This window comes from Cuculus canorus, chromosome 5 (genome assembly GCF_017976375.1).
Source record: "Cuculus canorus isolate bCucCan1 chromosome 5, bCucCan1.pri, whole genome shotgun sequence".
In the NCBI taxonomy this organism is placed as follows: Eukaryota; Metazoa; Chordata; class Aves; order Cuculiformes; family Cuculidae; genus Cuculus; species Cuculus canorus.
The window spans coordinates 15,847,105-15,899,275 of record NC_071405.1 but is presented as its reverse complement, the minus strand read 5'-3'; the positions used below and the strand labels follow the sequence as shown (position 1 = coordinate 15,899,275).

Sequence of the window (52,171 nt, the reverse complement as noted above, 5' to 3'; positions counted from 1 at the left end):
TAAAAAAGAAAAGAGGGATGGAACCTGGTGGTTGAAAAGGGAGTGAATGACAGAGATAAACAGGCACACTGCAGACATGTTCATTTTGCATTTAGATGTTATCATATTCAGAATATTCCTGTTTAATAAAAGGAAATACATCAAATGGAGAGAATGATGTCACAGCAAAGACATATAAAAATTTGAGCAGGTCAACCTGGCCTGTGTGCTTTCAGCACAGATTCTTCTTGAGAGTTAGCAACAGAAATCAGTGGGGAACAGCAGCAGTGACTTGAAGTGTGAGTTTACGTGTTTCATAGCAGCTTGTTTGAGTCAGAGCGATGAGTTCTTTTGACTTGTAGAGATAAAAATACATATTATCTGTAATGGGCAGTATTGGCTGATTGTCGTAGTCCATCAAGTGACTGCTCCACAAAAGGAATGTATTGGCAATAGTGAAATTGGTGGTTATTTTGTATAGAATAAGCTTTACCAGTCAGTCCATGGAGGTTCATACTCCAGAGTTGATGACTTGGGGTTGTTCAGCCTAGAGTTGGGGTTGTTTAGCCTGGAGAAGACTCTGGGGAGACCTTAGAGCAGCTTCTACTACTGAAAAGGGCTCCAGGAAAGCTGATAAGAGCCTCTTGATCAGGGAGTGCAGGGATAGGATGAGGGGGATGGTTTTAAGCTGAAAGAGGGGAGATTTAGACAAGATATTAGGGAGAAATGTTTTGCTGTGAGGGTGGGGAGGCATTGGCACAGGTTGCCCAGAGAAGTTGTGGCTGCCCCATCCCTGGAGGTGTTCAAGGCCAGGTTGGATGGGGCTTGGAACAACCTAATCCAGTGGGAGGTGTCCCTGCATGGCAACGGGGTTGGAACTGGATGATCTTTAAGGTCCCTTCCAACCCAAACCATTCAGTGATTCTATGACTTTAAGCAGTGGATACACATGCAAACACTGGGCTTGAATGGTGTATTTGCCCTCCCTCCTGAGAAATTAACTGTTAAGGAGATGGGAGCATTTTGGAACAGGCTCTTGTTCCTGTTAGATGGACAATGACGTAAAGTCATGCTCAGAGGACTCATCATCTGGATATTTCACACAGGTAATTGTATTGTAATTGTAATTATAATTAATAACTTAATGCGAAGCCATTGAAAGATGCCTATCAAAAAAATCTGGTGCTATCATCTTCTTGCACCACTGCCTGTAACACTGTCAAGGCTTTATGCAGCCGTTGTAGGTTTTGTTTGGCTCCTGGAGCACAAACCAGCCACGCAGTGAGAGAACAGACTCACTCCTGTGGCCAAGTAGGTGAAAGGCTGCATTTGTTGCCTGGTGTAGCTTTAATGGCACAAAGAGCTTGTGTAAGGGACATAAAAGCCCCGAGTTTAATCGGGTAGTCACGAGATGGGGGAAAAAATGGTGAGAAACACTACAGGAAAGAAAGCATGGAATAGTAGATGGAGAGAGGGAAGTGCAAAGCAGAACAGTTTGTGCAGGGAGCAAACACAGAAGGGGTATTTCTGCTCTTCAGGGTAATGTAGAAATACATAAACTAGTGAATAAGTGAAAGACATCTTGCTGGGATAGTCTGGAATGGGAAAGAACCTGGCAAACGGGTTTGTTTTCTCATCCCTTTATCGAATTTTAGGTAGATGTTGGTAAGATCAGATAAGATTTCTTTAATCTGTTTTTTAGAAAGGGTTAATACCAGGAGGATGACTTTGATTGCAGCACATAGCCTGGGACCAGTGCATGGAAATGCACTGCACCTGCGCAGTAGTTCTCATGGATGTGAGGAAAATTCTCCTTTTCCCCAAGCTTAAAAAGCATGGAATCCACCCCTGGCCATTTGGTAAGGTTGGATGATTCTGTGGCAGGCAGTGGGAAAAGGAGGTGGCAGAAGAGAGCAGTGAACAAGGGGTGCACAGGAGGAACAAGGAGCAGGGATGTGAAAGGAAAAAAGGGGGCAGGCTAAGGCAGAAAGTGGGAACTGAAGAGACTGGGAGAAGGAGTAAGTGAAGATCTGTTAGAGCGAGTCCAGAGGAGGACCACGAAGATGATCCAATGGCTGGAGCATCTTGCTTCCTCTGCTCACGATCAGGTGGCTAATTAAGTTGAGATATTTAAAATGAAGGCAAAATGCTATCAAAGATGTGTTTGATATTTTCCTCTGACCTATGCCAGCGTCTTGAAGGGATTTGGTGATGCTTTTTCTAGTCATGGGAGAGTGGCTGAGAGCAGAGTAACTTTACAAGGCAAGCAACCAACAAACAAACAGAAATTCCCATTGTACTGAGTCTCTGGCATGGATTTCACATTCCGCAGTGGAACTTGGGTTGGCCATGTGGGATTATCAGGGTCAGGGCACAAACCACTCTGGATGCCAAGGAAGCAGAGTATATAATCGCACTTGTTTAGTATGGAAAGAGGCAGACATTGCAAGCAGTGGTCAGGACAAGATTAAGGAGAGAAAGGCTCTGGTTTTAACCCTGCTTTGTCAGTGTAATCTCATTAGTAATAATTTATAAGAAAAAGTCCATCCTACTGATGTTCTGTTATCATCACATTCTTTCCTTTTTTCTTCACTCAGTTTTCCTTTCAGAGCGAAAAACCCTAAAAGATTATTTCCTTACTCCCTCAGTAACTAATCTTAATTTATGTCTTTCGGAGGACAAAAAAATATGCTTATTTTTATCTCAGCAACCCCATCTCTTACGCATAGTGATTCCTGGTTACTTCTTCTGGCAAGGTGTAAACTCCTCCCAAATCACCATCTTCCTCTGGTAGCTGTATCGTTATAGATTTATTCTTTTACTGTCAGTTTAACAGTCAGTTGTTAGGGCAGAGGACCAGACCAAATACTCTATGTCTTTAATATGGGCTGAAGAAACACTGTTTAGAATTGACTGTCACTATGAAGTGCTAGCAAGAAGTGTGGTTATCTACAAGGCCAGATGCAAGGTCCTGCGTGTGGGTCAGGGCAATTCCAAACACAATTACAGGCTGGATGGAGAATGGATTTAGAGAAGCTCTGAGGAAAAGGACTTGGGGTGCTGGGGGATGAGAAGATCAACACGAGCCGACAACATGTGCTTGCAGCCCAGAAACCACCCGTGTCCTGGGCTGCATCCAGAGCAATGGGACCAGCAGGGAGGGAGGGGATTCTGCCCCTCTGCTCTGCTCTGTGACACCCACCTGGAGCCCTGCGTACAGCTCTGGAGTCCTCAGCACAGGGAGGACATGGAGCTGTTGGAGCGAGTGCAGAGGAGGCCATGGAGATGATCCAAAGGCTGGAGCACCTCCCGCACCTCCCTGGCTAAGAGAGTTGGAGTTGTTTCAATCTCTTCCCTGCCAGGAATATGAGGCTAATATCAATGGTTTCTCCTTGCATATCCTTCATCAGTGTAGCTGTTTTAATTGCACTGGTGACAGCCTGCATCTTGTTCATTGTAACACCGCAATTCCCAAGCACCCTGCTTTTCTTAAGCTGAACAAAAGATAAAACGTGATTCTGTTAGACTTTGCTAGTTTAATCTGTTTTTCAACATTTGTTAGTTTTCCTACATTTGTTAGTTTTCCTTTAAAAAACCCTGTGTCTGTGGGCTCAGACCCCTCCATCCATTATGCTAACTCATTTTGGTGGAGTCTCCTTCCCTGAAGGTGCTCAAAAAACACATAGACGTTGTGCTTCATGACATGGTTTAATAGACACAGTGATGCTGGGCAGATGGTTGGACTGAATGAGCTTAGAGGTCTTTTCCAACCTTCATGATTCTATGATTTTTGCACTGCTTCAGGAGGGTGAAATAAAAGCTGCTTTCCTTTCAGTCCATATCCTCTGTTTCTCTATACGGTTTGGTTACCAGCTGCCTGGATACTTAGCAATCCCTCATCACCCCAGGTATTTGAAAGTAAGTTCCAGCCAAATCATGGCAGTAACATAAAGAGTTTTAATATATTTTCACTGACTTTTGATGTTCTCAAGTCATCTAGGCTGCTAAGAATGAATCAGGCCAGCAGTTGCAGCTGGATGCAGGATGCTAGTGAGTGTATAAAGGCAGCTGTTTCCCCTTCTTTACTACAAAGACATCATTCTTACTCCTGTGAGACCCATTGAGATTCTGAGTACGGCAAGTGCAGGGGAATCAACCACTATTGACCACTGGCAGCTTGGAGCAGGACACAAAAACCTTCATTGCTGAGAGCCAGATGATTCAAGTAGCCTCCACAATGTCTTATCTTGGGCTGAATGATCTGCTGAGGGGAAAAGAGAGCCACAGACCTTATATCAGAAGAAGCTTTGAAGGTAAATCCAAGGATGGCTATATAATTTGTCTGGGAAAATATGTTAATAAGGTGTTGACATCCGTTATATCCTCTGATTCCATCAGAGGAGGCCTGCAGGAAAGCTGTGGAGGGGGTCTTTATTAGGGAGTGCAGGGACAGGACACTGGGGAATAGCTTGGAGCTGAAAGAGGGGAGATTGAGATGAGAACTTAGGAAGAAATGTTTTCCTGTGAGGGTGGGGAGGCCCTGGCCCAGGTTGCCCAGAGAAGAGTTGGCTGGAGGTGTTCAAGGCCAGGCTGGATGAGGCTTTGAGCAACCTGATCCAGTGGGATGTCCTTTCTCATGGCAGGGGGTTGGAACTGGGTGATCTTTAAGGTCCCTTCCAACTCAAACTGTTCTATGATACGAGGGGAACAAGACTACAGTTTATCGAGCTCAGTGATGCTTTTTGCTGCTGTTACGATCCCTTAAAACAAGTTTCCAAAGATTTAACTTGTGTAGGAAAATAGATTGTTTTATTAAAATTTTGTATATAGGAAAGTGCCTCCTGTATTCATGATGAAAAGTGAGACTAAAAATATAAACTACATTTAGGACAATTGCTCGGGCACTTGGAAGAGGCTGCCCAGGGCAGGGATGGAGTTTCCATTCCTGGAGGTGTTGAAAAAGCATGTGGACACGGCACTTTGTGACATGGTTTAGTAGACACAGTGGGGTTGGGCTGACAGTTGGACTGGATGATCTCAGGGGTCTTTTCCAACATTCTATTCTACTCTATTTGTTTGTGCAACAGATAAACAGAAAAAAATAGAAATGTAAATAATTACTGCACTCTTCTAATTATAATGGTTAAACTCAAGAAGATGCAAAACATTTTTTTTTGTGACGTCTTTTATGGTTGTGTTTGTGAGATGGTCAGCAGCCAACATACAAAGCAACTTCTTATTTTTGCTGAGATTGGGAGAGAACCTTGACTTTATGACAAATGCAGATGTGTATAAGCAGGGATACCTTACTTGATGTGTTAGCCGTGGCATTACTGAAGGAAGAGAAATAAAAGATGTTTGATCCAGTGTTTTGCAGGCATAGAATTCCAAGATAGAAAGATGTGATGTAGCAATCAGGTGGTGCTCAGACCAAGAAGGGATGCAGTCTGGCGGTTCTTTGTTTCTATGGTTACATTCAACTGGAATTGCAGTAACTAGGTCAGATTGGAAGGTGAGAATGAAAACAAAGAAATTCAGTATCAGTAACGAGAGTTCAGAGAGGAGACTGTTGCTATGAGGGAAGCAAGAAGGGAGCTGAATGTGCAGACAGATACTTTCATGTACATTTGTACGTGTATGTAGGAAGTCCCACACAGATGAATCTGTCCATTTTAGCATCATTCGCTCTTCAGTAGTTGATTGTATGAAGAATCATCTGCAGGCCACCACCAAACAGGTGTATTCTGTGATTTACCTGAGGTGACGCCTTTCCTCCCTCTGGCTGCCTATCCCGTCAGCAGCAGCCAAATGCAGCCGTGGGAACAGAAGAGACCGCAACAGCTGAAAGGGAGAGGCAGGAAAGATGGAAGAGCAGGCCAGATTTGCTGGAAAAGGGAAGCAAAACCGAGGACAGGGAAGTTGAGTCATTTTCAGCCCAGGAGTAAGGAGAAACAAATGGTCTAAAAAGAAGGAACTTGAGTGCTAACTGCATGTTCCTACTGATGGCTCGGCTCCTTGCCTTTTCTGGGTTCTCTAAATCCTGTATCTGGTTCATGATATAATTTTCCAAGCTGTGTCTTTACCTGGCATATAACATTGACCACCAAGCCTCTGTCCTTTCCAACTAGGAAGTCATCTAGGACCAGCCACTTGATATTTTGAAACCTTTCCCACTTTTCTTACTCCCTCAGCACAGGACTTGGCAGTTGCTTATGTTAAACTACTTGATGGTCTTGTCAGCCTGCCCACTCTTCTTTCCCTCCAGCATATCATGGAATCATAGAATCATTGAGGTTGGAAAAGACCTCTCAGATCATCCAGTCCAACAATCAGATCAATACCACCCTGCCTACTGAACTATGTCCCGAAGTGCCACATCTACACAGGTTTTGAACACCTCCAGCAATGGAAACTCCACCACTTCCCTGGATCAATGTTGATACAATCAGAAAATCTGTATAAAGGTACATTTATCCTATTTCCCTGGTTGGAAGTGAAGGCATTTAGCTAGTCCTGGCACCAGCATTGATATCTTTAGGCATGGATCTTGTAACCAACTACTTTTTGAGCAAGACAACATAATGAGATCTATAGGGTGACCTCAAATGTGTTTGAAAGAATTCCATCCTGTGCCTACAGTGTACCCAAGGTCAACAGCATCCTGTCTTAGACAAGCCACGGTCCCCTCAGTACAAGAAGGCCATCGAGGGGCTGAAGAGTGTCTGGAGAAGGGAATGGAGCTGGGGAAGGGGCTGGAGAACAGGGGTTCTGGGAGCAGCTGATGGACCTGGGGCTGTTTAGTCTGGAGGAGGCCGAGGGGAGAGCTCATTGTTCTCCGCTCCGCGGCTCCTGGAAAGGAGGTTGTGGGGAGGTGGGTGCTGGGCTCTTCTCCCAATAACAAGCGATAGGACAAGAGAGAACGGCCTCCAGTTGTGCCAGGGGAGGTTTAGATTGGAAATTAGGAAAGATGTCTTTACTGGAAGAGTGGTGAAGTCCTGTCAGAGGCTGCCCAGGGCAGTGGTGGAGCCTCCATCCCTGAAGGGGTTCAAGGACCGTGTAGACGTGACACTTCGGGACAGGGTTTATCAGGCACGGTGGGGCTGGGCTGATGGTTGGACTGGATGAGCTTAGAGGGCTTTTCCAACCGCAATGATTCTGTGATTCTTTGATTCTACGATTCCAGGATGCTCTGATTCTCCGGCTGCACCAACGCTAAATTACAGCCTCTAACCCAGCCAGCCTGCCCAGCCCCAGCCGCCAGTCACCCGCCTGCTGCAGGAGAGCCCAAGGTTTCTTCCTCTTCCGTGCTTCCCACCCCCCAAGCCCAGCCCCGCCGCTCCGCCGCCCGCACCCCCCAGCGCTGCAGCCGCGGAGCGCAGCGGGGCCGCCCGGGGCTGCGTACGGCGAGCGGCGGCCAATGGGCGGGGAGGGCTCGGGGGGAGGTGGGGCTTGCGGGCGGCGGAGCCAATGCGAAGCGAGCCAGCGGGCCAGCGTTCAAGAGGAGGGGGAGGGTCCGAGCGGAGCCGAGCGCAGCCGAACCGAGCCGAGTCCAGCCAGGCGCAGCCGAACCGAGCCGAACGAGAGGAGCCGAACCGAGCCGAGTCCAGCCGAGAGCGGCCGAACCGAGCCGAGTCCAGCCGGGAGCAGCAGAACCGAGCCGTGTCCAGCCGAGAGCGGCCGAACCGAGCCGAACGAGCGCAGCCGAACCGAGCCGAGTGCAGCCGAGAGCAGCCGAACCTTGCCGAGTCCAGCCGAACCGGGTCGAACGAGCGGAGCCTAGTCCAGCCGAGCGGAGGCCAACGAACCCAGCCGAGCGGAGCCGAGCGCAGCCGATCCCAGCCGAGAGCAGCCGAACCGAGCCGAGTCCTGCCGAACCGAGCCGAGCGCAGCCGAACGGAGCCGAAGCGGAGCATGGAGGACTCGAAGCGCAGCCGGGAGTTCCGGCACTTCACCTGGGAGGAGATCGGGCAGCGGAACGGCCGGGGCCCGGCGCCCCAGGAGCGCTGGTTGGTGATCGAGAGAAAGGTGTACGACATCAGCCACTTCTGCAGGAGGCACCCGGGAGGGTCCCGGGTCATCAGCCACTACGCCGGGCAGGACGCCACGGTGAGCGGCTGAGGGGGGGGCGTCCCAGTTCGTCCCAGTAAGTGCTGGGAGAGGGATGCAGGGAGCCAAGGGGCTGCTCCCGTGGGGCAGGAACACGGGAGAGGAGGCTGGAGGCGAGCAAGTGGAGAGAGGGATGCTCGGGGGTGGTTATGGAGTTGTTTGGGTTGGAAGGATGCTCGGCTCTGTTGTAGACTGGTTTGGGTTGAAAGGATGCTCAGCTCCTTGGAATGGTTTGGGGGTTTGGGCTTGGAAGGATGGGTTATAGAATGGTTTGAGTTGGATGGATACTCAGCTTGGTTATAGAATGGTTTGGGTTGAAAGGATGCTAAGCTGGGGTTATAAAATGGTTCGGGTTGGAAGGATGCTCAGCTCAGTTATGGAATGGTTAGGGTTGGAAGGATGCTCAGCTCAGTTACGGAATGGTTTGGGTTGGAAGGATGCTCAGCTTCGTTATGGAATGGTTTGGGTTGGAAGGATGGTCAGCTCGGTTAGGGAAGGGTTTGGGTTGGAAAGATGCTCAGCTCGGTTAGGGAATGGTTTGGGTTGGAAGGGACCTTAAAGATCATCCAGTTCCAACCCCATGTACGATCTTGTATGCAAAGATTCATTCCAAACTGTACAGATTTTTGAAGGAATGACAAAAATATGCACAAGTCCACAGCCTGACATAAATCTGGATGGAAACTTATTCATTTTCACCCACATGCAGTAAATAAGAATAATCCTGGTTTTGTACATGCCCAGCCACAGGCCAGATATGGACAGAAACACCCGACATATCCATAGTGACACTGTGTGCGCAGGTAGACTCGTATTTCGCAACTCATTTTCAGCCTCGTTAACTTTAAAAACCGGCACAATGATTCCAAGAGATGGCACTCATGCAAAATAGTACTAGAAGTTGTATTTCAGTAAAAAAATCATTCATGTCTAAATGCCAGTGACTCATGCAAAGCAGAGTAAACATTGTCGGGCAGCAACACGGTTGCTTTTGTCAGTGCGTTTCCTTTCTTTGTCTGCTTATGTCTTTCATGAGAGGCAATGCATTTCTCCAAATTTAAATATTTAGACCCAAAGGGTGGTGAAGCTACCTCTCGAATGGTTTTGATGTGCTGTGTTTCAGTCCCTGACCAGAAAGGATGGAACTTGAGACCTAGTGCTTTCCTTCACTTGATGTGAATTTGCACATACTCGGTGAGGTGTCCTTGCCCATGGCATAGGGTTGGAGTTGGATGGGCTTTAAGGTCCCTTCTAACCCAAACCATTCCATGATTCTATGAATTTTTAAGCCCCATTGCCATTGTGTGATCAGAAATGAGTCGGTCGTGGTGGCAAGCGTGTTTAGATGGTTTAGATAGTCCGATTACAGACAGCTGCATTCTTTAGGCGTTATCATCTGTGTCACTGCTGGGTGCAACCAAACTGCTGACTGCTCAGGAACCTGAGCCAAGTCAAATTTTCCAATAGTTTTGTCCTGTTAATATAAAAAATCAGGTTGCTTAAAACCAGGAAAAAAATGGAAAGTAAATAAAGAACACTTTCAGTTTGCTGAATGCTCTGAGAGTGTTCTGATTTCTACAAAGTGCAATCAGCTGTCTCTTACCCTCCTGTCAGGGTTGCACTGCCAGGTTTCACAGCCTGCATGGAAAGGATTGGTTTAAATGTGTGGTACCATCCTCCTCTGATCTGCCCACATACTCCTCCCCATTTCTTTTCCCCCACTTCCAATGAGAAAATGCAAATGTACTTTCCCCCCTCTCTCTTTATTCACATAAGCCCAGCAGAGAGGATACTGCAGCTGAAGCACAACAGAGCTGTCCTGAAGCTGGCAACATCAACTGTTTTTTTTAACCCCTTTCTTGACTATAGATCTTTTAAAAGTACAGTTTCATTTCAAAGCCTGCTGTGATGAGATAGTGCTGAACACTGCTTAGTGCAGGAAGCTTCTGAACTGGTGCACAGTGGGTGAATATTGTCTCAGAAAAAGCATCTTTAGGCTGAGGGAGGGTGTGAAATATATGCTCACATGGACACCAGGAGAGAAATATGTAAAAGGAGGTAAATGAGAGGTCTTTAGTAGGAGGTAGGTGTCACACTGCCATGTATACTCAGAGGATTTGTACTCATAGAATCACAGAACGGTTTGGGTTGGAAGGGAACCTTAGGATCATCCAGTTCCACCCCCCCTGCCATGGGCAGGGACACCTCCCACTGGATAAGGTTCCTCAAAGCCTCATCCAACCTGGTCCTGAACACCTCTAGGGATGGAGCGTCCACAGCTTCTAATCTAAACATAGTGGTAGAATCTACAGTGGTAACAATCACTAGTGATTTCTTTGCCTGGCTGCCTACTTGCCATGGAGATTGATGTCACATTTAAATGATAAAAGTAACCCATTTCCCTTACAGGGATCTTTTGAATGGTAAAGAGGGTGAAAAAAAGACCTTTTCATGGGGCTCTTCAGGAGGGGCAGACAGCCAGAAAACAAAGCTAGTCTAGGAAGATATGGCAGGATGGGCATTGGAGATTGCCAAGGAAGCATGTTTGGAACAACCTGGAGCTTTTGAGAGATTGGTGTGGGTCACCAGGAGCTGCCATCACTTCTGTGTCCTGCTTGTCCCACAATTTTTCCCAGTTCAGCTAGCTGATTCAGTTCTTGTGCTAACATCTTGCCCTTCTCCCTAGTCGGACTTTCATTTCAGGATATGGGGCCTGAGGAAAAAGAAGGTGGAAGGAGAAGACGAAATAGAGGCAGAGTGGTATGTGGTTGAGATGGTATATGAGCTTCAACAGGATATGAAATTTTCAGGCTCAGCAGTAAGAGTAGCGAGCCCATATTTCTTGATGATCTGCATTTAACAGCATCCAGATAGAAAATGATGCAGACAATTCAGCTTCAAGAGACCGTTTATGGTGTAAAGAAAGCAGAAAGATTTGTGGCAGCAAAATCTAGTTCAACCAGTTCCATTAGTTGAGTTGCTGAGTCCAGGATATTATGGAATGTATTTCTTTTGCTGCCACCTGAATGATTGTTTGTCCTTATCCTGTTCCTATATCTGTGCTTCAGGATCCTTTCATAGCGTTTCATCTGGACAAGACGCTGGTAAAAAAATACATGAGCCCGCTTTTGATTGGGGAACTGGCACCGGATCAACCCAGCTTTGAGCCAAGCAAGAATGTAAGTATCTTAAAAGTTGGTATTTGAGTGGAAGTGATGCTATTTAACTTCTCTTACTGGCAACCAGAATTCCCTGTATGTAAAATGGTAGTAGATCCTGGAATCCCTGTGCTGGTCTGTAGCTTGCCCTTCACTTCTACTGGGAGGTGTCCCTGCCCATGGCAGAGGGATTGGAGCTGGATGGGCTTTAAGATCCCTTCCAACCCAAACCATTCTATGATTCTATGATTCTATTATTCCCTTTCACTTCATGTCATTATGTGAAGAGTGTAGATGTAATTCGTGCCAGAAAACGCAGTGTAATGCCTGTTGGTGCAAACCTGCAAATCAGCGTTACAGACGATAGGGAAAAAGGCCTGCTGGGATGATTTGAAGCCTGAGTGAAGGTCAGGACCTCCTAGGGAGGCATGGAACAATAGCAGGAGGCTTTGCGGATTAACTTGATAACGACCTGAAAGATACTGTTGAGCAAGAAACCGAGCTCAAGGTACAGAAGTGAAGATAAGGAAGAAGAAAAGGAAATCGCCTTAAAAGGAACTAACAAACCTAAAACCAGCTTCAACCTACTCTTGAGAAATCGCCACATGGACAATATTGACCTGCAGAATAATATAAAAGGAACTAAGAGCTTGGACTTAGGTGTACGTTGTTGGTGGAGCGGAGACTCCCCAGCGCACCTAGCGCTGTTTGCTTCTATGCTTTCCCATATAAACATAATAAAGCAATCTTTTGCAGAAATTACGATTGATTGAGTATTTATAACAATTATTAGTTGTCTTAGTGAAGATTTGTTTCCAAGTGACCTTCAGATCTTCTCCTTTGCCACAGTAGCTCCTTGAGAGGAGAAACTGAGCTCCTCTTTGTGTCCTTGAGGCATTTTTAGACCAGCAGATCACAGAATCATAGAATCACTAGGTTGGAAGGGACCCACTGGGTCATCGAGTCCAACCATTCCTAACACTCCCTAAACCATGCCCCTCAGCACCTTGTCCACCTGTCCCTTAAACACCTCCAGGGAAAGTGACTCAACCCCCTCCTGGGCAGCCCATTCCAGTGCCCAATTACCCTTTCCATGAAAAATTTTTTCCTCATGTCAAGCCTGAACCTCCTCTGGCGGAGCTTGAGGCGCTTTTGTGTCTCCCCACAGAAAAAGCTGGTAGAAGATTTCCGTGAACTCCGTTCAACTGTTGAGAAGATGGGGCTTCTAAACCCGAACCGCGCCTTTTTCATCCTGTATCTCTGCCACATCTTAATGTTGGATGTTGCAGCTTGGCTCACCATCTGGTATTTTGGAGCATCCACGCTGTCTTTCCTCTTGTCTGCAGTGCTTCTAGGCACAGTCCAGGTAAGTAGGTGGGAAAAAAGAAGCCCCAGAAACACCAAAAGTGAGCCTTTTGAGGCTTAGGTGCTCATTGCTGTAAGAACAGGAGAAATCTTATCTTTGTGGACTTGCCAAAATTCTACTTCTTCCTGGGTTCCACCAAAATTACAGCACCACAACATGCTGCTTCGGTAGAACAGGCTTTGCATTGCTTTTTCCTTCCTGTAAGTCCGTCAAAGCCCTCCTTATTCCCAGCCTTCTTCATATAATGAAAGCCACACTGCACTTCTGAGGTCCCTTGTGCCAGAGCTCCAAGGCGCTGTGCAGGGGCCAAGCCACCATGTTCCCATGGGAACTTGCAGGGAGTTAGAGGAGAGGGCAGAGCAGCTCTCAAAGCCCCAGCTATTTCTCCTGTGGCCAGCTGATCCCCTTGGAATTACAAGTACTCGGAGGACGCAGCAGCAAGTTGCTCCTTAAAGGAGACTTTGTTGCTGATTTCAGTGCAGTTTTGTAAGAGAATAAACGCTGTTTCTGAGCTCCAAGACTGGGTTTTTTTTCATTATTTTTTTCTCCTTCCTCATGAAAACAACTATCTGGGACTAAAAGCCATCAGGCAAAGTCTGGACTGCAGTGGTAAATAATAGTGAAAGAGAAGTGTTTGGTTTGGGTCTTAGGAGTGGAAATGCTCTCGCTGTCCAGAGTTATGTTGTGAGGAGCGTGGGAATGGGTGAAGAGAAAGCTCTTTGCAGATACAGACCCTCTTGACTCTTTTTGTTCTCCAGCAGGACTGTTTATTTGTTTAATTCCAGGCCCAGGCTGGCTGGCTCCAGCATGATTTTGGACACCTTTCAGTCTTCAGCAAGTCCAGATGGAACCACTGGGTGCACAAGTTTGTCATCGGCCACCTGAAGGTGGGCTTTCAGTGCTGAGAGGGATTGCTAGACCCTTGCCTGGGGTCCTCTGCAGGCAGAACCTGTCTCAGCATAAGAAGAAAGCAAATGCAAGGAACTGCTGGGGAGGGAGGACTATGGGCAAGAAGATACAACTTCTTTACGATGCTCTCTTCTCATCCTTTCCTCCAGGGAGCACCAGCCAGCTGGTGGAATCACCTCCACTTCCAACACCATGCTAAACCCAACTGCTTCCGAAAGGACCCTGATGTTAACATGCACCCCTTATTTTTTGCTTTGGGAAAAACACTCTCTGTAGAGGTGAGACCTGGTGAAGGCTGGGAGGTTACAGCCTTGGGATTCAAGTCTGGGAAGCTGCAGAGAGCTTGGAGACACCAGTTACTTTGGTCAATGAGTTTTCTCAGTATTTGGGGAATTTGGAGAAGATGCAGCTTGGCATTATTGGCCTTTGGAAAACAAGAAAGAAAAACATCCTGATGTATCTGGCTTCCATATACTTAAAGGCAACGATTTTTTATGGGTTTTGTCCTAATACAGTCTGGTTATGGGTTAGAGTTTTCCAAATTTATTCTGAACGTTGAAAAACCTCACCGAAACTACTCTAAAATGAGAAGTATATCCAGAACATTGTTTCAATTGACTAAGTTGGATGAGGCTTTGAGCAACCTGATCCAGTGGAAGATGTCCCTGCCTGTGGTAGAGGGTTGGAACTGGATGACCTTGAAAGTCCCTTCTGACCCAAACCATTCTATGATATGATATGACCTGCTATTTTATATAGTGCTACTCTGCCTTCCACTCGTCCCTAGTATTCCTCTTTATATTAATAAAAATTTGGTAGATGATATTTTTGCTGTGTTTTAAAGTAAGAATGAGATATTTTATTTATAAGGAGACCTTATAGCAACCTTCCAGTACCTCAGGGGGCTGCAAGAAAGCTGGGAAGGGATTGTTTATGAAGGCTTGTAGCGATAGAATGAGGAGGAATGGGTATGAACTGGAGAGGGGCAGATTAAGACTAGACATAAGGAGGAATTTCTTCACTATGAGAGTGTTGAGACACTGGCACAGGTTGTCCAGAGAAGTTGTGGCTGCCCTATCCCTGGAGGTGTTCAAGGCCAGGTTGGATGGGGCCTTGGGCAGCCTGATCCAGTGGGAAGTGTCCCTGCCCATGGCAGGGGGGTTGGAACTGGATGATCTTTAAGGTCTCTTCCAACCCCAACTGTTCTATGATTTGTCACAATGACAAGTTTGTATTTCTCTCATGAGAGACTTGCAGTTGTATGAAGACAAGATTGCAAGTTGTTCTCTTTACCAAGATCAGCTTTAACTACTTGTAGTGTTTTGGGGAGTGAAGTAGAGGGTGACAAGCAAGGACTGTCTGGAATATTTACAATTACTCATCAAAGAAGCTGTTTCTGTGGTCTTAGTCTGACAGTGGGTGTCAGATCAGGGTCCATCTGGAGTCCAGCTCTATTTCTGGTACAACTCTGAAATTAATTGAATGACTTTAGCGTTTCCTGGTCCTTTAAAAACATAGGTACATAAATTATAGTGTCACCTGGCTTAAATGCTCTGATTTGCATTGAAATTCAGGGAGGACTTTTACTCTGAATTGGTTTAGACACGTACAGGGGTATAATGGGGACTTCAGGAAGTCGGTGGTGTGATCTATTGTGTTCATACAGTGAACACTGCAAAATTAGCAGTCTCAGAGGGAGGATAGTCTGGTTACCGCTGTTCCTGTGGACACAGTTTGATGTCTAGGTGCTCTTTTCTCTGCTTTGGAGATTAATTGCAAGTAGGTAGGAGTTCTACAGTTTTTCTTACAGGAAACTGTTCTCTGTGCCTGATGTGGTTTTTGTTTTAAGTGCTTTTGGGCAACTGTGCCCTCTGTAGGGGAAAGGGCTTCCAATATACGTTGCTGTTCCTGGTGCAAGGAACAAGGCAGGGATGAAAACTTATCATAGCAGTCATAGATTGCGGTTCCAGAGAACGATGAAGCCAATGGCATGGTGGATGCTGACGTGTTTAACCTTTCAAAGGTTAGGAGGTATCTAAATATGCATTTCTTTGAGACCCTAGGTAGGACTGTGTACACAGATGTCTCCAGCTGAGTAATTTGTTTATTTTTACAGCTTGGTGCACAAAAGAAGAAATTCATGCCTTATAACCACCAGCACAAGTACTTCTTCATCAGTGAGTAACCCTACACTTTTGCAGTTCTGTGGGCAGCCTTTGCTCAACCCCTTCCTTTTCCAGTTCATCTCACTGGGATATGAGGACACAATTAATGTCTCTGCATTCTATTTCTCCACTCTAGTTGGTCCTCCAGCTCTGGTGCCTCTTTACTTCCAGTGGTACATATTCTACTTTGTGGTACAGCGGAAACAGTGGGTGGTAAGTCAGCTCCACTTTGCCAGCGGTGACTTCGCCTTCTTTTATGGATACATTTCAGTGCAAGAAATTACTGTAAGGAGCTCTGAGCTTTGTATCTCTGTGGCAACGGCTGTGGGTGTACCATTTGGGGTATTTGCTGGCAAAGAGAGCGTACCTTCCACACAGCCCTTCTCCTCTGTAAAATATCCATGCATAGTTGGGGAACAAGAGATGTCCTCAGATGTTCTGGCTCTGTCCAGAATACTGTGTTGCACCTTGAATGCTGTATTCAGTATTGAACCCCTCACTACAAGGACATTGAGGCATTGGAGTGTGTCCAGAGAAGGGCAACAGAGCTGGGAAAGAGGCTGGAAAACAAGTTTTATCAGAGGTGGCTGAGGGACCTGGAGTTGTTTAGCCTGGAGGAAAGGAGGCCGAAGAGAGATCTCATCACTTTCTACAGCTCCTGAAAGGAGGTTGTGTAGCAAGGTGGGTGTTGGTCTCTTTTCCCAGATAGCAAGTGATAGGATGAGAGGAAATGGTCTCAAGTTGCACCAGGAGAGGGTTACATTGGATATTAAGAAAAAAGGATGAAATAGGGATAAACCAGAGCTCTTCATTATTTTAATTGGCCAGGTTTTTGGTTTTCTCACTGCTTTCTTTCTCTTTAGATCCAGAAGAGAACGTGATGCTTTAGAGCAAGTCCTCCCTAGTGGTTGCTCTGTGCTGTCCTCCTATGACCAGGATAATTCTCCAGCACAGGAATGGTTGGGGTGTGGCTGTGTGTCAGCCTGCTTTGTGATGGGGCCAGGGAGAAGAAATCTGGCTGTGGAAGTTACTCTGTGAGATTTTAAAGACAGTGCCAGATAGAATAGTTAGTAAATTCAGAAGCCAGTAATTATTCCTCTTAATGAAGTTTTTTCTGTTCCCTATGCTACAGGACCTGGCCTGGATGCTGACCTTCTACATCCGATTCTTTCTCACCTACTTGCCCTTGCTGGGAGTGAAGGGTGTCCTGGGGCTTCATCTGTTAGTTAGGTATCACTCAACTTATAATTATGTTATTTATTGAGTTTCTATCGATACTTCGTGTCAGCTTTTCTTTGGCCTTGTGGTTATCTTTCTCATCTGCTCCCAATTCTTCTGTCTCCTTCTGCCTTTCAGCAAGGCAGAGGTTGGTGTCTGTCAGGTGTTTGTCTTTAGAAGGCAGAAAGTGTGTGGAAGATAAAGGGTGTGTGTAGATCTGATCTGCTGATCAGCTGTTTGGCGTCTCCATTGTTCATTTTATCTAGCAATGACTGACTTGTACAAGTGTTTTGTACAGACACGTTATGGCATCAGTGAGATCAGTGACGGGTTTATGTGTGTTTTCATGCGCAGGTTTATAGAGAGTAACTGGTTTGTCTGGGTTACACAAATGAATCACATCCCGATGCACATTGATTATGATAAGAACGTGGACTGGTTCTCTACCCAGGTAAGACCTTCTTTCCAGACACCTGTGGCTTTGAAGGTGGGAAGCTATAGTTCTGGGTACATAATGCTGAAGAGAGCTGATCACAGAAAGGATGGGAACTGGGAGAGGAAAACATAAGGACCTTGTCCTCACTGTGTGAAGTGATTATGGAAAATGGAGATGCTGAAACACTCTTCAGATGGAAAGCTTTCCATACATGAAGGATGCAGATCTCTCTCTTTTGTTCTGTCTTATTTTAGTTATGGAGCCATTACAGAGTTTTTTAAGCAAAAGGGGTGAATTTTATGGTTGTTATGGCTCATTTCACTGGGGAAGTCAAGTCTGTTCTCCTAAACTATATCCCTAACAGCTGGATATACTAGCATGGTCATCTCATGGTGGCTGGAGATAGCTTGAGTTGCTGTGTTCAGTCAGAAGGCATGTGATGATAAGGAATTTGTACTGGTTTACTGTTGAGTTTGACATATGTAGGAGAAGGGCCATTCCAAAAGCAACGCTTAAATGTTACTGTTTTTTCTCTCAGCTCCAGGCAACCTGTAATGTTCATCAGTCCTTTTTCAATGACTGGTTTAGTGGACACCTGAACTTCCAAATCGAGCACCAGTGAGTTGAAGCATGGGTTAGGGATGTGAGGGAATTTCAAAAAGTACTAGTTACGCTTGGGCTGAAGAACCTACAAGATGCCTGTCTCTCTGTCAGCTCATACAAGAAATGTGGGTAGATTTTGTGCTTTTTATATGGGGATGAAATGGGAACTCCAAGCAATGGGTCAGAAACTTCTGGTTGAACACCAACTTTATTTCAGAAGCGAGTAGCATGGCATGAAAGTGAGAATTCCCAGCCTCCTGGTTAGTGCAGATACTGGCTGAAGTGACATGAGAGGGACCACTACAGAGACTTATGGCCATGAGCGCAAGAGGAGGTTGAGGCACTCTCAGGCTTAGACACTGAAGGAGGGCAAGAATTCTGTGAGGTGATGATGGATGCCATTGATTCACCGTGTTCTCTTTCCACAGCCTTTTCCCTACAATGCCTCGACACAACTACTGGAAGGTGGCCCCTTTGGTGAAGTCCCTGTGTGCCAAACATGGTATTGAGTACCAGTGCAAGCCATTGCTCACCGCCTTTGCGGACATAGTGCAGTATGTATCAACCCCAAGCATTCCTTGGGGGAAGAGTTGTCCAATTGTGGAGTGAACAAATGAGGGACATGGGAAGAGGAGAGGCAGCCAGTTTGCATCTCAGAAGTTCTGTGAAGGGCTGTAGATAGCACAGATGACTGTGAAAGGGACTGGAAAACTGCTCAGCCATGTTGCTGGCTTCAGTGGCAGCAGACAGAAGGTGTTGGTAGGAATGACTGAATGGAGAGCTCCTTTTCTTCAGCTCTGAAGAGTCAGAGGTCAGTAGGATGCCAGATCCAGTGCCTCTGTCTCAGAGAACGCTCCAGGGAAAGAGGTGTTTTCATAAAGATGATTTTAAACTGTCATTCTTTCTTTTCCTTCCTTCCTTTCTTCCCCTCCTTGCTCCCCACATATTTCTTATTCCATTGTAAAGACACGTGGCTTTCTTCTGCGTGCTCGCTCCTTTCTTTCTACTTAAGGTGTTTGCTTTAGCCTTCTACTCTTTGCTGTAACCCCAGTGGTTTGAATCTTCATCTTTCCAGTGAGCTGTAGTCTACATGGTGAATGGTGAAGGGTCTGGAGAACAAGTCTTATGAGGAATGGCTGAGGGAACTGGGATTGTTTAGTCTGGAGAAGAGGAGGCAGGGGGGAGATCTCATCACTCTCTGCATTTTCCTGAAATGAGGTTGTAGTGAGGTGGGTGCTGGTCTCTTCTCCCAAGTAACAAGTGATAGGATGAGAGGAAATAGCCTCAAGTTACCAAATTCCCAAACCAGGGGAGGTTTAGATTGGATATTAGGAAAAATTTCTTTACCAAAAGAGTGGTGAAGCATTGGAAGAGGCTGCACAGAGCAGTGGTGGAGTCTCCTTCCCTGGAGATGTTCAAAAATTGTGTGGACGTGGCAGTATGGGACATGGCTTAGTAGGCACAGTGGGGTTGGGCTGATGGATGGATTGGATGATCTTGGAGGTCTTTTCCAACCTTAAATGATTCTATTCCAACCTTTTATGATTCTATTCCATGATTCTCCATTGTTTTGCCTCTGAAGATCTCTGTTTGATGGATGCTGTATTTCATTACCTGTTTCTAAGGAAATGTTGTTCTTTCTTGGCAGCTCTTTGAAAGATTCAGGGGAGCTCTGGCTTGATGCCTATCTACATAAATAAGAAGCAGTGGCTCCTCACAGAGGAATTCCCCACCCTTGTTGCCTCCTGTGGTGGTCACCATGAAGATATTGCACAGAAGAGAGAGAGCTGGCTAAGCCAGAGGTGGGGAGGTGGTGCAGCTTAATTCCATTGATGAATGTAATTAATATGATTTTTTTAAATATGTGTTCTTATTTCTTCTTGTGCTTCTTTTATTCCTCTTATCTGGCGCTGAGTTTTGGGGAAAAGCTGAATGAAGGAGGTTACCAGAGGCAGCTTTGGGACTGCGAACAAATTCCTTTATCTGCTGATACTTCATTTGCTGAGTATATAGGAGGGAATTCTCTTATCTAACATAGGCTTTTGTGAGGTGGCTCTCCTGAATATAGTAAGAAAGTTGATGCAATATGAACTCAAAGAACGTGGGAGTTATTGAAATGTGGAAGCAGTAAGGAATTGTGTAGGTGCAGTATTTTCAAATACCTCTATGTATTATAATTAACAATGGCAGTAGAAGTGCCCGGCCAAGGGCGCAGTGGGGACCATGTGAGGGCCCAGACCAATTTGCATGTATGTGAGTGAGATGGAGAAGGTGCAGGCAGCAGTTCTAAGGGAGTAAGCATGAGGAAAAGGATCTAATTGGAACCTTAATGGAGGCAGGGAAACAGGAAAGTGGAGGTTGTTCCCCTTGCATGTAGATATGAGAGCTCGGCATGCCATATTCTATGGGAATGCATCTCTTCTGTGGTGAAGGCCTCTGGTTTATTTGCCCATTTGAAACCTCTCATGGAGTCTCTGGGAGTGCCATACCTCTGAGTGTTATTGAACCTGTTACTGCAAGTCAGAAGGGACAGAAATATGGCGCATCCACGCTCAGGACCCCTGCAACGGTGATTAAGGAAGCAAAAGGGTCATCGGTCCATGGTCATCTGAAGCTTCACTCTTTTTGGAGAGCTTTGTTGACTTCTGGCCCAGGTTGTAGGACCGTGTTCCTGTCTGAGTTGCAGTTAAGTTTAATGAAGAAGTAAAAGCATCAGAGGTTGGGCTACAGTGTAGACGCATTTGACTTTTCAAGCAGCAGAAGTCAGCAGGCTCCGTACCTGTAGGCACACATCAGCCAGTATGTGGCTGATCTTTGCTGGATGATGTGCCTTCACAACACACCTCAGGCTGATCTTTGCTGGATGATGTGCCTTCACAACACACCTCAAGAGGGCATGTGATGTTCAGGGACATGAATTAGCCTTACCACATTTCCTGGGGTCTTTTCATTTACAATACTGATGTTACAGATGCCAAATCGGGATATAGCACCTGGCATAACACTAAGGAGGGCAGCTCCTTAGTTCCCTCAGTGACGGGTGGCTTAGTCTCCAGAAGGGATGGCTTAATTTTGAGGAAAAGATGGTGCTTTTTCTGATCAACATCCAAAAAGAGGATGGCTTGTGAGGGGATGGAAGAAATGTATCTTCCTAAGCCACGAGTGGTGTTAAGCACAGAATAAAATTGTAATGGAAATAATAAAATAATGATTAAATCATTGATACCCTTTGATAAAGACCATAAAGAAAATGGGCCTTACTTACTTTTTTAACCTTGTTTTTCCTGCTCCATTTCTTTCCCTCTTATTTCTAGAACTGTTGATGGAGGAATGTCTAATAATAAAATACCTTATCTTACTAATTATTGCTGTCAGAGTAAAATATGTCTGCGCAAGAGTCTGCACTTTCTGAAACGTGGAACGAGTGCCTGTCCACAGCTGCAGAGAGACCTGTCATAAACCTCAGCATTTGTATTTCGGAGAAAGGGAATCAGCTTGTTTGAAGTACACAGTATAAATGATTAACCAAAATGAAGCTTAAAACAAAACCATGCACCAGTTCTTCCTCCAGAATGAGGAGGAAAGGGAAAAAAAATGAACCACACCTGACTTCTTTGAATTGCATTACTTTATATGTAGGAAGGTTTGCATGTTTTATGAAATCAGGAGCTGCTCTGTAATAGAATAGGCCGTTGGCTCTCAGATGGAACTTCAGTTCCATCCAAGCTCCATACAACCTGGCCTTGAGCATCTTCCAGGGATGAGGCATCCATGACTTCTCTGGGCAACCTGGGCCAGTGCCTCTCCACCCTCACATGAAAACATTTCTTCCTAATATCTAATCTAAATCTACCCTTTTTCGGCTTAAAACTGTTCCCCCTTCTCCTATTCCTGCACTCCTCAATCAAGAGCCCCTCCTCAGCTTTCCTATAGGCCCCCTTTAAGTACTGGAAGGCTGCTCTAAGGTCTCCCTGCACCCTTCTCCTCTCTGGACTAAACAATCCGGTAAAGCAGTTGCCTAACTACCCAGGAAAAATAACGTGGTGAACTGAATCACGGTCTTGAAGGGTAAGAAAGATCAAAAGGGGACCTTAATCAACACAAGAGATCTGCGTACACCGAGTTTGCTAGTTGTCCAGATGTAGGACAGTTCAAGAAGAGCAATGAGCTGTAAGATGACTACTTCAGTTTCTATGATTACTCTGAGCTGTTCACAGTCAGAGTGGCAGATGAACCTCAGACGTCTAATATTGAAATTTCACAACAAGTTTCAAATGTAAGTCCCAAGTTCCTTTCAGAATCTCTGAACGTGCACTCAACATTTTGGAACAACACTGGCTCCACATTTACCATTTAGTGGAAGTCCTTTGGCTTCAAGTTCAGCCTTAAAACACGGAACCTGAACATTGTGAAACAGCCACAGGATGGCAGTCAGGCATCAGAAGGGAAGAAGCACATCCCAGTCTCACTGGGAACTAAAACATCAGTGCTTAAAGGCTCTGGTCTTGCTGTTATCCTACATTTCTGTTCACTTAAAGGAAGTAAATATGAAATCAATGCACAGCTCTGAGCATCTTTTGGCTCCTGTGAGAATGGAACTCCTAAAATTCAATACTATATCCCGATTTCTCTCTGTAATATGTAAGACTGTTAAAATAAGCTTTGTCTGTAAGCAGAAATACCTTGTTGGTACTTTTGCTTTTTGGTCTTTATTTTAGTCCAGTCTAAACTCTAGGAAAAGAAAGATATGCTAAATATCTAGAACAGACTTAATTAATAGAAAAATTAATTCTCTCTGAAGATCTGTGTGGTGGATCAGATCATACAATCATAGAACGGTTTGGGTCAGAAGAGACCTTAAGGATAATCCAGTTCCACCGCCCTGCCATGGTCAGGGACACCTTCCACTGGACCAGGTTGTTCCAAGTCCCATCCAATCTGGCCTTGAACACCCCCAGGGATGGGGCAGCCACCACTGCTCTGGGCAACCTGGGCCAGGGCCTCCCCACCCTCACAGGAAAATATTTTTTTGTAATATCTCTTCTAAATCTCCCCCCTTTCAGCTCAAAACTGTTTCCTCTCATCCTGTCCCTGCCCTCCCTGATCAAGAGCCCCTCCCCAGCTTTCCTGGAGCCCCTTTCAGTCCTGGAAGCTGCTCTAAGGTCTCCCCGCAGCCTTCTCTTCTCCAGGCTGAACAACCCCAACTCCCTCAGCCTGGCCTTGGACAGGAGGTGCTCCAGCCCTCGGATCATCTCCATGACCTCCTCTGGATTCACTCCAACAGCTCCACATCCTTCCTGTGCTGAGGACTCCAGACCCGAATACAGGGCTCCAGGCAACTACTCCTTCATGGGGTAGGGGACACTTATTACTGTGGGTAATTTTCAGAGTCAAGTGAGTATCTAAGATGACAGATGTGAATTTTGCATGTTGCATTCACATAGCCTGTACTCACATGCTCTTTTTCTGCCACAGTTATGTCAGGTTAAGCAATGAAGTGTTTGGATTACATGATGTAAGGAGGGCTTTAATGAATAGGATAATTGTTGAAAAACCCCTGCACTGTAGCAAAGCTTGTTTAGGAATGAAGACAGCAGTTACACCCAAAGTGAAGCCTGTTCTCTGCAGCCTCTCCATGAGATTTGGATGTTGGGAGAGGACATAGTCCCCAGGGATATTCCAAAGAGAACAAGTACATCAAGCATTTGCGTGGGGTCTTAAAAACTGCAGTCTAACGTTCATAAGACTTTGAAGATTATCAAGTTAAGTGGAGTATTATTGGACAAACAGGTGACTCCAGCCCAGAATAAATTGGTTTTTTTTTTTCAAATCGGGGAGGAACAGGTTCAGAATGGAGTAGCTGGAATTATAAAAATGTTAGGGTGATCTTAAAACACTTAAGGGTGATGGGGCAGCTGGAAGAGGAAAATTCTGTAGGTTTCCCCTCCCCAACAACCACTTGTTTTGACTCGTTTGGAATCCTTGCCCAACCCGTGTGTGGTTTTGCTTCCATTATCCTGAATTCCTGAAGAGGTGACCAGTGTTGTTTATGGGAATTTCTCCGTCCTTAGAAAAGAAGGAGAAACAAAGATGATTTTAGGTCCATAAAGGACACATGACGGATGCTGCTAAGCCTCTTGGAAACAGGATGATTTTCTGCTTCCCAAGGTAGGTTCTTTTATAAGGATTATAAGGAGATTTCTAAACAGGTCAGGTGTAAAAGACTGTATTAATGCAACACTACTCATGGGTGGGGAAAGAAAGGATTACATAGCATTGGAAGAGGATTTGTTGGCATGAATGTGGTTTCTGTGCGATTTACGTCTGCTATGAGACTCATATTAAGTGTTCAGAAACTGGGGAGGAATTTCTGCAAGGAAAGTTTTGAAATAGCAATAAAAAATAGTGGACCAATGAGTGCTTACGTGAAAGGCTGACTATGATGATATCCTTTAGGCAAAATAGTTTGCTTCTGTGAGAAGCAGTTCTGTAGAGTTGGAGGATCAAGTGGCACAATGCTTTTATTTTCAGCTTATAAAGACACCACAATAAATCAAGTATCATCTAGCAGTGCAATTTTAATCACTGGATTGCCTATCTAAAGATAAAAGAGTCTGTAGAACATCAAGTTTATGTGTCTGACACCTCCACCAGATATTCTAGGAATACTGTGGAAATATCAGTCATGGTAAAAATTGCCCTCCTGTTTTGGTTGCTGAAGGCTTTGTTTCACAAGTTTTGCAATGCAATGGTTGCAAATGCATGATGATTGACAGTCAGTGGCAACGTCTTTCGGGTCTCTTTGAGATGGGAAAACTGGAAAAGATGTCACAAAAACTGGAAATTGTCTCACTTGTTGGATGCAAAATAACATTTGGGGCCTACAAGGAAATTAGGGAGGTGTGCTTTATCAGGGAGTGCAGGGATAGGATGAGGGGAAATCAATTTAAGCCAAAAGAGGGGAGATTTAGATGAGATTTTTAGGGATCACAGAATCACAAGGTTGGAAAGGACCCATTGGATTATCGAGTCCAACCATTCCTAACACTCCCTAAACCATGTCCCTAAGCACTTCATCCACCCGTTCCTTAAACACCTCCAGGGAAGGCGACTCGACCACCTCCCTGGGCAGCCTCTGCCAGTACCCAATGACTCTTACTGTGAAGAATTTTTTTCTGATATCCAACCTGAACCTCCCCTGACGGAGCTTCAGGCCATTCCCTCTAGTCCTGTCCCCTGTCACTTGGGAGAAGAGGCCAGCTCTCTCCTCTCCACAACTTCCTTTCAGGTAGTTGTAGAGAGTAATAAGGTCTCCCCTCAGCCTCCTCTTCTCCAGGCTAAACAACCCCAGCTCTCTCAGCTGCTCCTCGTAAGACTTGTTCTCCAGCCCCCTCACCAGCTTTGTTGCTCTTCTCTGGACACATTCCAGAGCCTCAACATCCTTCTTGTGGTGAGGGGCCCAGAACTGAACACAGTACTCGAGGTGCGGTCTCACCAGTGCTGAGTACAGAGGGAGAATAACCTCCCTGGACCTGCTGGTGACCCCATTTCTGATACAAGCCAAGATGCCGTTGGCCTTCTTGGCCACCTGGGCACACTGCTGGCTCATGTTCAGTCGGCTGTCAACCAGCACCCCCAGGTCCTTCTCTTCCGTGCAGCTCTCCAGCCATTCTTCCCCCAGTCTGTAGCGCTGCATAGGGTTGTTGTGCCCCAAGTGCAGGACCCGGCATTTGGCCTTGTTAAACCTCATCCCATTGGTCTCAGCCCAGCAGTCCAGCCTGTTCAGATCCCTTTGCAGAGCCTCCCTACCCTCCAGCAGATCGACACTTCCTCCCAGCTTAGTGTCATCTGCAAACTTGCTAAGGGTGCACTCGATGCCTTCATCCAGGTCATTGATAAAGACATTGAACAGAGCTGGACCCAGTACTGAGCCCTGAGGAACTCCACTTGTGACTGGCCTCCAGCTGGAGTTAACTCCATTGACCACCACTCTCTGGGCCCGGCCATCCAACCAGTTTTCAACCCAGGAGAGTGTGCGCCTGTCCAGGCCAGAGGCTGACAGTTTCTGCAGCAGAATGCTGTGAGAAACTGTGTCAAAGGCTTTACTGAAGTCCAAGAAGACTACATCCACAGCCTTTCCCCCATCCAGTAGTTGAGTGATTTTGTCATAGAAGGTGATCAGGTTAGTTTGGCAAGATCTGCCTTTTGTAAACCCATGTTGACTGGGCCTGATCACCCGGTTCTCTTGCATGTGCTTCATGATAGCACTCAAGATTACCTGTTCCATGACTTTCCCTGGCACTGAGGTGAGACTGACAGGCCTGTAGCTCCCCGGATCCTCTCTGCAACCCTTCTTGTATATGGGCACAACATCAGCCAGCCTCCAGTCTAGTGGAACTTCCCCAGTCAGCCAGGACCTCTGGAAGATGATGGATAGGGGTTTGGAAAGGACATCCGCCAGTTCCTTCAATACTCTTGGGTGGATCCCATCCGGCCCCATAGACTTGTGGGCGTCTAGCTGGGCAAGCAAGTCTCTAACCGCCTCCTCTTGGATCACGGGAGCCTCAATCTGCCCCTCTAACTCTTGGATTTGTAAACAGAAGGAACAACTTTCTTTGCTATTAAAGACTGAGGCGAAGAAGGCATTAAGTACCTCAGCCTTGTCCTTATCCCCTGTCACTGTTATTCCTTCTGCATTCACTAGAGACTGGATATTCTCCCTCATCCTCCTTTTCCTGTTAATGTACTTGTAGAAAGACTTTTTGTTGTCTTTCACAGACTTAGCGAGTTTTAATTCTAGTTGGGCCTTGGCCCTCCTGATTTTTTCCCTGCACGATCTCACTTCGTCCCTGTAGTCCACCCAAGATGCCTGTCCTTTCTTCCAGAGCACATAGAGCTTCTTCTTCTTATTGACGCATCTTGAGATCTCCCTGCTCCACCAAGCTGGCTTTTCCCCCCGCCGGCTCCTTTTCCGGAACACAGGGATGGCCTGCTCTTGAGCTGCTAGGATTCTTGGGAAGTTCTCCTGTGATGGTGATGAGTCAGTGGCACAGTTTGCCGAGAGAAGTCATGGATGCCTCATCTCTGGAGATGATCAAGGCCAGGTTGGATGGGGCTTTGACCAACCTGATCCAGTGGAAGGTGGAAGGCTGCTCGGGGAAGTGGTGGAGTCTCCATCCCTGGAGGTGTTAATAGAAAGGTATAGATGTGGAACTTCAGGACATGGTTTAGTAGGCACAGTGGTGTTGGGCTGTTGGTTGGATGGGATGATCTCACAGATCATTTTCAACCTTACTGATTCCATGATTCTAAAAGAATAATAAGAACAAAGCCATTCCAATGGGTATCTTAAACTCACTTCAAAGGGAACCAAGAACTGCTGAGAGATTTAATCCATTTTGCTTTTCTGGCCTTTCCTAATTGTCTCTGAGATAAGGAGGGGAATAGAAAAAGACATGGAAGTCATTGTATGTTGTCATGAGCTCCCAGCTGAATGATGCTTTCTGAAACACATGAAAATAGGTCTGTATGTACAAAGGCCAAAAAAGGAAAGTGATAGGGAAAGTTCGTGCTTTGCACATAGGTATGGCTGCTATCAGGATGTTTTACTCAGGTGTGCTGCCTTCAATACAAAAACATTGTTGAAGAGCTAAAGAGGACTCAGGGAAGAGCTGCAGGGAAAAAGTAAACCCTTAGGAAAGTTCTTTGTTGTAGAAGACAAAATTTTCAGAGCTCCCTGTACCAAATAAAAGAAGAGGCAGTGATTTTATCACAAAAAGAAGGATTTTATAGCAGGGAGTGATAAAGAAATAGTAGCTGAAATGTGAATCCATAGCAGTTCAAGCTATACAGAAGGTGCAAATTCTTGGGAGGCTAGTTGTCCCCATGTTCTGCATAGCAGGAGCATTCACAGTGCCTTCATAGGTTGCACGCTAAGTGAATAACTTAATTTTCTAGAAGACAATTCCTTGTGAACTGTGGCTGTTGTTTGCTTTGACTCGGAAAGCGATCAGGGCAGTCTTGAGGCCAGTGTTGTCATTATTAGGTCACCTCCTGCATGACAGACTTTTTTGAATGAACATGGGTGCTTCTAAAACAATCATTGAGGTACATAGCCTGATAGAATTGTACCTTCTGCTGGCAAGAAAATGTGCAAATGTCCTAACAAGTGAGTTTGAACTCCTGCCCAATATCATCTCACAATTGGTTATGAAAAAGGAACAAGATGAAGTAATAAATGCTGAACGTTGCCCAAGTAAAAGAAAAGGTGAATGAAGATGTTGCTAGTGAGATCAGGTTGTTTCTTAGCCATTTTGAGGTTCTCTTTATTTTACCCACTCTTCTCCCCTTGTCCAAGCGGAAGATCAGAAACGTGACTTCATTCAAAACTAGAAGGCTACAAATATTTCTGTCTTGAGTAAATATACCAAGATTACCAAACTAGAAGAATAAATAAGGGGGAAAAAAGCCTGCTGAGATCTAATTCAGATACAAGAACAGACATTCTGAGTAGCTGATTCATGTTATGGTCTATATATTATAAACAACTTCTAGTTCTCGAAGAAAACTTCTTCTGAGAGAACAACATTGCTTTAACAAAGATTGTCACCAAGCAGAACATGTCAGCACTGAGATGCATTAGGATAGATTCCTAAACTTTATGTCATCAGATGCGAGACTAGAGGTAGAACATGTGGAATGGAAGAACTGGAGCCATGGTCTACTTTAGCCTGTTGTATAGGTCAATGAGGAACTTGTTACAGAGATACTGTCTGGCCCAGGACTAGAAGGACTTGGGGCTTCCTGTGATACAGGAGGAAAGCAGGATTGCCTTGGCAATGCCTTGGTCCTCAAAAGTCATCTTGGGGGCACTGGGCTAAATTACTCATGCTTTTGAAGCATGAATAAGACTCATGTTGGCTCAGACCATTTCAAAGAATCATAGAATGGTTTGAGCTGGAAAAGACATTAAAGACCATCCAGTTCCAACCCCATGGGCAGGGGCACCTTCCACTGGATCAGTTTGCTCAAAGTCTCATCCAGCCTGGTTTTGAACACCTCCAGGGATGGGGCTGTAAAATTAACTATACTTGTGAAACTGACTGCTTGATAGATGGATGCTCTAGTCTCAGAGTTAAAATGAGATCTAGCACGATGCCTTCTTGATTGAAATGGATAGAGACCAATTTTCTTGTCATCCATGTACCTCATATGCATCTAAAAAGTCATGCACCTACTCCATGCTGCCTCAAATTTTAGGGTAACAATGAAGCCTTAATTCCTCCAGGGATGAAGAAGTCTGTGCAGCTGTGTTTGCTGAGGCCCTGGACACTACCTGCTTCATGGGAAACCTAGATAGAGAAAGTGGAAATAGGTTGACAACTTCCCTGGGCCACCTTGTTCTAGTGTCTCACCACCCTTATCATGAAGAATTTCTTCCTAATGTCTAACCTAAATCTTCCCCCTTCCAATTTAAAGCCATTCCCCTTCATCCTATCACTACATGCTCTTGTAAAAAGTCCCTTCACAGCTTTCTTGAAGGCTGCTTTCAGGTACTGGGAGGCTACTGTAAGGTCTCCCCATAGTCTTGTCTTCTCCAGGCTGAACAACCCTAACTTTCTCAGCCTGTCCTCACAGCAGAGGTGCTCCAGCCATCTGATAAGCTTCGTAGCCTTCCTCTAGACCTGTCCCAATGGTTCCATATCCTTATATTGGGGATTCCCTAACTGGACATGTGACCATCTCCATGGAAAATTTAGTTTCTGTAGAAAAGTTGGTCAAAAGAACGATAGGTGGCATTCTGTATGACAAAATTACTCTTCACTTAGAGATTGTCTCAGAAACAAGATGCTTCAGTGTTACATAGTACCAGATTTTCTTCTGGATCACTCTGTGCTGTACCAGCTGAACTCCAGTGGATTACGTAAACTGCAAGCATTCACATGATACTGGATAAAGACGTTGATGCAATAACTACCAGTTGAGCAGTCACACACTGTCTTTATGGCAATCTGGAAAACCATGTCAAATGCCTGTGTGAGGACACTCTTAGTCACAAAAGCAGGGACGCAGAATAGCTCAGGGCACGTGTACTAGCTCCCAGATGCATACAATAAGGGGTTTGGTAGGTGTGTGGGCAGTTGTTGCAGAAGACAGAGTGTGGTGTATATTCACTGTATCGGATTTCTCAATAGTTTCTCTGGGTGAGCATGACTGTGACTTTCACTCTGTCTCCTGGCTCTGAAATTTGCAGCTCTGAAATTTGCTTGGCGACCTGGAAAGTACAGACAGCAACAACTTCTGCTTTCAAAATAGGAAAGGAATTCTTTGAGGCCTTTTAAAGTAATGTAATATTGAAGGGCATTACAGGACCCGTCTGGATGTGATCTGTCGCTAAATAAATTCAGACATAGAATCATAGAACAGTTTGGGTTGGAAGGGACCTTAAAGACTGTCCAGCTTCACCCTCTGCCATGGGCAGGGACGCTTCCCACTGGATCAGGGGCTCCAAGTCCCATCCAACCTGGCCCTCAACACCTCCAGGGATGGGGCAGCCACCACTGCTCTGGGCAACCTGGGCCAGGGCTTCATGATCCTCACAGGAAAACATTTCTTCCTAAGATCTCATCTCAATCTCTCCTCTTGCAGCTGAAAACCACCCCCCTCGTCCTATTCCTGTGCCCCCAGCTCAAGCATCTCCCCAGCTTTCCTAGAGCCCCTTTCTCAACTGGAAGCTGCTCAAAGGTCTCTCTGGAGCCTTCTCCTCTCCAGGCTGAACAACCCCAACTCTCTCAGCCTGTCCTCATGTGGGAGGTGCTCTGGCCCTTGTGGCCCTCCTCTGGACTAGCTAACATGAATATTATACACAGTTAATATGGAGGGCAATCATCTTAGCATTCCCAAACTTAATTTTTCTAAGTGACAACAGTGGTTTGGTGGACAATGGCACCTGCAATGTGTGATAACAGCGAAAGACATGATTACTATCCATGTGTGTCTAGGCAGAGTCATCCCATATTCATTCACTCCAATATGTTTCTGGTTCTGTGTTCTCCAGGTCATAGAATCATAGAATCATTAGGTTGGAAAAGACCCTAGCAATCATCGGTTCCAACCATCCTTGTCTATTAGTAAATCATGTCCCTGAGCATCTCATCTACCCACCTTTTAGACTCTTCCAGGTATGGTGACTCAACCACCTTCCTGGGTAGTCTCTGCCAGTGCTTGATGACCCTTTCTGTGGAGAAATTTTTCCTAGTGTCCAATCTAAACTTCCCCTGACTCAGCTTGGGGCCTCTCGACTTATCACTGGGAGAAGAGATCAACACCCACTTCTCTGCAACCTCCTTTTAGGTAGTTGTAGAGAGCAACAAGGTCTCCCCTCAGCCTCCTCTGCTCCACGCTAAGCAAACCCAGTTCCCTCAGCCGCAACTCATAAGACTTCTTTTCCAGCCCCTTCACCAGCTTCACTGAACACAGTGTTCGAGATGCAGCCTCACAAGTGCTGAGTATAGGGGCAAAATCGCTTCCCTGGTCCTGCTGGCCACGCCATTTCTGGTACAAGCCAAGATGCTATTGACTTCTTGGCCACCTGAGCACACTGCTGGCTCATGTTCAGTCAGCTGTTGACCAACCCCAGGTCCTTCTCTGCCAGGCAGCTTTCAAGCTGTTCTCCCCCAGGCCTGTATCTTTGCATGGGGTTTTTGTGTCCCAAGCGCAGGACTTGGTACTTGGTCTTGTTAAACCTCAACCCACTGGCCTCAGCCCATCGATCCAGCCTGTTCAGATCCCTCTGTAGAGCATCCCTATCCTCCAACAGATTGACCGTCCTCCCAGTTTAGTGTCCTCTGCAAACTTGCTAAGGATGCACCTCATCCCCTCATCCAGGTCATCGGTACAGATATTGGGCAGGACTGGACCCAGCACTGAGCCCTTGTAGTCCAGAATCTGAACTTATATTTTGGGCAATAGAGACATTTTTTTGCACTTTCAGCCAGCTAAGGAAGAGCTCGAAATTTGTTGCGTTTATATAGAATAAAACATATAAATGGGAATTTGCAACGACTTGCGTATTTTATTACCATTGAACACTATCTATGCAAGACTCTACACTTATTCCACACCAGGACATGAACATATCATTAGCATGAACACATTTAACTTTTATTTAGAGCAAGATAAAGGGTTACGAAACACAGTGTGACAGCACAATAGAAATTATTCCTCCCACTTTATCAGTGCCTTCTAATGAATACCAATACATTTCTCCTTTACTTAGGGTGGTTCAACCATTGCCACATGTCAGGAACTTTTAAATGATTGGTTTGTGCTTGCAAGATTAATTTGCAAGATGCTACAGGATTTAAAGAATCAGAATTGCCTAATTTACAGTTCTGTGCCAGCCACAATACTGCCCACTCTGTGCAGGGCTGAGGGCCAGGCAGGTCATGAGACTTCAGTTGTCTCTACCCAGCTGGTTTTGGGCTACTGTTAATTCACTGGGAAACACAAGTCAGACGGAAATCAAAATTGCCACTGTGTTTGCAGTCTGAGATTTGCACAGAGTTTGCTAAGGAAGAGAATTATAAGCTGAGAAGCTTCATGGTCACTTATATCACAAATATCCCACAAACCCCATTCCAGAGTCCCTAAGGACAAACTCATCAAAATGAAGTTATTATATATAATATATAGGGTGTCTTTCTCCTGATGTAGAGGTTGATCAGATTGTCTCTGCTTCAGTTGGCTCTTAACTAGGCTTCCTACACGCTGTCTGCTTGGGAGACAGGGAATACTGCCATAATTTCACCTCACGTGGCCAACATACCTTGATAAAGAACATAGTCTGGCTTTCTTATCTTGCTGTTCTTCCTGAAGTCTGCAACTTCTGCTGAGGTTTTTCTATCTTTCTCAGAACTGGGAGCTCATCACTTTATCTTTAGCAGGGAGTGCAGGTATAGGGTGAGTGGGATGGTTTTAAGCTGAAAGAGGGGAGATTTAGATTAGGTATTTGGAAGAAATTCATTACTGTGAGGATGGAGAGACCCTGGCCCAGGTTGCCCAGAGAAGTCATGGCTGTCCCATCCCTGGAGATGTTCAAGGCCAGGTTGGATGGGGCTTTGAGCACCCTGGTCCACTGGGAGGTGCCCCTGCCCATGCCAGGGCATGGAACTGGATGGGCTTTAAAGTCCTTTCCAACCCAAACTGTCCTATAATTCTATCACAACTCCTTTTCTTTGAATCACAATATGTGAATTCTCTGTGAAATTCATTGTCACAAGAGATAGCTGAGACCTAGATCTTGTTGGGTTTCAGGAAGGGACTGGGCATCGTTGTAGACAACATTTGTGGTTATAAACATAATAAATTTATGCATACTAATAGACATTTGGGGGAAGGTGTAAAACTCATGATTTGGGATTTAACTCAATATTGCATTATAAAGGGATAGGATGGGAACCTGATGAGGACAGACTGTCCCATACTACACCTACTGTTGTTCCTTTCTCAAAAGCAACCAAGGGTTTTAATTTTGGATTTTAAAAAATACAAGATTGAGAGTATCCTAAATCTCAAGCAGGGCAATATTTCATATACGCAGGCTTATTTTTTTCCAGGTCACCTGCAATATTGATGAGACTTCATAAGAAACACAGCATTGCCCTCTTTTTGTTATTTATTACAGCTGCGAACTCTTTACTGCATAGCAGATCTGCTCTGAACACGAGAGGTGTTTAGGCTTTGGCTCTACAAGGCTAATATTTTAATAAGGTTAATTATGTAAACAGTGCAATCAAACATAGTTTTAGAAACTTCTAATCTAAAATGAAACTCGGTGTTAACAGTTGTTTATTCTCAACCACAAAATTTCCCTATGTCTGTCGTTCACTTATGAATTAATTACTCAGACAATGAGGTGATTGAGTGACTGGAGTATATACAGACAGGAAACTTGGAAAACCAGCTGTGTGCACAATATTGTCAGCCTGCAAGCTAAAATAACTGGAGATAAATAATGTTTTCTTAATGTGTTCTTTCTTTACTCTGATCTGGTGGTGTTTTGATCAACAATGCTTTTAGTTAAGGCAGATGCATTAATTTAGCATGTCAGGGTCAACATGGAAAATTTCAAAGACCAAGGGTGGTGATGACACTGTTAAGAGACACCTTGAGGAGAGATTGCAGACCTTGGGGCATTCTCTTGTTTTCACTATGTTAGTGTATAAATTGGCTCCATGCCTTGAAGGCAGGAATTATAATTGAATTAGAGTTGTTAACAAACATATTTAATAGCAGCTTTGGCTCTCCACACAACTTCCTCTGCAGCTTTACATTTTGGTGCTTTATGACATGATAGAGCTTCACCATGTGGCAAATGCAGGATTTCCTGACTTTAAGAACTGATGAAAGGATTACAGAATGTTGACGATGCTTCAGTTTTCTAAGAAGGTCTCTGAATATTTGCTGCAGAAGAGCTGCCCACAGCCTTCCTCAGATTCCTTTTCTGGCTAATCCCTCTATTGACTCAGCAGTATGGTAGCAAGTTTACAGCTTACCTCATCCAGTTCCTCTACAAAGGTGTTCACTTAATAGTCCTTACTGTCATTTTGCCATCTCATTTAATCAAATAACAAATAATCTTCCTAAGCCTTTCTATTTATGTACTTCAGTGAAGTAGTCTGCGGTCCTCATGAGTAATCAGACCTTCCAAACGCAACTCGGAAAAGACAAGAAGGAACATGGCTTTTATTCAAGGGTGTGTCAAAGCGTCTGATGTGAACATGGAAGAGGAGGGAGCTATGGAAGGGTGTGTTTGGGGAAGGGGAGCCAACCAGCCCTAAAAGCAGAGGGAGTGGCTTAGAGTGGGACTGTATAATGGGCAGGTTGAGATGGGTCACCATCTTTGCAGTGCTGCAAAGCTTAGACTAGTGATACTCAGTGCTGACTACACATCTGCCAGTACAGATGGCTCCACAGACTGGCTCCACTGAAAAGGAGATGCGACCTGTTTCAGCCTTTCTACAGCTTTTCACTTGGGAAGAGGTCAGAATCCACAATGGCCGCAGCCAAGGTCAGGAGCAATGGCTGGTGATTGACAGGAAAGTTTACGATGTCAGCAAGTTTTCCAAACGACATCCTGGAGGCAGCCGAGTTATTAGCCACTATGCTGGGCAAGATGCTACGGTAAGATCTAGGAGGACAGTGGAGGAAAGTGGTTCCATTGTCGAGGCAGGATGACATGGTGGGACTCCAGTGGAAATTGCTTGTGGTAGCTGGCGCTGTGCTTGATCAGATAATGCCATGAACATGTCTATGCTGTCTGTAGAACCCTTCTGGTTACCTTCAAGGTCAGAGCTACCTGCTATCCCAATTTTAAAGGTCTGTCTGTGTTCCTTAAACCCTGCAGCAAACACAGCAATACCCCTGCAGGTTGTCTTCCCACTAGGCATGATCTGACAAGCTGTCTTCTAGATGCCTGATAATTTTCTCTGTGCAGCAGTGAGAAAGAGAAAAGGGTAGGAAGCAACATGCTTATTGTGTGTTTTTACTTTAAAAGCTACTTTTTCAGCGTAACATAGGTGTGATCAGTGATAAGCAAGTGATAATCAAAGAGGGAGCAAAGGTAAATAGGTAGATGAAATAGATAAGGAAGGAGGCAAGATCCAACCATGAAGTAATTTTGAGGGCAGTGAAGCAAAAGAAGAGGGTACTCAAGGAGATAACATTAATTTGCACAGGCAAGTGAAGGAGAACAGAGTCTTGAAAAAATAGGCTGTTTCAAAGAGAAGGGAATAAGAAATAAAAGACAAGAAAAATGCCTGAGAAAGCAGCAGAATGACATTTGAGGGAAAATATTACAAATAACCACTATTTGAAAACAGATTTTTCCAGAGTCCTGCAGAATTCTTTGATTTAGAGGATTTCGCTGAGATAACTTGTTGCTTGTTGACAGAAATCATAAATTCCAAGCAGATCTCACAGAGTAGATACTGAGTTTCTGAATAGTCAGAAATACATACATTACAAACATAACCAAGATCAGGGAATAAACTTGTGATATGGGAGACCCAGATTTCATTCCTGTCACGACAAGGCTGTTTGATTCCAAGGAACCTGCTTAATCTGTCTCATTCCCCAGGTTTCCGTTTGAAAAATGGAATGGCACATCTCCACTCATGGCCTCAAATGGATTGGATCAGTTATTTTACTCATTTCATTCCTTTCACCCTACTTGAAACTGAGACAGAAAACACCTTGTGTCCTCAAACGAAGAAAAAGAAAGCTTCTGAATCCTGTTGGCTTTCTTCTCTAGCTCATGGACTGATACAGCCTTTATTTAAAGAGAGGGTTGTATGCCCATTATGCAGCACCTGTGACATGTGGGATTGCAAACAGTGCTGCACCAAGACCTAACCATAGAAGCACACTAATCCTGCCCACCAACCACTGCCAGCTCTCTCACCGACCTGTTATCTTCCTAGTAATTCATAGAATAGAATCATAGAATCATGAAAGGTTTGGGTTGGAAAGGACCTTAAAGATCACCTGGTTCCAACCCCCCTGCCATGAATAGGGCCATCTCCCACCGGATCAGATTTATCAGATTGCTCAAAGTCTCATCCAACTTGGTCTTGAACACCTCCAGGGATGGGGCAGCCACGACTTCTCTGGGCAACCTATGTCAGGGCCTCCCCACTTCCCCAGGAAAACTTTTCTTCCTAAGATCTCATCTCAATCTACCATCTTTCAGCTGAATTCTGTTCCAGTAAACCTCCCATGTGCTAATTCACTGTAGTCTCCTGTGAAGGGGATTTACACATGCTAAAGGTCTTTTGTTTCTTGTTTGTTTGTTTGTTTGTTTTAATGAAAACTGTATTTTTACTTAGAGATTCATTTGCCAATTTTAAGCCAACACAGCCCTTTCAGGTGATGTTTTGTGCTGTGTTGTAATGTGCTTACTGCAACAGCAGAGAGAAACATTGAGGCTGCCACTCTTGAGAGCATAAGACCAGCCATATCAAGCCAGTCTAGGGCTCCCTGCAGGCTGGTGCCATCTCCTGCAGCTTCTGTCTCTGGGCTTTTACAAAAGGATTCAAGGAATACAGAATGCATGGAATGATTTTTCTCCAAGCTACGTCCTCCCTGGTTCTGCAGCCACAAGTGTAAGGACTTGCATTTACATTATTACGCTTTATAGACACCCATGGGGTTTAACCACACTTAATTTGTCTGGTATGTGTGAGTTTAAAGAATTACCTTTGATCTTTCTTGTATTTATTATTACAAGAATATTACAATCTGTTTTCCCCCATTATTGCTTTTGTGTATCTTAAACCTATCTCCTGGTAATTTCATTCTCATGTTATGGAAACAGTGAATAAATTTTCCATAATTTTCATAATGTTGCTTACGGGGTTTTAAAACACTTTAAACTTCTTAACTCTTTTCCAAGGCAGTGTTCTAGTATGAAACCTGTTCCAGAACTCTCTTCTTTTCATTTTCGTTGCTATCTATTGTTGTACTACATCCCTTTGAAGAGAGAATCACAGAATGCTTCGGGTTGGAAGGTCCCCAAAGATCATCTAATGCCAACCTTCCTGCCATGGGCAGGGACACCTCCCACTGGATCAGGCTGCTCAAAACCCCATCCAGCCTGGCCTTGAATATCTCCCGGGATGGGGCAGCCACCACTTCTCCGGGAAACTTGGGCCAGGGCTTCCTCACCCTCATTGTGAAGAATTTCACAGAATCACTAGGTTGGAAAAGACCTCTAGGATCATTGAGTCCAAATGTATAACTAAATCTTCCTCCTCACAATTGATACCCATTGCTCCTCATCCTATCACTCTATGCTCTTGTAAAATGTCCCTCCCCAGCTTTATTGTAGTCCCTTCAGGTACTGGAGACTATAAGGTCTCCCCACAGTTGTCTTCTCCAGGCTGAACAACCCAAACTTTGTCAGCCTGTCCTCATAGTGGAGGTGCTCCAGCCCTCGGATTATCTTCATGTCCTCCTCTAGACCCTTTCCAACAGTTTCATAGTCTCATATGTTGGGGACTCTTAACTGGACACAATACTACATGCAGGAGTCAAGATTGTGGGTACACTGGGTTTATGTTGCATCATAGTTACATCCATCTGTCTTGCTCTCAATTTTTATTCTGCTAGTCTTTATCATTCTTTTTGCTTTTAATATGGTGCTGTGTTCATATATTCTGCAAAATACAGGCTTTTACAGAAAAGCAGTACTGGAAGGTGTCTCAAAAGATTGTCATGGTGCATGACTTTGCCTACAACCAGGATCCAGGACTTTTTTCCAAGTACTTTTGACTACTCTAGAGCTCATAACTATATATACATAATGAGATTTATCTTCCCTTAAAACTCATGATTATATACATATGGTGATAATTTTCTTCCTCCGTGTGGATTACACCAACCTTACATTGCTGACAAATGTTGTAGTCTAGGTGTGTTGCAGATGATAGCCCTTAAGGTTAGTGTCTTATTAGATGCTAATCAGAGCCAGAGAGCAGGAAGGAGAAAGAACAGGTTGCTAGACTGAAAGGTTTGCATTTCTGTGATAAGAATCTGTGATAATGATGTTGTGGATAGGAAACTCTGCTTAAAAGGATTCTGATTCCTGTTTCCAAGCTACAGTAGGATGCTTACAGCTTGACCCAGTTTTAGAATTCCTGATAAGAGGGAACTACATAAAAATGTGTAGAAAGCTGTAGGATGAGGGGTATGGAATCATAATGGAAAGATTTCCCCATTCCTGTGGGTCCTAACAGAGTCATTCCTTTGTCAGTGTGACAAAGGGGCACTAGGTATTTATAGAAAGCTCATCTGTCCCAAAATTCACCTTGCTCTGACTTCTGGACTAAAGTACTCACAGCTAGACTGTCTCTGAACAAGAGACTCCATGTATATTTATATAGGTGTATATATACATGCACATACACATTCTTTCTATTTGGGGGCCTACAGGAAACCTGGAGAGGGGCTCTGTATTAGGGAGTGCAGGGATAGTGCATCATTTTAAGATGAAAGAGGGGAATTTACGTTAGACATTAGGAAGAAATGTTTTGCCCAGAGAAGTCATGGACGTCCTATCCCTGGAGGTGTTCAAGGCCAGGTTGGATGGGGCTTGGAGCAACTTGATCCAGTGGAAGGTGTCCTTGCCCATGGCAGGGGGTTGAACTGGATAATTGTTAATGTCTCTTCTGACCCAAACTATTTTATGATTCTATAATATATATATTTTTTTCTTTGCTTTAGCATAATAAAGACAGGACTTTTTTTGTTTTCCCCGAAGCATGGCAAAGAGACACATGATTCATTGACATGTTTTCCTGCTTCTGGGTCCCATCCATAGGGCAGGGCTGCTGGCTGGAGCCTTCTAGGCTTCTAGGGAAGGACTGTGCTGAAACAAGCAGATGAAAGAGCATGTTTCCTTCTGCAAAGAGGTTTTCATCAAACACTTTCATGTTTATTACCAGCCTCGCCCAGGTAATTTTACGATATCTAGTTTCTTGAAACATTTCCAGCTTCCTCGGGCCAAGCTCCAGCTGATGGCAAAACTACAGGAGCAACCAAAAGGATAAAAACGGAGAAAAGAAGATGGGTTATGTATTTTATCAAACACCTGGAAAAAGGAGAGGCTCAGCATCTCATGTTCAGTCATGGATCTTTTCTTACTCCCTTCTTTTGTGTGTTTTTCAGGACGCCTTTGTAGCATTTCACAATGATAAGTCTCTGGTGAAAAAATACTTGAAATCTCTGCTAATTGGGGAGTTGGCACCGGATCAACCCAGCTTTGAGTCTAATAAAAAAGTGAGTGTCCTAGAATCCAGCTGTGGGAGCGGCTTGGGGTTGAGTATGGGAGGAGGAGGAAAATAAGAGAGCTGACAGAAATAATTTGTGAAGCAGCACACCTGACACTGCCGTGGGCTGGGTGGTGGTGGGGCAGTACTCATGCATGGGGACATGTGCTGTCCCAGAAACACTTAATCTACATCTGAGCGTGAGAAATGAGCCTCAGAGCCCCAAATTCTACATGGTTCTTCCCACTGCAGCATCTCAGAAACCCATTAGCAACCTGCTTTCTAGTGTCAAAGCAAAACCAAGATCTGTTCATCTCGTGCTCATTTACAGAGTCCCCTCTTACAGAATATCTTCTCTGACTTCTATGGCTGCTTTGGGGTTCCTGGGTCTGCTATGTTCCATTTTCAAAGTAGACAGTGCATTAATACTTACTTTTCCCACAGAAATCACTTTTAGAGGATTTTCGTGAGCTGCGCTGCACTATTGAGAAGATGGGACTTCTGAGACCAAACTACACCTTTTTCTTCCTGATTTTCCTTCACTTCCTAATGTTGGATGCTGCATCCTGGCTTGTGGTCTGGTACTTTGGGATATCCTTAGTGCCTTTTGTCATTGGCATGATGCTCTTCACCACAGCTCAGGTAAAGTACTGAGAGCTGTTCAACATTACAGACATGTTTGGTGCTTCCAGATGGAGAGGATTAATGAAATGTTCATATCCCAGTCGTAGAATCACAGAATAGTTTGAGTTCGAAGGGACCTTAAAGATCATCCAGTTCTAACCCCCCTGCCATGGGCAGGGACACCTTCCCCTGGATCAGGCTGCCCAAGGCCCCATCCAACCTGGCCTTGAACACCTCCAGGTATAGGGCAGACGCAACTTCTCTGGGCAATCTGTGCCAGTGCCTCACCACTCTCATAGTGAAGAAATTCTACCTTATGTCTAGTCTAAATCTGCCCCTCTTCAGTTTATACCCATCGCCCCAGTCCTATCACTACAAGCCTTTGTAATAAGTCCCTCTCCAGCTTTCCTCTAACCCCTTCAGGTACTGGAAGGTCACTCTAAGGTCTCCTTGGAGCCTTCTCTTGTCCAGGCTGGACAACCTCAACTCCCTCAGCCTGTCCTTGTATGGGAGTTGCTCCAGTCCTCTGACCATCTTTGTAGCCCTTCTCTGGAACCAGTCATTGCTTTACTGCCTTTTTCTATTATCTGGCTGAAGACAACAAGCACATTCTACATCACAATTTTTTTTGTCACTAGTAAAACGGGTTTTGCTGACAGGCTGCTCACTAGGGTTGGTGGGGTGTTGGTGGCAGTTTCACAAGATAGAGTGAGTCGATCTAATCACTTATCCCAGCAACAGAGGGAATATTGAAATGTCAGCTCCACTTTTGGCTCCGTGTTCCTGTCTGATGGCTCTGGGGTTTGTTAGGCCCTTTATGACCCAATGACACTCATCAGCTCTGAACAGCTTTAGTATTAGTAAAATGAATCATAGAAGGGCATGATACATATCAGGGTTGGTGCAGGGAAAGAGGGAATAGGACTTTGTGTCCTTAGATGGGAGAAAATGGAGAGTGAGGGGAGGAAAAAAGCAAGGTTTTCTTCCTAGCACTGAAACCTTAGGTTTGTTCAGGCATCCATGGAACAAGTACAAAGTAACTAATTTTCATTAAATAATCTTTTCTATTTGCATAATATCTGCCAAGGTAGATATTCCTCAAAAAGCATTCATTTATGTCCATAGGAATATGAAAAAAAAATCCAGAGCTGTGGATTTGGAAATTCTTACCCTTTTTAGCTGGTTCCTTGGAAATGATGTTTGCAACGGGAGCAAAATAATTCCACTCCAGCAGTTAAATGAATTGCAGGGATGCTTTGCTGCTTTCCCTTCAGCTGCTACAATAAAATCAGTATCTAATGCTGAGCACCTTTAGTGGACAGCGGCCTGAAAGGAAGCTCTTAGCACAGAGCACACCAGACAGCAGACTCCAGGGAGACCTTAGAACAGCCTTCGAGTATTTAAAGCAGCCTACAGGAAAGCTGGGGTGGGGCTCTTTATCAGACAGTGCAGGGATAGGATGAGGGGGAATGGTTTCCAGCTGAAAGAGGGGAGATTTAGATGAGATCTTAGGAAGAAATGTTTTCCAGTGAAGGTGGGGAGGCCCTGGCCCAGGTTGCCCATGACCTATCCCTGAAGGTATTCAAGACCACAAGTGGGATGACGCTTTGAGCAACCTCATCCAGTGGGAGGTGTCCCTGCCCATGGCAGGGTGTTGGAACTGGATGGGCTTTAAGGTCCCTTCCAACCCAAACCATGCTATGATTCTATGACAGCAGGTAGGGTTTCTTCCCCAAACGAGAAGGAAGATGCATTCACACTATGAAGTTGCAGAAACTCTTGAGGCAAATTAATGCAACGCTGCTGTGATTCTGTATCGTCAGTGACCCTCTTGTCTTCCAGATCCAGATGGGCTGGTTCCAACACGATCTGGGGCACTGCTCTGTCTTCAGAAATCCCAAATGGAATCGACTTCTACAGATCATTGTGATAAATGTTCTGAAGGTAATTGCCTCATGGTAGGAATATTCTCTGGGGCTGATCTGGCTAAGTAATGGGTGGGAGAGTCCTTATATTTGGGCAATATTGTCTGTGAGGGAAATGTAGTGCAGCCATCAACAATAGACAAATAGTGATGGTGTTGTTAATATTGTTCTAGTTTGAATCCCTGGTCTTCAGCTTTTCCTTTTCCGCAGGGGTTACCAGCCAGCTGGTGGAATCACTTGCACAACCAGCACCATGCCAAACCCAACTGCTTCCGCAAAGACCCTGACCTCAACATGCACCCTCTCCTCTTCAGCTTGGGAAAGACACTCTCCGTAGAGGTGAGTGTGGGGATGTCAGGAGAAGCAGAGATGTTAAAGATGGAAAGCTATAGAGTGAGGTATAATATTAAACCAGGTTGTGCCTTTCTGCGTGAACTCATGATAAGAACCATGGAATGCCCATCCACGGGCAGGGACATCTACTGAATCAACTTGCTCAAAGCCCCATCCAACCTTGATGCTCAGCTTGCTCAAAGCCTCATCTTGAACACCTCCAGGGAGGAGGCAGCCACAATTTCTCTGGGCAACTTGGGCCAGGGCCTCCCCACCCTCACAGGAAAACATTTCTTTCTAATATCTCATCTCAATCTCCCCTCTTTCAGCTGAAAACCATTCCCCCTCATCCTATTCCTGCACTCTCTGATCAAGAGCACCTCCCAGCTTTCCTGGAGCCCCTTTCAGTACTGGAAGCTGTTTTAAGGTCTCTCCAGATCCTTCTCTTCTCTATGCTGGACAACCCCAGCTCTCTCAGCCCATCAAATTCCCATACAAAATTCAAATGTCTTGTGAGCATTTTTGTGAATTTTCAGCATTTTTGTACCCTGCCATGAGTTTTGGAACTCTCCTAAAAAATGAACTCCTTACTGACATGAGCACAATGTTAATATGTAGATACAGAGCCTCTAATGAAATCTGCTTCTCTCCATTGCTTTGGAATCTCAGTACCTGCTTTCCAAGAAGTGGGGCTGGATTAAAGTGATTAAGAGGTAGTTCTTGATGTGTCCATTAGACAAGGATAAGCACCACCTTATGAAGTTTCTCAGGTCTCTAACTCACCCATTGCAATGTCCTTTCATTTTTCAGCTTGGAAAAGAGAAGAAGAAGTTCATGCCTTACAATTATCAGCATAAGTATTTCATCAGTGAGTATCTCTTGCTTCCTTGCAGTGCTGCAGGAACTTCACCTAAAAACTAAGACTTCTTCTCCTACACAGTTTAATAGAATAACAGCTTTAAAGTAACAGTTTAAAAGAAAATAACAGTTTAAAAGAAACTCCCATTAAAGTCATGGTTTCAGGAAGCTTCCTTCATATTAAAGGTTCATGTGCAGAGGAATTGTCCCATATGTCTCCGTCAGGATTGTGTTACATTTGGTACTAGATGGGGTGAATTGAATGTGAGGAAGAAAGGGGTGGGAAGAAATGAAGAAGTGGTGGGATTAAAAGAGGAAGACATTATGTAGACGCATGAAAGTTGGAGTAAATGGAAGACAGCAATTTTTCTTTGACCGGAAAGAAGAATCTTTCTTCTTATAGAAGAATATTCTGTAAGATCTATGATGCAGAGGACTTATAAACATCTCTGTCAATTCTTTCCTTCAGTTTTGGCCCCACTTGCAATTATACCCTTCTTCCAGCTGTCTATCTTCTACTTCGCAATCAAGAGGAAAAAGTGGTTGGTAAGCACTACTTGCATTGTCTAGAAGACTTTCCAAAAATGTCACCATTCTGTGGCTTTATTAACCTCCACTTCACGTAATTGTGGGGCTTAAGTTAGAAAAAGCTGACTCGAGGCTTGCTACAGCAGGAATCATTAGGGTTGGGAAAGACCTCCAAGATCATCCAGTCCAACAGTCAGCCCTGCACCACTGTGTCTACTAATCCACATCACAAAGTGCCAAGTCTACACATTATTTTAACACTTCCAGGCATGGAGACTTCCCTGGGCAGCCTCTGCCGGTACTTCACCGTTCTTTCAGTAACAAAATTCTTTCTAATATCCAATATAAACTTCCCCTGGTGCAACTTGAGGCTGTTTCCTCTTGTACTATCACTTGTTACTTGGGAGAAGAACCCATGCAGTCAGCAGGTCCAGAGAGAGTTTTTTAGGAGAGGCTTTTTAGCCTCTTAGCAGCTGAATAAAACCGAACAGAAAGCTATCAGACCTACCCAGCTATCACAGAGCTCTTTTGTGGTCTTTGGTTATTAAGGGAAAGTTGGTGCTGAGGAAATATTTCAGGGATACACTCGACTTGAGGCAGAAATGATGGTATAGACCTCACCCTTGATAAGTAAGAGATCCCAGGAAGAATGGTTTTTTATGCTGCACTTTGAATAAAGAGGAGTGGAGGGGTTTTATCAACAAAGGCTCATTTTAAATGTTTGGGGGGTTGTTTCTGTTTTGTTTTTTACAGGACCTGTTTTTGATTGTATTTTTCAACATCCGAGTCTGCCTCATGTATGTTCCTTTAATGGGATTTAACAATTTCATGGTGTACTACTGGCTGTCCAGGTAACAAACAGCATACCCAGAGTCCCCAGGAACCGGTATTTGTAAACAATATTTAGCTTCAATGGGAATAAATGAAAATTAGTCATGGTCACTATAATTTTCTCAGAAATAATCAGTCAGCCGAGAAGGAAGAGCATAATTTGGTGTGGGGGATGGGGATGGTGGATGCTCAGGAACATCTGCAACTACAAATTAAGTGGTTCTCAAAAGAAACTCCAAAAATTAGGAGGCAAAAGAATGGAACAGAAAACTCTGCATGACATAAAAGTTCTTTTTTGTTTAAGATGAGACTCAGGAACGTGTTTTAGCAGTAAATTTGCATGGCATTTGAGATATGACAAGTTTCTGTGTTTATCTGCCCAGGTACCTAGAGAGTCACTGGTTTATTTGGGTAACACAGATGAATCACATCCCTATGGACATTGATTATGATAAGAACAAAGACTGGGTATCTACTCAGGTGAGAATCTCATTTCTCCTGAAAGAGTGGATCTGCAGTTCTGAATTAGAGGACAATGTTAGGGTTCTCTTAGCTTCAGTGCTGTCTTAATCACATTCATCCTTACTTTTCATTAAATAGGAATGCATTTCTGTACCAGTTAAAACACTTAAAACTTTAGCTGAAAAATGGGATATCTAGATTAAAAAAAAATCCTATATTTTCACCAAAAATTTGAATATATCTTTCACAACACTTTTACAGTCCTATTAGGAAAAAGTAGTAATGGTAAATCAGTCAATCTCCTTCTTTGGCCAATTAAAGAGAAGTAAACTTGGACTGGATACCTTTACTTTTTAACCTACAGGTTACAAGTTTATAAGATAACTCTGTCAAAATTTAAGTATGAAAAAATGAATATGTAAATACAACTGTACTCACATCTGCACTGCCTCCAGCAGTATAAACCCACAGAGTGGGTTCTAAGCATTTTTCCCTATACTAAGGGAAAAAGACCCAACTTGGTGTTCATCTGACCAAAACTGGATGTCTACATTTGAACACCCACTATATTCATTGGGGAAAAAGAACCATTTCTAGTGCACAATTCATCTTATTCTAAAATAGACATCTAAATGAATGGCACCATAAAAATGTCTTTTTTTCTCTGTTGGCTCAAAAGTGCTGAGCTCAAATCATAGACTCATAGAATAGTTTGGGTTGGAAGGGACCTTAAAGATCATCCAGTTCCAACCCCCCTGTGAGGAGCAGGGTCCCCTCCCACGAGATCAGGCTGCCCAAGGCCCATCCAACCTGGCCTTCAACACCTCCAGGGATGGGGCAGCCACAACTTCCCTGGGCAACCTGGGCCAGTGTCTCACCATCCTCATCTAGAAGTGTCTAAATTAGTTGAGATTAAGCCCATGTCCACAAATCTTTGCCCTCATACTTCTGCATCTGATTCCACTTATTCCACTTGGAGGAGGCCAGAATAATGTCTTGTGTTTCTTTATTTGGCATCTTTTCATTCCACCCAAGTGAAAGCTGTAAGAAGGACCTCTTCAAAGAATCACACTTGGAATTGTGTGCTTGCCAGTGAAGAAGCTGTTCTTTCTAAGCAAAGAGCTTCTTTTAAACCTTCAGGGCAATAATGACTATCAACCTAGACACTAAACTGTCTTTATGCTAGATAAGGGTGGCAAACAATTGCTGAGGTTCAATTATTAGACTACCAAAAAATAAAAAGCTAATATTATGTATTTCTTTGGTCTTTTTTCCTCCCAGGTCCATGCAACATGCAATGTAAAGCAATCTTTGTTCAATGACTGGTTTACTGGGCATTTGAACTTCCAAATCGAGCACCAGTGAGTATGATGATGAGAAGAAGGGTGGAATAGTATGTGGCACTTAAAAGTGAGAAAAGCCATGTAATCTCACATTAAACTATACGAGCAGACCCTTTGTTCTCCTTGTGGAGGAGGACAGGGAAGTATTTTGGATGGAAGGGTCAATGGGTGGTGCAAGAAAGGTCTTACAATAACTCTCTCATTCAATTCTGCAGCCTCTTCCCCACAATGCCTCGACACAACTACTGGAAAGCAGCTCCTCTGGTGAAAGCCCTTTGTGATAAGCACGGCATTGAGTACAAAAGCAAGACTTTGCTGACAGCCTTTGTAGATATTTTGAAGTACGTATCAATTAACAAGACAGTTTTGCTCTGTAATAGTGTTCAGTGGAGGGTAGTGGGCAACCATTTCAATCAACACCCATGGAGACATCAACCCTAGAGTTTATTTACCTTTTTCTAAAGGCACTTCTAATTTGCAATTTTTTTCAGAGTTTCAAAGATGTTTTTCCTCTTCCTTGAATTCTCTCAACTCATTCACCATAGTCAGACTTTGCTATGAGTTGTCCACATGGTTTTCAATCCATCTGTCCATTTACTTCTTTATACACTTACAGTTTCCTTCTCATGAAGTTGAATATTTTTTTACTTTCTATTCTTGCAGTTCGCTGAAGGATTCTGGGGAGCACTGGCTTGAAGCGTATCTGCATGGGTAGAAACTGGTACCTCTCAAAAGGAACCTCTTCACCATGAAAATGCTGCAAAGAGTCAGCATGGACCAACTGCGTGTGTGTTGGGAAGGGTGGCATAGAAACTTGGGAGATGGGCAAAGCTAATTTCAATAAGACTAGGGGGAAAGTGGGTTAAAGATACATTTTTTTTTTGCCTTGTTCCAAACCATGAAGATTTTTTTCCTGCTCTTAAATTCAGCATTTAGAGCCATGATGAACTGGGCCTTTAACATGGGGAGACATAGCTCTTGAATCAGCTCGAGCAGTTCACTTCTTTGGAGGTGCCAGCTCATTGCTTATGGAAAAAGCTTGAAAGGAAACTCCTCATAGAGTCAAAGAATCATAGAATGGTTTGGGTTGGAAGAGAGCTTTAGAGATCATCTGTTTCCAAATCCTCTGCCATGGGCAGGGACATCTTTCACCCAAAGATTAGGTTGCTTAGAGCCCTATGAAACCTAACCTTGAACACCTCCAGAGATGAGGCATCCACAACTTTTCTTGGCAGCTGTTCTAGTGCCTCACCACCCTCATAGTAACAAATATCTTCCTTGTATTTTATCTAAATCTAACCTCTTCCAGTTTAAAACCATTGCCCGTTGTGCTGTCACTACAAGCCGTGTTAAAATGTTTCTTTCCATCTTTCTTGTAAGCCCTCTTTCAGTATTGAAAGGGCGCAATAAGGTCTCCTTACTGGTTTTGGCTCAGTGGATCGGTGAAAATGGGATAGGACAAAGCAAACTGCAGGACATCAAGACACATTAGGATGGGGAGGATCTTTAAAGGATATTGTGGAATAGATAAAATAAGTATGCAAAGTAGAAGATGGCCTTGGATACATCCCATCACTAGTGACTATATGTACACTGATTGCTGTAACTACTTAGGTGTTCTGACCAGCACTCTTCATGGGTTGCATAAGGAAGCAGGTCACTAAATGCCAAGTTTTGTACCTGTAATAGCTTGTTCGAGTACCGTGCAAAGCATCTGTACAGAATGTATTATTTATATGCATAAATACATATATATTTTAATGGAGTGATGGCTGAGTTGTCTGATTAACTTTCTGATGTAGAACAGCTTTAAATGTGACTGAGGAGTAGGTCCAGATTGCAAGGTTATTTAGGTCAATCCTGCTTTTATTGAGTTTTATATATATAAATTTTTATGTAAATGCTTACTTCCTGGTGAGTCCAAAGACCTGTAGATGTCTACATTGGTTTTTAGACAACTAAGTATGCTTGTGTAGCTATACCCAGAAAAGGAATTAAAACATACTTCATTCCATCATTCCATGCAGGTGTCTTTGGGCCTTGCACACTTTTCTTCTTTTTCACCAAAAAAAATCTCCTTTCCTGTAACTGTCTTACCAGTTTTGTACCTGGTATTTAGCTGTTTGGCCTCAAGAAGGACCTAGTCACTCCATGCACTGGTCCACAGCTTCTGCTAATGGAATGTATAAGGACCACCTGTAGAGAGGCACAGTAGCTCTCCAAGAATACGTGTTTTTGGAGAGAGCCAACAAAATGAAATAGCTAAGAGAGGACCTATAGAATCATTAAGCTTGGAAAAGACCTCTGAAATCATCCAGTCCAATCATCAGCCGAACACCACCATGCCTACTACACCAGTGGAATAGTGGAATCTCTTCACTGAAAGTGTTTTAAGCTTTATGGAAAAGGTAAAATGTAAATTAGGAGAGATGAGCAGCGAATAACAGACAAAAGAAACAGAGGATGCATGAAAGAACAAGGAGATGTGTAGATACCAATTAATAGCAGATAACTATCATACATAGCTCCTCTGTATGATTTTTAGATTGAAATTCAATACCTGTTTTAGAAAGAGCGCGTAACCTCTGGTTTATCTTGCTGATTTTGCAAAGGAATGATGATAAAATGATGACACAATGATGACATTTTCTAATTGATTTCTATCTAATATACTTCGTTAAGACAGTTCAGCCATACTGGCAGAACGTGAAGGGGCTGGAGAACAAGTCTTACGAGGAGCGGCTGAGGGAACTGGGGTTGTTTAGCCTTGAGAAGAGGAGGCTGAGGGGAGACCTTATTGCTCTCTACAACTACCTGAAAGGAGGTTGTAGAGAGGAGGGAGCTGGCCTCTTCTGCCAAGTGTCAGGGGACAGGACAAGGGAGAATGGCCTCAAGCAGCACCAGGGAGGGTCAGACTGGACAGCAGGAAAAAAATTTTCACAGAAGTGGCCATTGGGCACCGGCAGAGGCTGCCCAGGAAGGTGGTTGAGTCACCATCCCTGGAGGTATTTAAAAGACAGGTGGATGAGATGCTCAGGGGCATGGTTTAGTGGTTGGTAGGAATGGTTGGACTCGATGATCCTGGAGGTCTTTTCCAACCTAGTGATTCTGTGTACTGTACTGTGTTCACCTAACTGACTAAACCCACAAATGGCAAACAAGTAGACAATTTGCCCATAAGAGCTAAGACTACCTGGAAGAGAAGCAGTTCTTCTCTGCTGTTCATATCCACAACTCTATGCCCCAGCTTTCAGTGGACAACCCGTTCAATAGAGGAAGACATGAAAGATATTGAAGTGAGATACTACCGTGAATAACATGATCCATCTGCAATCCATTGATGGGCAACTTCATATATTACAAGCTACAGACAACAACAGCCATCTTCTAGGCAGCAAATACTATCAAGCTCAGTGCACAAAGGAGAAAGAGATTGGACTTTTTATATTTACTTTTGTTCTTTAAGTACATCTCAATTTATTCTTTTTATTTACATTTTTGTGTGTCTGTGTGCATATATTAATAACGCTGTTCTCGTTATTTCTTAGTAATTGCTGACAGAGGTCATTGTAAAGGATTAAAAAAGTAGTTGTTAAAACACTGCTGTGGATGCAATTTGGAAATCCTTTCTAATTAAAACCAAGAACTAAATTCTGTGTTCCCAAATGCAAGGTTGGTTAGAATGGTGATATCCAAAAATTAAGAGACAGACAATCAGAAATGGAGATGATGTCTCCAATGATGTTTGATGACGCAAGATATTCCAGCTTACCACCTAAAACGTCATTTCTTTAGGCGTCACCTGCAGCTGGCTCTGTAGGTGTGTTGTGCTAAAAAGTTAAAGCTCTTTAAATGCTGAGCTATGCTCCTGTGCATGTACAGAACTGCCTTGATCGGAGCAATTTTCATCTTATCACCCACCTAAGGGTGGGGCATATTCAGTTTTCCAGTCTGCCATATCCCCTGAGGAACCTGATCCCATAGGCATGCCTGGAACATGCTTGACATAGTGGCAGGACTGTGCTTTTCAAAGGACATTTATGTTTATTTTCTTTCTAAAATGGATCTGTGTAACCATTGATTTTCCATCATACAGTGGTCATACAGTTATTATGGCAGTATAATTCCCCAGGTTTGATTCTCTCCCTAGCAAAAGTTGTTAAAAGCCATAATGCCCACCTTTTACCCGCATATGGAATGGATTGTGCCATGCTCCCCTCTCTTTGAAAGATGCACCACAGTGCGAAAAAGAGCTCAAGACTTGCAGAACTGGCCTCTTGTTTATGGTATTTCTTGTCTGGTTCTCAGAATACTTTTTGGACGGGAATTCAATCCCCATTTTAGATGGTTTCTACACCTTAGATTCAATGGCTACTGGTACTTGCAAGAGTAATTTCTGTCCTTTGTAACTGCATTCATAAGAGTGATACGGTATCTAAGCTGTTATCTTAGGCAATCTGGGTCCTTGTGTTGTACTTCTCAGCCCCTACTTGCTCATACTCCACAAAGAACTAGAAAATGTTGTGTCAGGACTGAGTCATTTGTTCAAAAGCTGGTTTTTATACCCTTCTTTTGCAAATTGCTATCAAGGAACATGCCCTATGCACCCACTGCAGTCTGAAAAACACCTTGATGGGTCTCTAGAACTAAGAAGCAACAATTTAAAATCAGGACAGTGCCTCTCCTGCCCCTCCTTCCGCACTCATTACTGCTGTCGAGAATAAGATGACGATGTGCCTTGGCTACTAAAGCATGAACAGTTGTACACATAAATCCAGGACAAGCTCAGAGTGAGAAACAGAGATTACTGGAAAGCCTACAGAAGCTTGTGCAAGATGAAGAGGTAATTTTTTATGATGCTGTTGTAAGAGCCAGTTGGAAACAACTGTTATGGTATGTGATGTCTTCTGTTACACAGTGCTGGTGTAAGAGTCAGCTACAAGTTAGACTGCAGGTACAAGTTAGAGTCTGAATGAAGCCAACTTGCTAATTCCCTAGCTCCCAACAATGTGTTTGGTGCCCAACATGCAAACTTTGCCTTGCAGTATTTTCAAGAGCCAGTAATGGGCTCTTTAATCAACTGTTGAGTTCAAGTGGTCACCTGGACACAGGGAAATAAAGTGAAGAAGAGGCCATTGTGATTCTACATTAATATGACTCATCATGCTTTCCTTTACAGCTGAAAATGCTGTTGCATTGTCAATGTGTATAGAGGTGTTGCCAGATGCAATTCCATGAGAACAGTGTAATCTCTGTTCTTAATGTATGTAACAGCAATAAGAACTAAAGATAAAGTCAGATAAGTTCTCTTTAAGGTCTGAAAGTGTGGGTAGTTTTTATTTCCTTAACACATTAAAGCAAACTTAGAAAATCATCTAAATAGCAATGAAAAGTAAATGATATTCATCTCTTTCAAATTAAAACCTACCTTCACCAATGGGTTTTTTTTATGTCAAAGAAACCATCAAATATTGCTAAAATAAGGGTAATAAAAAAGAAT

General features: G+C 44.2%; 2 protein-coding genes across 2 annotated transcripts; both read left to right on the top strand.

The window, feature by feature from the left end:
- The first annotated feature begins 7,107 nt into the window (after positions 1-7,107).
- Positions 7,108-21,296, top strand: LOC104062401 (acyl-CoA (8-3)-desaturase). Its single transcript, XM_054068263.1, has 12 exons — positions 7,108-8,085; positions 11,154-11,264; positions 12,412-12,609; positions 13,395-13,496; positions 13,668-13,796; positions 15,635-15,695; positions 15,820-15,896; positions 16,816-16,913; positions 17,256-17,352; positions 17,876-17,955; positions 18,369-18,494; positions 19,589-21,296. The coding sequence occupies exons 1-12, from the start codon at positions 7,447-7,449 to the stop codon at positions 19,638-19,640; spliced, it is 1,770 nt and encodes a 589-aa protein (XP_053924238.1). The 5' UTR covers positions 7,108-7,446; the 3' UTR covers positions 19,641-21,296.
- Positions 21,297-34,808: 13,512 nt separating this feature from the next.
- LOC104062395 (acyl-CoA (8-3)-desaturase) lies at positions 34,809-51,935 on the top strand. Its single transcript, XM_009564443.2, has 12 exons — positions 34,809-35,124; positions 39,667-39,777; positions 40,212-40,409; positions 42,234-42,335; positions 42,527-42,655; positions 43,460-43,517; positions 43,977-44,053; positions 44,789-44,886; positions 45,250-45,346; positions 46,610-46,689; positions 46,887-47,012; positions 47,335-51,935. Exons 1-12 carry the CDS (start codon positions 34,906-34,908, stop codon positions 47,384-47,386), a joined length of 1,347 nt encoding a protein of 448 aa, XP_009562738.1. The 5' UTR covers positions 34,809-34,905; the 3' UTR covers positions 47,387-51,935.
- The last annotated feature ends 236 nt before the right edge of the window (positions 51,936-52,171 follow it).

Coding starts and splice junctions, on each gene's coding strand:
- LOC104062401 (XM_054068263.1), top strand. CDS start 7,447: ATGCGAAGCGAGCCAGCGGGCCAGCGTTCAAGAGGAGGGGGAGGGTCC. Junction 13,497..13,667: donor TTGTCATCGGCCACCTGAAG/GTGGGCTTTCAG, acceptor CCTTTCCTCCAG/GGAGCACCAGCCAGCTGGTG. Junction 16,914..17,255: donor GGGCTTCATCTGTTAGTTAG/GTATCACTCAAC, acceptor TTTCATGCGCAG/GTTTATAGAGAGTAACTGGT.
- LOC104062395 (XM_009564443.2), top strand. CDS start 34,906: ATGGCTCCACAGACTGGCTCCACTGAAAAGGAGATGCGACCTGTTTCA. Junction 39,778..40,211: donor GCTTTGAGTCTAATAAAAAA/GTGAGTGTCCTA, acceptor CTTTTCCCACAG/AAATCACTTTTAGAGGATTT. Junction 44,887..45,249: donor GTGTACTACTGGCTGTCCAG/GTAACAAACAGC, acceptor TTATCTGCCCAG/GTACCTAGAGAGTCACTGGT.